The following is a 72,089-nucleotide window of genomic DNA, read 5'->3' as shown; positions in this document are numbered from 1 at the left end:
GAAGCTTCCTTAAAATCAGATGGTTAATTGGAATTGGCCCAGCATGTGTGTGTGTGTGTGTGTGTGTGTGTGTGTGTGAACTTCAGGTGCAGAGTGGTCCAAGCAGAGTGAAGTTCCTGGTAAAAGAATTGCTTGGGATATCCAAGGACCTGTGAGAAAGCCAACTAAACTAGCACACAGACAGCAAAGGGGAGAGTGGTCCCCGGTGAAGCCTATGGCATAGAGGTTATTCTTTGAGCCCAGTTGCACAGCTAGTCAGAAGCAAATGGGGCTTATAATTGTGTCTCCTTTCTGCTAAGGCTTTAATCTCTACCTTTCTTTTCTCCTCTGGTTCTTTTCCTACTCTTTATCCAAACCTAATTGCCTTGATTTTCCAGGACCATAGCTTCTTCTCCTGTGTCGTTGCTCCTGCTGTGCTCTCCACCTGTTTCACTTGCCTCCATATCTCCACAAGTCAAAAATCCTCCTGACCCTGAAGCCAAGGATTGTAAACACAAATTTATCAGCAGGTGAGGAAAAGGAAAGACATGGCCTGATATATTGTCAAGCAGTGGGGGGTTGGCAAACTGGAACAGGCATGACCCATCATGTATAGACCAGTGCTGTATAATAGAACTTTTTGGAATGATGGACATGTCTGTACTGTACTGTCCAATACAGAGGCCTCTAGTCCTATGCGGCTAGTGTAACTGAGGAAGTGAGTTTTTAATTTATTTGAGTTTTATTAAATATAAAATTAAATAGCCACATGTGGCTATTGGGCTACCATACCAGACAGTGCAGTTCTGGCTGCTGCTTTCTATTCTGGAGTGTGGGTCCAATATTGCTACATACTCCAGCTTTTTAAAGAGAAGCCAGATCTCCAGATTCTTGTTTGAAATCTTTGGATTTTTAAATGTTGGCAATACATTCAGATTTTAAAGATACACTGTGGATGACTCTCGCCTGTGGGAAGATGAAGTAGACATACTTTTCTCTATTACTCTTGCTAAGTACAACTGAAAACCTGGACACTATATATAACATAAAAATGAGATGACTCTGAAAAGTAGACAGAAGAACACAGACTGGCTAGGTATCTTGGGGCCCAAGATTGGAGCGGCACAATGATGAGTTCCCTGGGTTTTCTTTGTATGTCATATATCCCAGGTTTGGAATTAAAGAATTCAGCAACCCAAACACCAATGAGCAAAAACAAAGCCCCAACAAAAGCCTGCTCTCTCTCTGGCTAAAGTATCGGGAAAGGGACAACCTAGCAAGACAGAATACTTTTAGATAATAACCAATCTGCACTTCAGCCAGACACTATGGAAACACAACTGTGGTCCCACCCCCACAGGTGTAACACAAGCCAGTGAGGAGCCTTGACTACAACCCTCATGAGGCGGTAGTGAGGCACCTACCGGGGTGGTGCAAAGAGAAAGCCAAGTAGACTGGAACTTTCTTTCCTGTGGTCGGATCACCAGCTCTTCCCCCTCTTTCCTTCTGCAACCATGATGACAGTGGAGAACTCTTGGGGACATTGAGAGTTTGGGTTTCAACTACTACCTGACAATTATGGGGCTCCCCTTCCCTCCTCACTGGAGTAGTATCTGAGGAGTTTTAATGGTAAGTCAGGACTTTCGCCATTACCAGTCAGTAACAAGGCCACACCACCATGGTGTTGATGGAGACCATCAGTAACAAGGAGCTCCCCTCACCACCCCTACCGCTTTGGATGTCAGCAAAGGCTGAGTGGGAAACCTAGCCTTTTAGCTTCCATCTGGCAGTAATAAGCAGGTGCTACACTTACCCCTTCTGAAGTGGTGTCAGAGAAAATCAATTAGAATGGAAGGTTTACATAAGGTGCAGGATCTCATAACTTAAAACAAAAATGTCCAGGTTTCAATAGAAAAATCCTTGTCATACCAAGAGCTGGAAAGATCTCAAATTGAATGATAAAAAGACAATCAGTGGTTGCCAACACTGAAACGATAAAGATGTTTAGAATTATCAGAGCACAGTTTTTAAACAGCCATGATAATAATGCTTCAGTGAGCAATGATGAGCATAGCACACTCGAAACAAATGAAAAAATTAAGAGGTCTCAGGAAAGAAATAGAAGATATAAAGAAGAACCAAATGGAAAATGAAAAAAAAAAAAAACTGAAGGAAAAAAAAGCTCAGTGTATGCGTTCAATAGCAGAAGAAAGAAGACAGAGAAAAGAATTAGTGAACCAGAAGATAGAATAATAGAGAAAACCAATCTGAACAGCAAAGAAAATAGACTGGAAAAAGAAAAATCCAGAACAACAGAACCTTGGTGACCTGTGAGACCATGAAAAGCCATCTCACATTCGTATCATCTGAATCCCAGAAGAGGAAAGAAAGAGACAGGCTGATAAAAGACTGAAAGAATAAAGGCTGAAAACTTCTCAATTTTGGTAAGAGATGTAATCCTTCAGATTTAAGGAGCTGAGTAAACCACAAATAGAATAAATCCAACGTGCATGGCAGCAATCTAAGAGCTGTCTTGTCCTCTGGCCAGTGGGGAAGCCCCGGTGGGAAATGTTGAGGGAGGGAGAAAAAGCAAAGTCAGAGTATTGTCTCCTTAGGGTTTCACTGTATAGACTGGCTGCTGCCTTCCTATGAAAATCATAGTTCCTATCAGGTGGTCCTCTCCACACGATGGTTCTTGTTTGTAGATCCATGACTGTTTCCTCTCCCACCACTGAAGTCCTGAGGGTAGTAATTGCCCCGCTATTACTGGCCCTGAGGTACTGCACTATCTCTTGTGGTTTCTCTACACCTTGGTCACAACTATGTAAATATTTCCTTTATCAAGCTATCCTCACGTGACATGTGTGTTAATCCAGCTGATAGACCCATCCAACTAGGTGAAAATTCTCAGTTATTGTATTAGAAAGGATGGCCCTTGTAGTAAGGGGTATCACCTACTACAAAATAAGTCTAATGCTCTTCCCTTTCTGAAGCTGAGAACTTCTGGGGAAGACACTTCAGGAAGGCAGAGTATAATGTCATTTATCGCAGTTATCTGACTTCATCATCAAGGTTCTAGTAATCAGATCATAAATAAAAAATGAAGAGCTATCTTTATCACCCCTAAACACTTATAGTGTTTAGCAATAGTCAACAGTAAGGGGAGTGATAAGGATGTCCCCCATAGTTAGGGGAGTTTGGAAGACTGGAAGTAGCACTACTCTAGAATCAGAACCGCTGAGCTTTGCCTTGACGTATGTGTTCCTGGGCAAATAGGATGCTTAATTTCTCTCAATCTTCTTCTACACATTTATAAAATAGAGAAACTGGGCAAATGATTCTTAAACTCTCTTTTAGCTCTAATAGTCTCCGTGATTATGACGAAGTGGAGGGGAGGATATAGTGTGGTGTGTGGGTGGGTAGGAATGAGGAGTATAGCATGTGAACAGGGAAGACTGGGGAGTGTGGTGTATGAGTGGGAGGACTAGAGAGGGTGGTGTGTAAGGACTTTGCCCTTAGGTCTAGTAACTGAGGTAAAGAATGGTGCAGAAAACTCAGTGTGGAAAGGATGTATTTGGGGTGCAACTGGGATATTTCTTGATAATGCTGAGCCACGAAGTGATGACATCTCAATGGGGAAAATGGCACCACTTCTGATCCCAACTAGTACTGGGGCCAGAAAGAAGAATAATTATTGAATGATTTCATGTGGGAGTTACAAGGAAGAGTGTAGTGACTCAAGGTTTGCAGGCTAGATTCCTGCCAGTATAGGTGTGTGAACTTGTCAAGTCTTTTTCTTCTTTAGGTTCTTGGCTTGGAGTAAATAATACAACATAATCTTTAAGGCCACTTCCAAATCTAAAACCGTAGAAGCCCATAATACAAAATCTATATTCTCAAGTAGTGTGTGATCTCACGGGTCAGACAGATTCCTATAAAGCAAGAGGTGGGATTGGGACCAAGGGAAGAACAGTGGTGGGGCTGTAGTAGCCCCCATTTTCCTTGTCCCTCAGTCTTATTCTGAGGGTCAAATGCTATCTTTTCCCAGGTTCTACATCACTTTGGAAGAACAGAGTCACATGCTTGAAAAACTATTTTTATTTAGGCAATCCTGACTGTTCATCGCAGCTACTCACAAAGATCCCAGCCCTCCTCCCTGTCCAGGGCACATTCAGGTTTTGTGGGGCCTAAAGCTTATACCAGACTAAAACATACATGACGTTGCAAATTTTACAAAGAATGTGACCTGCAAACGCATCATATTGGGCTCTCTTGGGGACTTGAAAGGGGCCTGTGGGAGTGAGGGGACAGGAGCTAAGCTTCATTAGTTTCATGGTACATCCACCTTTGTTCCAGGTTCATGGAAAGATTGTACTTCTTCATCTCATTGTGGTCATATGACTTGATGTAGTGAATGAAATCTGAGCAGAAGCAATACACCCTCCTTCCGGGTGGAAGACTTAAGGGTCCATCAGTATGGACTGGCAGGGGGACTGCAGAAGCAGCTGATAGCACAGAGCCCTCCCAACTTGGGTCCCCGGTACTATGAAGAGTTGAGCTCCACTGCCATTGAGAATGAGGGAAATAGACTTTTGTGCTCCTCATGAGATTTTGGTGATTGCTTGTTGCTATAGTACACCAAAGGGAAGCCTGACCGGAACAATACAGTGGGAAGTACTTTCATGGGCACAACCTCATTTCTTTGTGGGAGAGACATGGGCATTTCTCATCGGTTTTTCAAATGAAAGTCTGAGGCTCAGAGAGGTTGGGTATCTTCAGGGAAGATCAGAAGGTAAATGACAGCCATGGGAGTTGAGCCCAGGCCCTTTGGCTCTCAGGCTTTATTCTGTCCATGATGGGATGTTGGTTGATGCATTTCATTTGTGTGGCATTTGTATTCCCCATTTTCTCTAACTGTGTCCTCCAACTCATGAGCCCTGCAGAAGCCCCAGCTTCCACCTGGGGCAAATGCCTCCTTATCTTATGGCCCTGGTTTCTGTAGGGTTCCATTCTTGTCAGGCTCAGATGAAAAATCCTATGGAGGGCCCCAAAAGAAAAGAATATTTGTTAGAGTCCAGATAGATTGTAATGTGCACATTTAGAATATAGAAAAAATTTAGATACTCACAAGGACTATTCTCCTACTTATTTATTTTTTTTTAAAGATTTTATTTATTTATTTGACAGAGACACAGTGGAGAGAGGGAACACAAGCAAGGGGAGTGGGAGAGAGAGAAGCAGGCTCTCTGCTGAGCAGGGAGTCTGATGCAGGACTCATCCCAGGACCTTGACATCATGACCTGAGCCCAAGGCAGACACTCAATGACTGAGCCACCCAGACACCCCTTTCTCCTGTTTATTTACAGAATATAACTTATACTTGCATGCTACTCTCATTCATAAGGGCTCAATCCTCATGACCTAACGACCTCCCAAAGGGCCCACCTCCTAATACCATCACCTTGGGAGGTAGGTATAAACATATCGGTTTGAAAAGGACATAAACATTAGACCAGAACAAGGTAATTTAAGGCAAGAGTCACTTCCCTGGAAGTGTAATACAAACCTCCAGGTATACATCCTGTTCTAATGACAAGATAATGGGGAAACAGAGAGGTGAGAAAGAAAAGGACCCCTATTTGGCCAAAGGGTGGTTAATTTAGGGCACTGATCCAAACACCTCAGTAAACAGCACACACAGCTGCCCCAATCATCTGGCAGGAGATCAATAGGCTCAAGCTGAAATGAGAACCATCTGAAAAGCCAAGAAATATTGCCTGGAGAATTGCATTAGACAGCATTACACTCAATAAAGTTTGGTCTTGTCAGCTACTTGCCCTGCCTTTGCTTCAGGAAGACTCTTTCTTAGATTGGAATTGGCATGGCTGGGGAAGGCTTCTCGATGCATGTAGAATTTTGCTTTGTGAGAATTGGATCAAGCCCTGTAAACTCTCTGGAGGGCTTAGAAATCCTTTCACTTACAGGTGATTACAGGTATTACTGTTGGCTCGGTTTTCTTCTCTTTGTGTGTCTGTCATCTTGTCTTTCTCTGTATATCTTCCTGTCTCTGTCTCTCTCTTTCTCCCCCTTTCTGTCCTTCCCTCTCATCCCTGGAAGCCTATCGTTAGGTGAGACTTGTGGCACACCACATTTTGGTAAGGAATTATCCATGAAAGCCCATATCATATTGAAACACAAAACTAGACCAAAAGTTAAGACTCAGGAAAAACTGAATTTTTCCCTCCATGCTTTTGAAAAAGTCAATGACAAAACCAAATCATTCTTTAGTAATAGAATAAAATTCTCATCATCCAGAATAATTTTTAAGTGTAACATACTGTTAAATGATGACTGTCATGTAAATTACACACAGATTGCCAATGTCCAAATAATTGTACTACAGTGAAATTTGCTGTATAAAAATCTAAGGACTACTTCTGGCAATTCAGAAGACCCATCACAGTCCGGTAGAGCCTTTTTACATCATTATGAGTAATTCTCATTATTTAAAACTCCAACTGGGCAAATAGAGGAGGCTGAGCTGACCCTTTGCTGACATGTGGACTCCCAAGGGAAAATTTATATATAATCTGTCTGATGTAAGCTTGATTCTTTGACATTTATCTCTTTCATGACAGTAAAAGGCTAAGGGGGTGGGGAGTCTGTTTATTATAGCTTTACTTTTGTTTGGGTTCTGAGAAGCAGGAGGCTTATAATCCTCTGAGCTTCTTACCACCTTCCCAGTCATTTTCTCATCCATGATTTCAGTCTATTGTTCTACCTCTGTGGCTGGAAAGAAACAGTGTCACCCCCACGCTATGGATTGGAAAGCAGAACTCCTGTCATAAGGGCAGTGTGTTTCCCAGGCACTTCTCCACCTTCCTCGCTCTGCCTGCCCCCATTCAAGCTGGGCCTCTTCATCCATTGCCTTACCATAAAAAAACACAGTGGAAGGGAGACATCCTTCCTTTTTCCAGATTCCATACCATGTGTCCCAATGCTATATCACTTGGGCAAATAGTCAGCAACCTTGAGAGCTCTTACTGAAGAGGCAACATAGTGTAGGTGGGAGGAGCACAAAGCCAGGAGTTGGGAAATCAGGACTCAAATCCTGGCTTCAGCTGAAATTTCTCAGCCTTTACCAAGAGCAATTTACCAAAGAGCTTTGCTTTCCTCACCTGTAGAATGTGTTTAGTGATCCTGTCCTGCCAATCTACACAAGTTCTGGTATAGAATGAACAAGCTAAATGCCAGGGCCTTCTGGATGAAAGGGCTCGATCTTTATCTGTCTCTGGGGTTCTAGTGGGTGTCAGGTTCTCATGAAGAGGTGTTGGGAGCTTGGTTTATCTGAGGTTCAGCAAAATGCTGAACCTCAGATAAAGACCTTTCTGAGATGATGGGAATGTTCTGTAACTGACTGTCAGATGGCAGCAACCACTAACCACATGTAGCTATAGAATCCTTGGAATGTGGTTAGCATGACCAAGGAATTGAATTTTACATTTATTTAATTTTAATTAATTTAAGTAGCCACACATGGACATGGATCTTCAGATACAGTGTTTCTCCTTTTCATTAAAACATTGTATCCAGAAGACCCCTGTTAAATTGCTTGTGTATGATCATTATTTTTAAGTGAGGCCATATGGCCAAAGTGAGGTTCTGGCATGTGCATGGGGACAAGGGAGGGGAAAAAGAGGGAAAACTTACAAGGAAGGCCAGCTTGCTGGCTCCCAAGAGGCCTCTAGTGGAACATCTGGCTCTCAGTCTTGCAGGCTCAGAAACTGGATTTTTCAGGGCACAGAGAATCAAATTGATCTTCAGTGTTGTGAGCCTTTTAATAAAGCTCCCAAAACGGATACAATCAATCAGGAAGCTAGCACGTGGAAGTGCAAGGAAAGGAGTACCCATCTATCCCTTGGGGTTTCAGAGGGGCTGGTAGTTTTCTGCATGGAAACTGGGGTCTGCAGAAGAGGTGGTTTGGTGAGCATGGACTCAAAGTAGATACCATAACATGTTTCAAATGGCTGATGGGGCCATGCACTCACAGCACAGTAGATCTTAATTTTTCTAGGAATGTTCTGGTCCTGTTTTAACAATAGTCCTCTTTTCACGAATGATGATTGGGTGGTTATCTCGTTTTTGCATTTGACCCTGTTTTCTGAACCCACACCTATTGACATATTCTTTCTTCAGTTATGTCACATGTACAATGAGGTTTCTGTCCTGTATCACACACCTAGGGGACATTATCTCTTTGAGACAACTTAGCCTCCTTCTGCTCTTCACAACTGTGGGTTGACTTCACTGTTTAACTCTTAGAGGACAGTTGTATTTCCCTTGCTTCCAGAGTCTTCCCTCACTGCATGTATTTCCTGCAGGGGCTAACATATTGATTAGCAGATTGAGAAATAGCTTAGTGTGGTCAGAGGCTGATGATAGAAGAGCTCATTGGGGCCAGAGAGTAACTAAATGAATGAGGCAGACATGATGGTGGGCTGGTTGATGTGGAAGCCTTAGAAGTAGGCCACTGGAGCTTAGATGAGGCTCTTCAGAACCATGCTAGAATGTGGGCCGAGAGTTGCTAGATCTTTTGATGTTTAAAGAGAAGTTGAACATCTGGATATTAATGTAGAATCTCCTGATTTTTCAGAGTTGGAAACTAATTCAGTTAAAACTCAGCTCTGGGACCAGCCTAATAAAATACATAACCAAGGAGGATTGGCCCATGGTTACCATCTCGGAGTTTCTGGGTGTCATGGGAGGTCCTGGTCTGGGAGTGTGCCTCATTGAGTTTTAGTCCAAACCCTGCCTCTAAATCAGTATGAGCTCTTGCTGCTAAGACTCCTCTGTGATTTAAGAGTGTCAAGTTGGACAATCTCTAAGGTTCCCTCCTGCTCTGCATTAGTCAGCCGGGGCTGCCATGACAAAGCACCACAGACTGGGTGGTTTAAACAACAGAAATTTATTTCCTCACAGTTCTGGAGGCTGAAAGTCCAAGATCAGGTGTTGGCAGGTTTGGTTTCTCCTGAAGTTTTTCTTCTTGGCTTGCAGGTGGGCACCTTTTCACTGTCTCCTCACATCCTCACATGGCATTTCCTTGGGGGCACATGCATTACTGGTGTCTTTTATTCTTCTTATAAGGCCACCATCAGCCCTACTGGATCAGGGCCCCCACCCATATGACGCATTTAATCTTAATTACATCTCTATAGGCCCTATCTCCAAACACAGTCACACTGAGGGTTAAAGCTTCAACATACGAGTTTGGAGGTGGGGAGAAACAGTTCAGTCCATAACATGCTCTGTGAGTGTGTACTTCATTAACAAGATCACTGAGGCTAGACCATGGCTCTGACATCTGTCTTCCCTTTATCCCTCCAGATCTGCCCTCCACCCCATTCTACCCTGCCCTCTACCTGGGGAGGCTGACGTCTATTGATGGTATCAGTGAGCATCCTTGCTCTCTGGCTCTGGTTAGGTTCAGTTAATGAGGGGGCTAAGAAGTAGATTAGAAAGATAAGAGGATGAAGCTGGGGTACTTTGCCCCCTACCCCCAGCAACCTTGCTACAAAGTTGCTATGAGCTAGCTATGTTCCTTGTCTGAAGATCACTGCTTTTGTCAGACAGCTTCCCTGACTCCATGTTCCCCAGTGTTTTCCTGGCCATTACTGGTAGTAATGTCCCTACTGTTATCCACCCCTGGACACAGCACCTCCCTTATGGTTTTCCTATACCCTACCACACTCCTAAGAAGGATCCCTTTATTACACTTGCCTCAAATCTCTAAATTTTCTGGTACTCTGTTACAACCAGAGTATGGAAGGACCTCATCCATGGGTCATCTGTCCACCCCTCCTTTTGCATTCTCACTCTCCTTGCTCCATTTCCAGATAGCTCTGCCTCAGCCAGAGGCTTGGCTGACTTCCCTCAGGCCACACATTCTTTCTCTGAGGTGAACCACATCATGATTTTTGCTCTCTGAGTGGGCTTGCTGTTATCCCATCACAGTCCCTTTGGACAGTGGTAGAAGAGCTAGGTGGAAAATGGAGCCATCTGCAACTGGGCTCTGGGCTCTGTCTGGCTGAGGTGATGTTCGTTACTTGACTACTTGCCCCAAGGAAGTAGGCATTTCTTCAAGGCTTATAGAGTGTTTAGAAGATGATTTATCCTATTCCCTCTCATGATCACAGAACGCTCCTTCATCCAGAATACTCACATTGTGCAGCCCCTTTCCCCCCTCATTGAAGTTCCCTCCACCAACATTCCAGAAACTGTGCTGGCTATAGATATAGATGAATAGGGAAAAGTTGATAATGCATTCACTATCCAGAGTGAAGGAAAAGAAGACAAATGCATTGAAGGTAATTATAATACATTATGGAACACTGAGTTAGCCAAGTGCTGGGCGTTGGGTCTAGCACCCAGGAGAGTTTAAAGACAAGAGCCCCAAATTCAGCCTCTCTTGAGTTCAAATCCTGCTTCATTTTTCAATAATTCTAACACCTTGCAGCTTCTTGGACTTTGTTTTCCTAATCTGCAAAGTATGGCTATAATAGTTCCCCCCCCCCCCCAGAAATAAATGACATATAATGCCTGTAATATGCTTAGCGCAGTGTCTGGCATATCTTAAGTGCTTACTAAATGTTAGCTTTTATTGTTACTTAGCAAAATTTGTGCAAAGAATGTGGCTTGTGGCAGCCTGGAAGAATGGGAGGATTTTATAAGAAGAGGGAGCTCCTTCTAGGAGGACAGAGAAAAATGGATAAAGGCACAAGGGTAAACTTGTTAAAGAATTATTAATCAGTCCATCTGTTATATGAGAGGATATTCATTAGAGAAAAGAGCAGGAAAAGCTGGTTGAAACATATCAAAGAGGACGCCGAATTACTGGGTGAGGGGTTTGTATGTAATTGCAAGCAAGGAATTTAAGCAAGGCTATGTATGCTTAAGTAAACTTTTAGAAAATTAATCTGGGCAGCTTTGTATAAACTGGGTTGAAGGTGGGGGGAAATGGTATAAAAGCAGCCATGAGGTATTACTATTGTCCAGGGAAATAGTAACAAGACCTGCTTTAGGGAAAAGTTGATAAATGGTGATCAAACTCCTAATGCCTAAGAGAACCAATTTGGCAGGAGGCAGGGCAGCTGGAAAACGAAGTATTTAGAACCATTCAGTCAGGGGACAATTGGAATTCAAAGCAGGCACTTAAAACCGATGTCCATCAATGATAAAGTGACAAACACTTTACAAGATTCTATTTTAACATAGAGTTTTTTAGGAGCAAAGCTACAGAGTTCACCTGTATTGCCACCAAGTGGTACTGGCACTGAGGAGTTAAGAACCATGGCTTAGAGACAGAGTGGGGAAATGGGCCATAGATACACATTCTCTTATGTGGGAAGCCACATGTAACAGCATGTGGCAGGAGCTCGAGAAGCTGACGACAGTCATCAAAGAGCACGTACACATGTTTGTTCAGCCCCCCTCACAGCTCCTGCCCCATTCTGACGAAGAAGACTGCTAACATTTAGTCAGTGTTCTATTTAGAAAGACAGTGCCTTGGCTGGTATTTTCACTTGTAAGAGCTGGCTGTCCTAAATGCAGTAGGAAATTGCCCTGAAACCCACACAGCAGGCCAAGAAAGGTAGAGGTTAGGGCCGGATTATTTTCCCTGAGAAATTAATGTTAGTCAAGAAATACACTTTTTAGAAACGGAGCCAAAATAAAGAGTCCTAAGGCCCCTGTACTTACCTGGAAAAAAGATCTCTGAAGAATGGTCAGCTGGGGACTTAGCCACAGGACACTGAATAAAAACTCAACTATCTAATCCAGCAAGACCTCTGAGCACTGATATACCCTTTTGATAAACTTCACATACAGTGGAGTGTACCTTCAGGTAGGGATGGAGAATATGATTTCCTTGCCACAGAAAGCCAGAGGTTAACTTAAGTGGTCAAGGTCCTTTTCAGAACCACATAGTCCTTCTCCATAAAGTAGGGCTACCTGGTGAGGTATCCAGTAGGACCAGTGAAGTGGTTGACTGCAGGAGCTGTCCATGGTGCTGTAGTTACCCTTGCTTGAGCCCATTGGACAGCTTCTGTTATTAGCTGCTCTGTGACAGGTGCTGTGCCAGGTACTTTACCTACATTGTGTCCTTTAATCCTCATGGCAACCCTGCAAGGTTAATATTGTAATCAGCTACCTTGTTTCAACAGATGAAGAAACTGGTACTCTGAGCTTCACTTTCTGCCTCATCCAATGTAAATAGCCTGAACAACTTCTTCAGACATCATATTTGAGGACTTCCAGCTTAACAAAGAGAGGATATCTGTTTAACAAACTTTCTCTGATCTGTGTAAAGAGATCTTGTTCCTTTCAGAGATGGTGAGGGGGGAGCTCTACACCAAAAGTAACAGAGTTATGTCACAGGAAAGTCTAAATTTAATGAGAAAGATTAAGCATGTATAACCATATTTTAGCCTATTCACTAGAAAGGAGTACAGAAGCTTGAAACATGCTTTCCAAAAGAGAAAGAAAAGTCAGCCCCTCCTAATTAGGAGAAAGCAAATCAGTGTGTGTGTGTGTGTGAAGATTAGCAAGACCTTGTTACTCTTTGACAATTTTTTTTCCCTGAGTATAAGGTGAAAAAATAATAGGTGCCAAAACAGACAAAGTAGAGGGCAGATAAAGCCTCATCCTTCATTAAATTGAAAGAAGTCTTTGCTAGGGTGATTGAAACCACAATAAAGGAAAATGTGCATAAGCTTTTATTGCCAAACATTTCTGAATCTTGAACCTGAAACAGTATTGAGGTTAGGGAAGAAGTTCTTCTCAAACTCTAATTTGCAAAAACTCAAGGGGAGAAGCATAGTATTTAAGCTAGGACTAGGGCTAAGAACAAAGTCAGAGATTCTAGATCTGGATTCATAGACCCATGGGGTTGGGGTAAGAAGGAAGGGTCATGAAAGGGCTCCATGAGATCTATGTAAACCTTCAAAATGTGATAAAATGTTATTTATGGATGCATTTTTTTTTGTAGGAAGAGATTGATAACTTCCAAGAGAGTCTCAAATGTCCAGGAATATCCATAAAGTAAAGAGCCCCTGGTTTAAATAGTCACTCCAGAAAGTTAAGCCTCAGTGAGCAAAGCTTCTAATTATACCTACATATTTATATATCTGGGTTTGAAATAAGCAGTCCATTTAAGTATGACACTATGCTAATTCAAATTAGTGCTTATACTTTTATATTTTAGTAAAGAGTTCTAGTTTATAGGAAACACATCTAATTAAGTAGAAATTCTGTGCTGTTCTTTTCAATTGGATTTATTCCTTGAGGGAGTCTATAAAGTGAAAGAAAACATCAATCATTCAGGAAATATTTGATGAGAGCTCACGATGTGGGAAGGCTATCACTCACCTGCTAAAATTCAATAAATCTTCCTACATAAGACATTTACATTCTAGTACAAATGCTGGAGGTCACTCTGTGTCTCCATTTATCACCAAGTGGCCCATTAACATAGCTGACACAAGACAGCAGGGGAAATGCCAAGTGTGGCCCACTCTCCTTTTGCCCACTCAGCAAAGTTGCTTACCAAACTCTGACTGCCAAATATTTTACTTTTCAGCTTAATGCAGATAAGATTCAGGAGTCATTTGGATTTTTAAAGCCCACAGATTCAACTTGGGGGAAGAATGGGTGAGTGCATATAAAATTCTCCTCTTCCTGCATGTCAGTCCTCCATCATTTCCTGACTCTGTATGGTGATTTAAAGAGCCTGTGTGTGTGTGTATGTGTAAGGTGTGTGGCAACACCATCTACAGAGAATATTTGATTTTTCTCAAGTGTCTTTGACAGCTCAGTGAGCTGACATAACCCAGAAAACATATGCTGTTATTTTGGGCAGGGCAGAAAAACAAGTATAGTTTAGTTATCTCAGAGCTTCCCCTGAAAAGACCTTACTGAAGGCATAAGAGGATGTGATTAGTGGACTGTGATCCATGGGGTTCCAGAAGCTTTTGGGTACCTATGAAGGTGGGGATTCCACAGATGCGGGAGTTGTAAAGGACCCAAGCCCTTCAGCACCATCACTTCATCTTAGAACAGAGGCAGGTATAAGTGGGAGGCAGCTATGACCTGGAATGAGTTCAGTCCTATGTGAAGAAGCAGACAGGAGAGCTGCACCAGGATTTACAAAGGCACGGCAGCCATGGTGATCAGCGCCTCCATTCCAAAGACAGTGGTGTTGGGCAAGGACGCTGGGCTCTTGGGTGTCAGAGTCTTAGAACTGGGAGGGATCATGGAGGCCATCTAGATCAACCTCCACAAGGATCATATGCATAATCTGAACCAGAACTGGGGTTGGAACCAAGCATCTGGACTGTCCAGTTGTTACTGTTATAACTGCCCTGAATTTTTTAGGTCTTATTCTCAACTACTCTACTTCTTACCCTTCCCTGACTCAGAGGGAAAGAGGCCAGGAGCTGTTCATGACATGTGGTGGGAAGGACCTGGAAAAGGTGTTCTTATTGACTGGCCACAGTCTACAAGACCAGCTGGTGTGGAACCAGCTCAGTTTTAGGGCTATCTTAGTAGCTTCAGAAGCTCCCAGAGCAATAAAATAGCAAACTGCTCTAGGGTTTCCTATGTGTGATGTCATTTAATCATCCCAACTGCCCCATGGGGTTGTAAGCACTGTTACTCTCCCTATATTATGGATTGACTCCTGTGAACAGAGAGGTTAAGTCATATGCCTAACATCACACTAAGAGTGAGCAGCAGAGCTGGATTTCAAACCCAGACAATTAGGCTCCAGTGTTTTATCTACTGTTCCTTGGCTCTTAGCCACCATTTCTTGATTCTTGGAATTGTTTCTTGATTCTTGGAACAAGGCATGAGACTATCCTTTTTCTACATGGTTGTCTTTCCCAAAAACAAACTCTCATCCTTGCTTAACCAAACCCTCACCTGCTTAAAGGAAAATGGAGGGGAAAATTTTGGGCATACATCAGGGAACACATCAGACTGAGGGGTCCAAAATAAAATGTGCTTGGGTGGTCCATTTTAACATTACTTCCCGCAAGTCAGAACTAATGAGGGAATTCCTACTGACATCCCCTATTTTCTCCTCTGAATGCTACCTGGTTGTTCAGCAAGAGAGAAGGGTGGTTCATGGTGCTGAATCAACTGACACAGGTGAGCATAGCAACTATAGAGATGAAAGAAGGAGCATCATATTTGAAGCACATTTTAGTACTAGCAAATGGTGCCATTCTATGTGCACCACAACCCCTGAGATAGGGAGCCCTTGTTGGTGTATGGGAACACTCATCTCGGTACTCAAAACTGGGGATACTGGGGCCTGCGTTATTGTGAAGTTTCATGTGTTCTTAAATAAAGCTGCTACTGTCTCCTCCAAAGAACCAAGAGCACTCAGTTTATAAGTCCATGAGCTGATAATTCACTTTAGCATAAACATCATGACTTCTTGTTTATAGTAAATTACAAGCCCTTGGGGCGCCTGGGTGGTTCAGTGGGTTAAAGCCTCTGCCTTCAGCTCAGGTCATGATCCCAGAGTCCTGGGATCTAGCCCCACATCTGGCTTTCTGCTCAGCAGGGAGCCTGCTTCCCTTCCTCTCTCTCTCTGCCTGCCTCTCTGCGTACTTCTGATCTCTGTCTGTCAAAATAAATAAATCTTAAAAAAAAAATTACAAGGCCTTGATAAGATATTTAAGTATTAATGAGAAGCTGAATATTGTTTTTCCAAATCATTGATGTAAATTTGTGGTGTGGTGAAATGAAATTACGTTATACTCCTAAGAAGGGTGAGAAAAAAAATCTGATGAAGAGAATTTCCCCTTTCTGAGTGAATCCTAACAGTGCTTTATGCATGAGCCAAATCTAAATGTATTATTACATTTAGGCATACAGTAATGAAGTTTGACCCCAGGGGTGAGATGTGCAGGGAGAAACTGGGACTGTGGTCTCTAGATGCTCTGGGGAAAAGTCAAATATTGGGAATTTGAGATTCGATCTTACTCTCAGCCTAGCACCAGCTCATACACAGCACTAGCCAAACACTGATGCCATTAGGATTTAGAATTCCATGGATACATTTGAAGTTGATGGCGGATGTGTAAGAGTCAGGTCCTTACCTCACCCCTGTAGAATCACAAGGTGTCAGAGCTTAAAGCAATCTCAGAGATACTCTTCATTGTTCTGAAACTGGGGATCAGTGAGGGAGAGTTTGCCCAAGTTCATACTACAAGTTATCAGCACGGTTAGGAATCCAGGTCAGATAATACTTTGGGAACAATGCCTGTAAGCTTTGTCCAACTCCATCTTCAGCATTTCCCTAGAGGTTGAAATGGGATCAATTCTTTCACCCATTAACTCTGGGCTGTGATCATGCTCTCCCACCTAATAGCATCTTCATGGGCCCATCAATATTAATGGGAGGCAAATGTATGGAATTTGCTAGAGCTCATAAATGCAATGGGGGCTGTCCTTTATGTACAGAAAGATATGCTATTTCAATTCTTTGGAGATTTATTTAGATTTGATCCTTGTATACTTTAATCTCAGGTTTTGGCGAAACAATGACCTTGCATCTGGGAACAATCAGTGACTGGTCTGTGGCAGAGAACACAGATCACATTGATCATGGCCTTCAGAGACAGATTCACAGCACAGCTCAGAGAGCTGCTACCCAAGGAGACCTGCTCAAGGGCCAGGTCTCAACCTTCCCAGCCAGCCCTACTCCCCACCATTCTCTTTGGAGCTCCTTACTTTTAGATCATTCTGGAGGCCTTCCTGTTGCTCCCCGTGCCTTCTCCCTGCTGTCTTGCTCCACCGGTCTTTCCTTGATCATCCTAGTCTCATTTTCTTCAGTGCCTTTCTGCCTAAATGTGCATATACTCAAATCCTACCCATGTGGCCCATCCAAATTCAAGTCATTTTTCCATTTATATGTAATATATCAATACCTTTGATGAAATACAGTTTTTGCATGGGTTGTTTCTGATCCACTTTGCTAAGCCTCTTGGCATCTGCCACAGTACCTTATACAGAGGTATTCTTTGTTATGTTTAAGTTGGATGAATGAGCGAATGAATGAATGAATGATTAAAGAAATGATTGAACAGAAATGCAGTCCTTCCTAGAATCTTTCACCAAACCAAGGACCACAGAAATTGAAGTTTTGGGACCCAACTAAAAAAAAATTTTTTTTTAAATGTTTTTATTGTTTCATTGCAAAAAATCCCCAAATCCTGTGTCTTAAAATGCCACATTATTATCTCTCTGGGTTCTGTGAACTGAGTTAGTTCATCTAGATATTTTTCACTTGAGGTCTCTCACACAGTTTGAATCATGTGGAGGCTGCAGTGGCAGTCATCGGAGAGCTCAGTGGGGCTGGCTGGTCACGATAGCACACTCATATGGCTGGAAGTCAATGCCAGCTATGGGGCTAGTCACCACATGTGCTGACTAGACTGGTTCACTTACACTTAGTTTCTCCATGTGGCCTGGGCCTCTCACAGCATCGTAACTGGGTTCTTGAAGATAGCATCCCAAGAGTAAGTATTCCAAGACTGCTGGGAGGAAGACACAAGGTTTCCTATGATGTGGACTCAGAAGCTCCAGAATGTGTCTTCCCCTTACACTGTGTTGGTCAAGTGGGTCACTAAGGCCAGCCCAATTTTTAAGGAAAGGGAGTGGCATATATGAACAGAGAGGGAAGTCTTTAACAACTCTCTGGAGACCATCCAGCTGTCAAGCAAGTATATTATCCTAGAGAGCACCCTACCTCTGTAGGCCCCTTCCTGCACCAGGTTAGCTATGCACTGCTGATCTCTGGGGATGGCTTTAATGCTAGGAAATATTTTGGGAAGGCAGCTAGCAGGGAGAAGGAGAGTGAGAAGTCAGTAGTTGGAGATGACAGTTAAGGAATTAGGTCTTAGAGAGATAATACAGGGTATAAAATGATATTACAGAGAGGGTGTGGGAAGGTGAGTAAAAAAAAAAAACTGCCTCCTTGCTTTATTGGCTCAGTGTATGTTGGGGGTGGGCTGGAGAAAAAAGCAAGTACAGTTGATAAAAGGATTGCAGACTGTATTTATTATTTTAATCATATATGATTATAATGAAGATTATTTTTAAAGATGAAAAAAGCACCCATAATCCCACCAACTGGTTACAATTATGTTCATTTATCTTTCCAGTCTTAATTCATCCTAGGTATATTTTACATCTCTACCATCATCCTGCTTTCGGCACAGGTTCTCTACTGTTCACCAGACTCATTTTTTAAAAAAGATTTTATTTATTTATTTGACAGAGAGAGAGAGGGGGAAGCAGGCTCTCTGCGCTCAACAGAGAGCCCAATGTGGGGCTCGATTCCAGGACCCTGAGATCATGACCTGAGCTGAAGGCAGAGGCTTAACCCTCTGAGCCACCCAGGTGCCCTCAGATTTATTTTATAAACCCTTCTCCATGTTAGCTGTTGTCTTTACCTGCATCATTTTAGAGACTGCATCCCATTCTGGCTGGTGGACATTTGTTATGGGCCAATGAACTGAGCATGTTATTCTCAAGGGAGACTGAGGTCTCCTGGGATCCTGTCACCCATTGGTGAATGGGAAAGGCTCTGGGGAAGTTGAACCTGGTTCCTCCATTCTTTGGGGGGACTGTCCCTGTCCTGGTTGTCCTACTGGGGATGAAGCCTTTCAGATGCTTCATAAATGTTTATAGCTGCTGTAAGAAATACTCTTCCTTTAAGCGGGGAGGCAAGCCAGGTTTTTTTCTTCCCTCTCTCTTCAACCTTCCAAGGAGCTGTTGGTTTCTTAAAACAGTTAAACTAGGGCACAAAGGTTTAGGTTTCTCATCTCTTATGAGTTTACATTTCTTCCGGAAAGGAGATTTAATTTTACTGCTGTAGCAATTTTTTTACCACAAGAATCTGCTTACTTCTTTTCCTGATACTGAGATGCCAAGCTTGGCACATTCTGGGCAGGTGGAGGGCATCCCCCTGCAGCTGCAATGCCCTCTACTTTCTGCCTGGTTAAATCCCACTTCACATCGTTCTGTGTCCTCCTTGAAGCCTCCCTTGACCTTTTGTATCCATACTTGGATTTCCGACATCTGAAAACATTTACCATTTGCTCATAGTGACTTTCTCCTAGAGGGCAGAATGATGTCATAAACGGACCCTGGACTGGAGATCAAGATACTTCAACTCACATCCCATTGCTAACCATCTATGTGACCTTGGCTAAGTCTTTGCTCTCCTTGGGCTTTAGCTTCTCCAATTTTAAAATGATGGACTGATCTCCATTGTTGCTTCCAGCTCTAATTTTATGATTGGAGTCCTTTAATCTCTGGGGCCCCTCTTGTACACTCCAGACACTGCAGAAAGTTGGTCATGCTCATGCTCCCCAAAGACTCTGAGGCTTCCTGCTCATAAGACCTCATCTGGGCAATGCCGAAATGCGTATTTTTATTGAAAACATGGACTGGCGTGTTTTTCAGTAATAGTCTGCCTCTTGCCCTCTGTTTATCTGCTTCTTTTCATCCAGTAAGTAGACTCCAGACCCTGTTCTCTTTTTTCAGTTAAAGCCCTGAGTCTCTTGATTATGATAAAGTACAACAAATGGAAGCATGCTTTCTGAAGGCCATACTTCAAACACTCTATTAATGTAACATGTCACATATGAATCCCAATAGTATGCCCCACAAACCAATTTGATTCTCCTTTGATGAGGCAGAGATGCAAGGCAATAGCTACTGCCTTGCATAGCTACTCCTCTCAGAAGGAGAAGTGATTAGCTGGAGGGCAGCTGAGCCCCTGCTATCTCTGTCACCAGAGCATGAAGGCCCATTGCAAGGACAAGCAGTCTGTCCTGGAAGTCCATGTTTGCTTGACTCAAAATTGCTAAAGATTTAGTTATGCTTTTAAAAAAAGATTATAGGAACCGTGTTGAGGTTCAAAGGACATAGACACAGTTTGGCTTAAAATTGGAGAAAGCCAGAGCTTTCTAAGGTGGTTTTTTATGTCTTAAAATGTGATGTCCTCCATTCTGGCTAGCCAGTGGTCACCAAGTGATAGGACCTCCTCAGTATCCAGCCAGAAGCACAACCCACGCTTAAGACTTCCTTCTACCACATTCCCTCATCCTTCCACCCAAGGCAGACGCCTTACATTTCTCTGCCTCCCGGCTTTTCCTCACTCTCTTTCCTCTGCTTGGAATGCACTGACTCATATCACTCCTATTAACATTTTATTCATTTGGGGGGCAAAAAGGAGCTCAAATGATGCTTCTACTATGGGCCTTGGGATCTGAATTGCTTGAGTTAAAATGCCAGCTCTTTTACTTCTAGGTCAAATTACTTAGCTTCTCTTAGCCTCAGTTTTCTCATTTGTAAAATGGGGCTAATAAAAATATGTCTCGCAGGGCTGTTTAAAGATAATAGGAGATGGCAGAAGGCTTGCAGCACTGAACACAGAGCTTCACAGAGAGTTGGGGCTTAATGAGTGGCATTAACCATTAGTTCCCATATGTAGACCTTTCCTTGGGGCAGTAACACAGTGCTCTATGAATATAGACATAGAACTTTATCCCCCTGTTGGGGCACCTGGGTGGCTCAGTGGGTTAAGCCTCTGCCTTCAGCTCAGGTCATGATCCCAGGGTCCTGGGATGGAGCCCTGCATCGGGCTCTCTGCTCATAGGGGAGCCTGCTTTCTCCTCTCTCTCTGCCTGCCTCTCTGCCTACTTGTGATTTCTCTCTCTGTGTGCCAAATAAATAAAAAATCTTAAAAAAAAAAAAAGAACTTTATCCCCCTGCTAAATAGAAAACTTCATGAAGGTAGAAATTATTTGGCACTCATGTTTATCACCACTTTTCTTGCCAAGGAGAGAGCTTTGAACAGAGTAGATTCTTAATATATTTTGTTCAGATGCATTAACTATCTCATTTTACATACATTTTCCTCTTGGTGATACCCAATGAAGACAAGAGAAAGTCAACATTGAGAAAACAGGGGAGGAAATGATTTCTTCTACATTTTAAAGTCACATTATATAGAGTTCAGCTTTGGGGTCTTGCCATTAAAATTGTAAATTCCCGGGAGTGGGAAGGGGGTTGAGACCGTGACCTTTCCTGTGTGCTTTTGTTATTCAGTGCTCTGCAGGGCACTTGCTGAATATTTAAGCATGTTGCTATTCATGATAAAAGCTTGGAGAGTGACAGATCAGGGAGAAGAAAGATAACTTGGTAATGGTTTTCATCTGAGACAAATACAGGAGAAAGACTGCTCAAGGGTTAAAACTGCCCTGCTTCAGCCCCACTCTGGAATCCTGTTCTCTCACTCATGCGGCTCTGGGATTTCTGGGTCTCATGTTTTGTCCTGAGCCCCTGGACCTCCCTCCTGCAAGGGGAAGCCTGGTGGTTGGGCAGCACCTCTCCTGGTGCATCACAGTAATCCTTTGGGCAAGAATTATCTGTATTCTCCTTAGGAATGTTCCAGACTGCAAAGAAGCTATTATCCAAACTGACCTTGGGTTCCATGTTGGTGACCCTGGCAAGTGAAATTAATCTCTGGGCTAAAGAGAAGCAGTGTCTCACCGTGGTTAAGAGAATAGACTCTGGAGCCAGGGTCCCTGGGCTTGCATCCCAGCTCCTCCCTTTCCTTGCTGGTGACTTTGGGAAAATTATTCAGTTTCATTGAATCTTAGTTTCCCCGTCTGTCATATGGGGATGTGATAATAAGCCTGTCTATCTCATGAGGTTGTTAGGACGATCAGAGGTGTTAATGTGCATAGATTACCCGGAACCGCGCCTAGAACATAGTAAGTGCTCTGTTAAGTGTTGGCCATGGTTATTTTTGAACAATAAGGGCTGTTCTCTTGAAGTATATGAAAAGCTGTGAATCACGTGCTTCTTTGGTGCCTGAGCTTGGCTGACCTTCATCCCTCTGCACCAAGGTGAACTTGGAGGTGGAAAGGGGAAACTTCTGTAGCCCTACAGGCAGGAGACAAAGTGAGCGGTGGCAGTGAGGTTGGAACAGACAGGACAGATCTGGAGATCTATATGAGGAGCCATGGCAGTTACATGGTAGTTACAGGTAGTTACATGGTAGTTACAGGTACAGGTACATGTAGTTACAAGAGCTGAGGGAAAGGGAGGATCCAGGGGTGTCTCTCAGATGACTGAGACACAGGATCTGTGGGCAGTGATGCCGTTAGGGAAATAGGAGACACACTGGGAAGAGAGGCTCTTACAGGGAGGTCAGGTTTGAGAATCCAGCAGAATTTAGGGATTGCGGTTGAAAATGCCCCAAAGTGCTGCACATGATGACTCTGGCACTTGGAAGAGAGGTCCAAATAGAGCTGTAGATTTGGCAGTCACAAATGCTTGCAGTGAAGGCCATGAGAACCAGTAAGATTCTTCAGACAACTTTCAGCTGCGTGCCTGTTGTCTAGATGAGGACAAATAGTTTCAGGCTTTGCAAGCCCCATGAACTCTGCTGCCAAGTATTTGACTCTGGCATCTTGGCTCAAAAGCTGCCATAGAAAATACATAAATAAATGGTATAATTGTGTTCCAGTAAAACTTTATAACAGGTTTATGGGCCTGTTTATGGGCCATAGTTTGCCCACCCCTGCTCCGGACTAGAATCTTATATATGGTAAGTATGTACTGAGTCCTGGACCGATCTGTCTATTGGCAAGTGCTGTTGAGCTACAGCCATTGAGCTACAAGGTATACAATTAGAAGCCTTTTCTGAACTAAGTCCTAGGCCCTCAGCCAACTGTGACAGACCAGGCTGGTGAATTTGAAGGTGGTAAGAGACCCATTTGATGTCAGACCCCTTGAGGGCCAGGGCCCGTGGGTAGAGCAAGAGGCCTCGGCTTCCTGAAGAGAGCACACTTAGAGGCCTCAGCATCCTGGATGGCTCCCTTGTCAGGTCTGGGAAATTGACTGCAAAAGTGTTAAATAATTAAGAAACTGCCTACAGGTATTTGTAGCTTCCAGGGCGAAGAATTGGCAATAGGAGGCAGTAGGAGAAAATCAAACAGTAGATGAGCAGCTGAGGCTGTGAGGCAGAGCAGGCATTTTGCACACAGGGAGCTAGTCACAGAAAACTTGAAAAGGGGTCAGGGAGAGGAAGAGGTCCCAGCCCTTCCCTTCAAATGGCAGGGAGATATAGCAGATGATGAGTGGTAGTTAAAACCCTTAACACCAGGGCTGAGGGATTTGGCTACTAAATTACTACTGAGCCATCCGGAGGTGTTCCCTCTCTTTTGTGTCTTGTACTTTGGGGGGGGTCAAATCTCCAGAGTCCATCCCTTGCTTTTGGAGACTGAAGCTGCACAGCCCAGTTCCCTGGCCAGCTTCCAGGAGACAATTTTGGGATCTTGCATGCCAAGGAAGGGGAAAAAGTCTAGCTAGAGAAGAGGGCTGATATTTGACCTCAGGTTTTAAAAATGGCTCCTCTCACACAAAGAGAATGTGTGAGAGCGTGAGGAAGCCCACAGGACCTGGGTATCTGTGCGACTCTCAGACACAGGTCGTTCTCCATGGCCGTAGTGCTGGCAGCAGCTGTGTGCCAGGATTGGTGTATATATGCATATGGATATGCACATATGTACATACATATAGATGTGTGTGTATGTGTGTGTGTGTGTGTGTGTATACATACACTTGTGTGTGTGGTGTGTGTGGGTGTATTTAGAGAAGGGGGAGGAAGATGGACCTGTATTTAAAAAAAATTTTTCTTTAAAGTTTTATTTAGTAATTTGACAGAGAGAGGGAGAGAGAGCACAAGCTGGCAGAGTAACAGGCAGAGGGAGAGGGAGAAACAGGCTCCCCACTGAGCAAGGAGCCCAACATGGGGCTCAAACCCAGGACCTTGGGATCATGACCTGAGCTGAAGGCCGTTGCTTAACCGACTAGGCTACCCAGGCACCCCAAGACACCAGTATTTTTTAAATGCTTGAATTGGTTGCTAACACAAGGGGCCTGCACTGTCCCACTGTGTCCCCTCTCTGATTTCGGGCAGTGAGAGTTCAGATACAGAAGAGGGAAGGCAAGAGAGCAAGCCATTCTGCATTTACTTCCTGGATTTGGATAAAGGATCAAAAGAAATACCAGATTTAAAAACTCAAGATATTTTTTTAAAAATCTAAAGATTTAAAGCTCTGTATTTCTGGGCCTTCTCTCCACAATGGCCATGCCCACTAGAGCTGCGCAGGGGGAGCTGACACCGCTTCAGCCTCAGCCCACACTTTCCAGTCTGCATGGGCCTGCCTGGCCTCCTTCTCTGGTTTGTGGTACCTGCTTGCCCTCAAGGCTTTGTATGAGTCCCTTGGCTTCCATGCTCACGCTCACTTTCCCCACTTTGCCACCAAACTTATTGCTAGAACCCAGTTTAAGCAGACCACATTGTGATTTTAGGACTCCCCAGTCCCTAAGGCAAAGCCAGAGCCCCTTGCCTGGTATACAGGGTTCTTCTCTCCTTCACCCACCACTGCCTCCTCCTTCTCTTCCAGTTCTTGGTCCTTCCCACCACATTCTCTACGACCCAATGACACTGAACCTTCTGACTCTTCTGGGAAGTGCCCTGCTCGCTCATCAGGCCGTTGCAGAGGCTTTCCCACCAGCTTAAACTCCTGGTGGATTTCTACTTATATTTCATGACACAGCTTATTTGCTACCTTCTGTGCATGTCCCATAGTACTCTACTAATACTTCTTTAGGGTCCTCCTTATAACTGTATTGTAATTGCCTGAGAATGGGTTTGGGGTTGTATCTAGATTTGAGTCTTAGCTCTTCAGCTTTCTAGCTATTGACAAGTCACGTTAACCTGTTTGGGCCTCAGTCTTCTGATCTGCAAAATGTGTCTGTTCAGACCCATTATAGGGTTGTTGGTAGGTATGCGTGTCAAAGGGCTTACTCAGCACAGTGCCTTGTACACAGTAAGTACTCAATAAATTTTAGCTTTCCTTCTTTTTCTTCTCTACTTGATCTTGAGCTTTTCTAGAGACCGCGGTCATGACTTGAATATCTTGGCAACCCAAGTTCTTCGCTCTATGTGCAGTGTATGGCTCATTCCAATTTTGTTATCTTGCTATGGATGAAAACATAACCCAGTGGATAGTAGGAAATCAGTGCCTGTTTGGTTGAATGATGTGGTTTGAACGATTGATCCTAAGTTTCAATTCCCCTATAGTAGATATCCATACCCTTGTCATGGGCTTATGATATACAGAGTGAAATTCCCCATTTCTTGACATTGAAATTATCCACATAAATTTTTGACCGCTCGGATATTAGAAAATATGATTCAGGGGGTTTGAAATGTCTTGTGTGATTTGGTTTACACTCCAGTGCTTCTTCTGTTGCCATAAAGAAGACATGCACTGGAGGCTGGCAGAAGAATGAGAAGTTGCTGAATCTAGCACATGGCTTGGAGTCAAGCCTAGTTGAACCCAGTAGAAATCAAGCAAACTCTGGCTGATCTCCAGCCAACTAAGTCATGTGGTGGTCACTTACATAGGAAAGGCTGAGTTATACATACTAGAAGTATGTATAACTGAAGAGAAGAACTGATTGCTACCATCTACCTTTTGTAGACTAGCTTTGAAGACTAATCATAGAAACATGAAACAATAGCAAATAATACATGATGGGGAAAATTGGAAGGGTGGTATTGTTGAAATATGGGAGTGGGGTTGATGAAAAAAATGTATTGAAATTCAAGTCACCTTAAGGGTGATGGCTGAGCTCCCCTGTTTGAATTCTGTTTCCAGATCTGAAAGATCTGAAGTCCTCCAATAGCCAGAGTGAGGACTGGTCTTCTTCTGACTGCTTGTTCCATACATGGACTCTTAGAATCTCTCCACTGGGAGAGACGTCCAGAGTTCATCTAGCCCAGTCTCTTGTCCCCTGCACAAATGTATTCTGCAGCATCCCTGACAGAAGCTGATCCAAATTTAATAACTCACACCTGCTGTTTAATCATGGGTAAGTGCATAGACTAGGGAAACTTTGGAGTCAGACAGACTTGGTTCAGAATCTTGGCACTGTGACCTTAAGAACTTGCTCATCCCCTGGGTCTCTGACCTCCACTAGAAAATACAGGTAATGAGAATGCCTTCCTCACAGAGACACTGGGAGAATTAACTGGATGACAAAATGGCACGGCCTGCGCCACGCCTGTCACCAAATGTGGTATCTCCCTTCCAGCTTTGGCACAGTGCAGAGCACATTACCCTTCTGCCATATGAAAGCTCTTCTGACATCTTTATAAAGAGGGAGAAGAAAACCATGCTGAACTCCAGTGGGCCCCTCCCTCCAGTCCAGATGCTGAATCTGCTGTCTGAATCAGCTTTCTCCATCCCAGCTTGCTTGATGGGACATTTCAATTTAAAATTGTCAGTTGTCAGCTCGTTTAGATGTCCCAGGACCAAGAAAACATCGCAGGCAGTTATTGACCATTTTATTGATTTAATCAAGTAGTTTTGCACAAATCATGGTTCATAAAATTCTGGGTTCCCTGAAGTCCTCTGCAAGCTGAGTTTCAGTGGAATATAAAATGGAAACTGCCCATCAGCCCTATGCAGTAGGGTCTAGAAGAGCAGAGATGGAGTAGCGTGAGCTGAGATGTTGCAGAAAGTGGGGTGGGTGTGTTCACAGAACAGAGAGAAGTTTCTAAGTGAGCTGGTCAGTGAACCAGTAGGGAGAAGAATGGGTAAAAGAGGTTGGGGGCAAGTCAGGAACCCCTTGAATAACATGAGGAGTTTGAACTTCATAGGCACTAGGGAGCCATTGAAAGTTTTTGAGCACAAAAAGGGCTTGGTCAGAGCTTTGCTTCACGTAGATAACCCTGGCCAGAAGATGGGAATGGCTTGCAACTAGAGGTGGGAGAATACTTAGGAGTCCGTTGCAGTTGTCTGGACAGGAAATGATAAAGGTTATGCTTGGGTCCTGGAAAAATATGAAACATATTGCAGTACAAAATCCACAGGACTCATTGACTGACCAGGAAAGGCAAAGAGAGAGGGAAGGATGACTCAGGTTTTAAGCTTGGGTAAAGTGTGTAAGTTACCTAATTTAACATACAGGATGTGAAGCATATCTATCGTCACCAGGTTTTTCTCGTTTATTCATAATGCATGTGTATCTGCATATATAGTTTTGTGTACATCTTGAGCAGTATAAAATAAATCAGTAGCCTAATATCTTACACACACACACACACACTCACTCACTCACTCTATTGAATATCCATCTTCATTCTCTTTAATTGTATGTAATTAGAATGTTGTGCCAAGGGGTATGAGACTTTCTGATTTCATCTGAGAAATAAGTTTTCATACTGACAGTGTAGGGGTCATAGTCTAGGATCCTGAAAGTATCTAAGCTAGTCCTACTGATCATAGTAGCTGTAATTGACTAAGTATTTATGTGCCCATGTTTTTCACACATCATATCACTTGTCCTCATGACAGTCTTTGAGATGGACACTATATTTTTTTTAAAGATTTATTTATTTTGGAAAGAGGGAGAGAGAGAGAGAGAGCACATGCATACGCACACGAATGGGAAAGGCAGAGGGAGAGAGAATCCCAAGTCTGATGCAGGACTTGATCTCACAACCCTGAGATCATGACCTGAGTGGAAACCGAGAGTCAGGTGCTCCACTAACTAAACCACCCAGGTTCCCTGAGATGGACACTAGTAAGGTCTTCCCAAGCCAGTCCCCCTGACTCTATCTTCCCTTGGTTCCCATGGTAAAGACTGGCCTCCCTTGCAGCCGAGGTGGCCACATAACCCACATCTAGACAACAGGAACTTAGAGAGCATCTGCTTGGAGAGTTCTAGGTCGGACATTAGCTTGCTGGTAGAAGATAGCAGCTGAAAGGAAATAGAGCTAGCACTTCCTCTTTTCCTTCCTTCCTGGCTTGACCATGCTGGATGCGATGCTTAAAGCTGGGACAGCTCCTTGTAACCACAGATGACACACATGAAGATGAAAAGCCAGTGGCTCAGGATATCAGAGCAGGAGCCAGAAGGGGTGTGTGACCTCAGTGATATCACTGAGCCACTGAATTAGCCTTGGAACCACTATATCCAGCTTTCTTGATAAGTGAGACAATAAATATCTGCCATGTTTAACCACCACTGGTTGATTTTTCTGTCACTCGCAGCAAATGTGTCCACATGTTCAGTTTTTCACTTGGGGCCAAGCCAGGCAATAGTAGAGCTGAGATTCAAATTCGGATCTTTCTGACTCCAAAGTGATACTGTTGGCTTCTACTCTTTTCTCCCTTCAAATACCCAAACAGAACATGAAAGGCTTATTTTGTTGTATGTGATGGATGCATCTGCTGTCCTTCCCATGGTCTCCCTCTCTTGCTTTTTCCTTCAAGGTTTTGCATTTGGGTCTCTCATAGGTGTCAATCACCAAAGCAAGCATTAGGAAAAAATTGATTATGAGTCAGTCCCTGACTGCAAGTTGTTCATGATCTAGAGGAGGTGTTGGCAAACTACGGCCAATGGGCCAAATTTGGCCCACTGCCTTTTTTTGTGCAACCTGCAAGCTAAGATTTTTTTTTTTTTTTTAACATTTTCAAATGGTTGGGAGAAAAATCAAAAGAAAAATAGTATTTTGTGAGCTGTTGAAATTCAAATTCAAGTTTTAGTGTTCATCCATACAATTATATTGGAACACAGCCATGTCCATTTGCTGATGTATTGTCTGTGACAGTCTTGTACTATAACTGCAAAGTTAAATCATGGCAACAGATACCATTTGGCCCATGAAACCCGAGGTATTTGCTACCTGGCCCTTTACAGAAAAAGTTTGCCAACTCCTGATCTAGAAGAGTGGAGTTTGGAGAAGGGTTAGGGAAATGAACAATTCATTCTAGGTAAGAGAAAGAGAAAGGATATCTACTTGAGATATTTAGAAAGATTTCCCGGGGCGCCTGGGTGGCTCAGTGGGTTAAGCCGCTGCCTTCAGCTCAGGTCATGATCTCAGGGTCCTGGGATCGAGCCCCGCATCGGGCTCTCTGCTCAGCAGGGAGCCTGCTTCCTCCTCTCTCTGTGCCTGCCTCTCTGCCTGCTTGTCATCTCTCTCTCTCAAATAAATAAATAAAATCTTTAAAAAAAAAAAAAGAAAGATTTCCCAAAGTAACAGGAGTACCAAAGTGCTGAGACTTATCATTGGGCTTTTCCCCTTTAAAGACAGATTCTATAAAAGAGGTTGGGGGTGGGAGAGGACTGGGATGTTTGTCAGCTTTAGTTACGTTTGTCTAATGAAGGTCTTGTGTTACTTGTTGTTCCTTAGTCCCAGAACTGCATGCTTCAGTAGCTTTGAACTCCACCCAACTGGAGAAAACAGACCATGAATTCTTTTAATGCACACTATAAAATTGCCTTGGAAAAATTTGATTGACCTTTTAATTAAGAGCCTCAGAGCCTCCCACATATTGGCTTTCACCTGAAACTCTCATGTGCTGGATATTTCTGTGAGCACGTGAGCCATTCCTCTCAATCCTGGTTCCTGTAAAGCGAGTCCTGCTGTCCTGGGGGACACCACATACTTTGTACATGTCCCTGAGTTGGTAGAAAAAGACCTTTTCATGAACCCAACCCTAAAAATCAACAAGAGTGTCTCATTTCCTTTCTTTTTTTTCCCCCCAAAAGAAAGTGCCAAGAAGTCTCTTGAAGTAATAATGGTGCTTGTTGTTCGCACAGTACTGTATAACTTAGGAAGCACTTTTTTGTCCATTTTTTATTCTGACCCTTAACTATGATACAGAGAATGTGATTGTAACGCAAAATGGTGAAACTACATAGAAATACAATTCTGATACACCAACAAAAAAAGACCTTTTGAGAGTGATGAACTCACGTCCCTTTTTTGGTCTTTTATTTTACAGAGGAGGAAACTGAGGCTTAGCAGGGAAGGCAACTAATCAATGGCAGATGCAAGCATGTGCTTTCTAGTTATGGTGATAATGAAGGCAAGGCTACTTGGCATCTTTGTCAATCAAACGTGTATGGTTTATAGGTGGGGTGAGACTCTATAATTTGTAATCTAGACTGAAATACTCTGGCTCAACAACCATAAAGCAAAACTGTTGAGAGACTTACATCACCTTTTATATTGATTAAGCAGGTGCAGTAGGCACATAGACCTTTGGATTCATTCTGATAATGAGGTATATCTCTAAAATTTACTTCTACCTCCAGTCCTGTGGATCTTGTATTTTTTGCAGTTGACAAGGGCCAGGCCTCTGGAACAGCTTCTTAGTAGAGATCCAGTCTCGGTTTCTCCCACTGATCACTGCTTTTTGTTTTTCCTGATCACTGGTTTTATGCCACATCCAGAGCCTGGACAATAGCAAAATCAGGAATTGGACCTAAGAGAAGAATATTGGTGTAGCATGTGCTCCTACATTGACAAAACCATTCTTTCTTTACAGAGTGTTAGGATTCCTGTCTTTAGGTCCTGGGGAATGTTTTCAAGCAGATGTGGTGATTGGTTCTAGACTACCTAATTTAGGATATCTAGATAGAAGAGAGAAGAGAATGAACTTTTTTCATGACATTGTGTGTGTTTTATTGTGTTTTAGAAAAGAGTAGCAGTTAATCAATAGTTATTGATTATAACAGTATCCTCATCTCTGAGCTATGTGGGAAAATGAAGAAACATGACAGGGGAAAGGAAGGGAAAATATAATTTTTCTATTTATGGTAGGAAACTAACTAAGGAAATGCAGTGTTAAGGTCATTAAAACAATACTGTTTATGAAAGCAAGTATTAGAATAAACATATAAATCTTCTGAATATCAGAATAACTCCACATAAAAAGAACTATAGATTACATTTTAAAAGACTAAAAATAGCACTATTCAACAGTAACATGATACAAACAATATGGTAGCACGAAGATGAAACATATTTGACTTGTTAACAAAAGTAAATCTTTATTAAGATAAAATAATTTCAGAATGAGCCAAAGCAAACATAACTCTATGTCATACACAAGAGACACATGTACAACATAAAGATTCAGAGATTTTGAGCATTAAAGGATAGACAGATATACACAGGGAAAAAGACAAAGAAAGCAGGGGTTGTTATCCTAATATCAGATAAGGTGGGTTATAGGACAAAGATCATTAAGTGAGGGGGAAAGAGTACATTGTAATGTAAGGGGTATAATTCAGTAAGGATAACTTTTTTTTTTAGCTTAATTGAGATACACTGACATAATATTGTATAAAGTTACACAATGTGATGATTGGATATACATACATATTGTGAAATGATCATAATAAGATTAGTTAACACATCCATCCCTTTACATAGTTACCTTTCTGTGTGTGTGAAAACATTTAGGATGTATTGTCAGCAAATTTCAAGTTTACAATACAGTATTGTCAACTGTAGTCACTATGTTTTACATTAGACACCCAGAACTTACTCATCTTAGAACTGAAAGTTTGTACCCTTTGACCAATGTCTCCCCATTTCCCTTACCCCTCAACTCCTAGTAACCACCAATACTTTCTGTTTCTATGACTTTTACTTTTTAAAAAAATTCATAAATATTTGCACACCAAATAATAGGGCATCCACATTTATAAAGCAGAAAGTACAAGAGACTCGAGAAATAGGTAGATGTACACTAGTAGAAGGGGAATTTAATTCACTTCTCTAGGTTTATAATACACCAACAGGACAAAAATAGGTAAGAGTATAGAAAACTTAACTAATTGATGAGATAGACCTGATTAAGCCAGGTAACCAAAGAATAACGAATAAGCTTTTTTCCTCCAAAAACCATGAGAATCTTTATAGAAACTGATCATACATTAGCCAATACATAAATCTTCAATAAATTCTAAAAATTAGATGTATGGATAACATTTTATAACTATAATTCATTAAACTGAACACTGATAACAAAAAAGAAAACAAAAACTCCTTCCATCTGGATATTTTAAAGGCTCTCTTAAATAACTCTTAAAGAGGAAGTAAAAACTGGAATGGAAGATAGTCTTAGGAAACAGTAATGAAAGCACTTTTTAATCAGAGTTTGTGGGATGCAGTTTGTTATGGGTTGAATTGTGTTCCACAAATATTCATATGTTGAAGTCCTAATTCCCAAGTACCTCAGAGTGTGATCTTATTTGGAGATGGGGTCTCTATAGAGGTAATCATGTTGAAATTAAGTCATTAGAGTGGGCCAATATGATGTCCTCATAAGAAGGAGAAATTTGGACACAGAGACACACACAGGGAGAATACTGTCAAGATGAAGGCATAGAGTGGGGTGATACTTCTCTAAGGCAAGGAACACAAAAGATTGCCAGCAAGCCACCAGAAGCTCGGCGAGAAGCATAGAACATGCTCTTCCTCATAGTCCTCAGAAGCAACCAATCCTACTGAACCTTGATCTTGGACTTCTAGCCTGCAGAACTGTGAGACAATTATTTCTGTCATTTAAGTTCCCCAGCTAATGGTATTTTGTTAACAGCAGCCCTAGGAAACTAATACACAGCAGAGCGATGTACAGAGGAAAAAAAAAATCATAGCCTTAAACAACAAAAGAAAGAATAAAAATCAAGTGAATTAAACATCGTTCTAAAAAAGCTAGGAAAAATATACCAAAATTAACTAAAGGATACCAGAAAGAAGTCATTAATAATGATAAAAGTAGAACTTGATGAATCAGAAAACAGATAAACAGTACTAATAAATAAATCTTAAAAGTAGTTCTTTGAGGGGTGCCTGGCTGGCTCAGGGGGTTAAAGCCTCTGCCTTCGGCTCAGGTCATGATCCCAGGGTCCTGGGATTGAGCCCCTCATCGGGCTCCCTGCTCAACTCTCTCTCCTCCTCTCTCTCTCTGCCTGCCTCTCTGCCTACTTGTTATCTCTGTCAAATAAATAAATAAATAAAATCTTAAAATAAAAAAAAGTAGTTCTTTGAACCAATAAAATAGATAAGATCATTAGATAACTGAGAAAGAAGGATCAGTATACAAATATCCTAAATGAGAACCTAAAAGGGATAGGAAAACTTAAAATAAAATGTCAATTTTCCCTAGTATAACATATACATTTAATATGATCATAATAAGACATACAGGGCTTTATTTTTAATCAGATGAGCTTATTTAAAAGTTCACTTGAAAAAATAAGTTAGAAAATGAAAAAAAAATACTTTCTGAGAAATGACTAGCCTTACCAGATACAAAAACATATTATAAACCTTCAAAAATTAAAGCAAGGTAGTTGTAGCAAATGAAGCATGCCCATGAAACAAACAGAAAATCCAGAAAGATATATAAATACTATGGCAATTTAGATTATGATAAAGAAGATATTCTAAACTATAGGGGAAAGAATGAACAATTCAGTAAATGGTGTTGAGATAATTGAATAGCCATTTGGAAAAATTTCAAAGGTATAAAAGGTTTGAATGCTAAATGTTAAACCATAAAAGTACACAAAAAACCATGAAGAATACCTTTATAGCATTGGAGAGGGAGAGGCCTTTCTAACTGATTCAAAATCTAGAAGCCATAAAGATTGATAAATTAAATTTCATTAAAAACTCATAAAAACTCTGCATGGACAAAGAATGAGGAAACAGCAAACTGGGAAAAAGTATTTGCAACTCTTAATAAAGATATAGTGGTGATTTCAGTTATTTTTAAAAGCCTTATTCCTCTTAAAACTCAGTAATAAAGAGACAAAATGTGAGCAAAGGATCTAAATAGACATTTCTCTAAAGAAGACATACAAATGACTAAAAAGCACATGAAAAAATGCTCAATATTATTAACCACCAGGGAAATGCAAATGAAGACCACATTGAGATACCACCTCATACCAATTAAGATGACTGTAGTAAAAAAGATGATAAGTGTTGGTGAGGATATGGAGAAATTGCAACCCTTATGCATTGTGAATGGGAATGTAAAATGGTTCGGCCACTTCGGAAAACTGTCTGATAGTTCCTATGAAGATGAAACACAGAGTACTCTATGACCCAAAAGTTCCACTCCTTGGTGTATATTTGAGAGATCTGAAAACATACATTGACACCAGAATTGACAACACCCCAAACATCCATCAGCTGATGAATAGATAAATAAAATGTGGTATATCCATACAATGCAATATTATTCAACAATCAAAGGAAATAAAGTATTAACACATGCTGCAACATGGATGAACCTAGAAGACATTATGCTAAGTTCAAGCAGCCCATCACTAAGGCCACATGTAGCATGATTCATTATATGGTTCATTTATATCCTGAATAGGCAAATACAGAAAGCAAGGAGTAGATGAGTGGCTGCCTGGGACCAAAATGGAAGTTGGGGGAAATTGGGGGATGGTGGATTGATAGAGGCTGATGGCCAAAAAGTATGAAGTTTATTTTGGGGGTGATGAAAATGTTCTAAAATTGATTGTGGTTATGGTTGCATAAGTCTGAATATACTAAAAAAGTGGAATTATATGTTTAAGTGTGTGGATTATATGGTAGTGAATTACATCTCAATAAAACACAACTATAATACAGAAATTAAAGTTGTTATGTTACCAAAAAAAGCCTTATTCATGGTGCCATCCAAAATCATTTTGGTGCCACTAACCCACCCCACATGTATCACTGGTGATATACTGATATACACCCTACTGTTTGGAAAATATTGAATACCTAAGAAAACATCATGGGGTATACTTAAAACAACTGTTTAACCTGAATCTAATTATGAGGAGACCATCAGACAAATCCAGAATGTGGACTTTCTATTGGACAGCACACCTAGGTTCTGCAGAAAGAGCAATGTCATCAATGGTTTAAAAAAAAAAAGGCTATTGTTTTAAATAAAAGAGCTAAAATACCTGTTACAACTAAATTCAATGTATAATCCTTGAATGGATCATAGATTTTTTAAAAAAATCATAAAGATATTTTTGGGGAAATTGAGGAAATTTTAATATGGACTTAATATATAACAGTATCAATTCCTTTTATGTGATAATGGTATTATTAGTATATAAGATAATGTCCTCATTCTTAGTAAAAGTATAGCTAACTAGTAGTGACTAAAATGTGATGATGTCTTCCACTTAATTTAAAGTGGCTCAGCAAAACCCCCCCATATATACATAAATACATTTATACATGTATGTCATATATGCACACATACATGTATACAGCAAAAGGGACAAAATGTTAAACAGTGAATCTGTTAATAGGTGATAGGTGTACATGTGTTCACACGTTTATGTGAATGTGCTATTTTTTTCATCTTCCTGTAGTTTAACATTTTTCAGAATAGAAAGTTGGAGAAAATAAATTGACATAGATTTAAATATTAAAATATGAAGAACCAAAGCAATTTGGCTTGCATGATTTAGACAATTGTCCCAATAGCTGGCTCACCTTTCTTTGCATGTACATGTGTGATACAATTCTCATTTTTGTTCTCACTTTATGAAAAAAATGGATTTGATTACTCCTGATTCTCCCGTTTAACTTGAAATAGTTTATTATTACATAAAGCTAAATCTTGGGATCCAAGTCATGAGCTTCCCCACCATATTATATGATCAACTTGTTGAGAAAATTTGGTCAAGTTGCCCCTCCATTTGGGGCCTTGGATATCTCATCTCTTAAAAAGGCAGAGGAGTAAGAGAGTAAAAAGGCAAGACACAGAGAGGAAGAGTGTATTTACAGAACAATATCCAAAATATATAAAGAACTCCTGCCAAATTGAAAAATAGATAAACCATACAAAAATGTGCAAAAGACTTGAACAGGCACATCATGAAAGAGGATATTCACATGGCTAAAAAACACAAGGTGCTCAGCCTCATCAATTATCAGGAGAGGGCAATTCAAAATACGAGGTACTATTCCACACACATCAACATGGCTGAAGTAAAGACTTAGAAAATCAAGTTTTGGCAAGAATGCAGAGAACTGGACTCTCACATACTCCAGTTCGACTACAAATTAGAACCGCGACTTTGAGAACCATGACTTTGGAAAATGGATATCTGATAATGCTGCGCATTCACTATTTTCTGACCCAGCATTCCTGTCCCAGTTATATATTAACAGAAATCTGTATACATGTGAACTATTATTTGTATTAACCCCCAAATGAGAACAACCCACATGTCCATCAACAGTAAAATGGGTAAATAAATTAAGGTATTTTCATATAATGGGAAACTATACACTAATGAAAATGAGTAAGTGACTACTACACAGAACAGTGTGAATGAATTCCACCAACACGACATTGAAAGAAGCCAGACCCAAGAGTACATACTATATGATTCTACTGACTGAAGTTCAAACACAGTCAAACTTACTCTATAATAAATCAGAATAAAAAGTACTTTTGGGGGAAAATGTGGTAGTAATGAGCATGAGGGACTGTGATGGAGGCTTCTGAGCGGCTGTTAATACTTTAATTTGTTGAGCTGGATGGTATGAGTGTGTTCTCTTTGGAAAAATTCAAGCACTTTCTGCACAACATCCTATACCTTAGTGAAAATTTAAAATTACAAATATTTATTAAAACAAAAGAACAAGGGTTTAAACATTTCTTCATTTCTTCTATCAGACATCACAGGATCAGTTACTTCAGGGATGTGAAAGGACAATATATTCTAGTTTGAATTACACACTTATATCATGCATCCAGATTACTTAGGTACAAAACTATTTTGTGTATACAATGTATCACACATAATTAATAACACTTGTGAAACAGTTGCAATTTCCCATTGATTTTCTTATTAAATTCTCATGTAAAAATAGTGTAACAGGAAGGCCAAAAATAATCTCAATTTTACAGGAGGCAAAATTAAGAATCAGAGAGGTTGAGAGAAATATCCAAGGTTACCTAGCTAGAATTCGTATGTAATTAAACAAATTATAGGCAACTGGCTATAGGTGTATAACTCACTGGATGCTTTTTAATATTGCTTCCCAGTTCAGAAGTCCCAGGCATAAGGAATTAAAGAGCTGAGGTCCTTGGGTACAGCTCTTCCCCTTTCCTAACACAGCCAGATTGCACAATCTTTCCATGTTGCAGTTGATACTCACTAATAGACTCTGGCTGGAACACGACATTTATCTCCTTCTCATTTGTACCACACAAATGAAGTTAAAATAATGGCACTTTGTTGGCACAAAGGAAAGCCAGTTCCTAAGTGTCCCACTTTTTCTCTCCTATTCAGTGTTCAGAGTTGATGCAAAATAACAAATGCCCTGGCCCAGTTTGAGAACACAGCCTGGTCGTGTAGTAAAAAGACCAGACTTTGTCATTCCAGTGAGTGCTTAGTCATGGGGCTTCCCATCCTATATGGACATGCCACCTCCCAGACCCTGGGAACGTGTCCGGAGTGACCATCTGTGAGGTCAAACAAGAGGGGAAGACAGAGCTGGTGCCTGCATGAAAGTTCCCACTGAGGCCCCAAGGGAAGTGACTGGAAGGAGGATAGACCAGAAGCTGGAGGACCCTTGTTGAAGTCCTTTCCAATACCCACTAACATGGTAGCCATGTCATGGAAAAAGCAGTAAACTTTGAGCCACACAAACTTGGGTTTGAATTCTGACTGGGCGTCTTAGCAGCTGCGTGACCTTGGCCTGATGTGTCAGGGTTTCTAGATCTTTTTCCTTATCTGTAAACTGAAGGGGCTGTTTGGATGCCTTCAGAGGATCTACTTTCTGCTAGTTCATATTGTGATCTCCAAGGATCCATGTCCCCATCTGTGAAGTGGGGAGAATGATTCTTGTCTGTTTATTAGGTTGTTGGGAGAGGCAAGGGGACTCACATGTGGTAGGTGCCTGGGAGGTTTTCTGAGTATTAAATGTATTGGGCTTGAGAGTTCTTCCCCAGATTCTCAGCAGCATAACCATTAACCCTGCCTTTTTTAATGGTCCCTTTGATAGGCTGCATTTTGTAGAAACCATTATCTTGCATTAGCTGCCTTTTTAAGGTCTTTTCATTCCTCAGTGAAGAGGCAATTCAAATTCATCACATGGAGCCAGCAGAGCAGCATTCCACTGGCTTCCAGAGGGGGGAGAGGTCCACCCATTCTCTCCTCTTTCAGTGCTCAGGCAGCACATGCCTAAGTAGCTTGGAGAGTAGTTCTGGTCAGTGGTACCCAGCTCCACAGAAGACTGTAAGAAAATGATCCCTATCCTCTATACACACACACACACACAACACACACACACAGGCACATACATAACGTCTGAAGTTTACTGAGTTGTCTGTGAAGATCGTGAAGACCAAAGTTATGCCCCTATGGGGAGGGACAAAGGACTCCTAATAGAAAGTGTCTACAACTATCTGGCACCTGGGAAGGAAGGAGTCTCCTCTTGGGTTCATAGGACTACAGGCATATCCATTTCCTTGTGGTCACTCTTGGTGGTAGTAGTCTTATATGGTCTTTGCCCTGGGGAGATGGCCAGGAGCAAGGTAGGACCCTCCCTCTAAACTTGGGACCAACAGATTGTCTGACTGTGTGTGTGTGTGTGTGTGTGTGTGTGTGTGTGTGTGTGTGTGTGTGTGTGGTGTTTTAAAGGATGCACAGCGCCCCCCTGAGGCCAGCATGTTGGTTGCAGAAAGGTCAGAGAGAGCCCCTAGGCGGTTGAGGCCCAGCCAGGCTCCCTCACGGAAAGTGTCCCATCAGAGTCTTTTGAGGTTCTGCTGACTTGAATAGTGTCCTCTAAAACTTCATGTCCACCTGGATCTTTAGAGTGTGACCTTATTTGGAAATAATGTTTTTGTAGATGTAATTAGTTAAGATAAATTTATACTGGATTAATCTCACGACTGGGGTCTTTTAAGAAAAGGGAAGTTTGGACGGAGGAAAACATAGAGACACAGGGAAGAAGGCCATGTGAAGATCGTGTCAGAGACTGGAGTGTTGCAGCTCTAAACCAAGTTATGTCAAGGATTGCTGGCGACCACAAGAAGCTAGGAAGAGGCAAGGAAGGATTCTTCTCTAGATCCTTCAGAGGGAGCATGGCCCTGTCAACACCTTGATTTTGGACTTTTAGCCTTTAGAAATGTGAGAGAGTACATTTCTGTTGTAAGCCACCCAGTCTGTGGTGCTTTGTTATGGCAAGTTCTGGGACACTAATACAGAGTCCAAGCTTTGATTCTTCTTGTGACCCTGACTATAGCTTTAACCCATGCTTCTCCCACTTGCTGCTAACTCCGATTCATTTCACAGGTATCTCAGATGGATCTAAATTTGCCCCCCAAATCCCTCTTCCAGTGGAGAAAGACACACAGTTGCCTGTGGACCCGTTGATACCATATCATGGTCCTTTGAACATAAATGAAAAGAGGGACTGTCTTGTCTCCACTCTGCTCCCCATTTTGCACTCATTCTTACAGCTTTAGGTAGAATCTTGGGGTTATACACACCTTCAAGATCCCTGTTCCCCATTGAATACCTGACTTCTCTCGGCAATATCCCCAGCAAGAGATTACCCTGTTTGGGCCCTTCTGGGATCTTTGTAATGTCATATTGCTCCTTCTGTCTCCCTCCTTCCTTTCAGCAAATGTTCACTGATTACGTGGGTGCCCAGTTCTATGCTGTGAACAAACAGTCTCATTCCTTGCCCCCTTGGAGCTTATATTTCAGTGGAGATTTGATATGGGAAAACTTTTCCTTTTCTGGCTCCTGATATGCCACCAAAGCAAGCCTGTTCTTGGTCTAGCTAGGTTGGAATTGTGGTGGTGAACCCCACAACACTTGCTTTGAGACTGGGCCATCTTATTTTCACATCTAGACTGATGCAGGTGTCAGGCAAGGAAAAGACCAGAAATGGCACCTTCCTCCCCTCTGATCAGCCTGAATTGCTGTAATTGTCCTAAAATCCATTTCACAAGGCAACTGGTATTTAAAATACTGTAAAGACAAGAGATTGGCAACCTCAATATTGTATTTATCCCCAAATCAAATTAAATATCTGATATGTGTACTGGAGGGAATCATTATTTTTATTATATGGCACATACAATGTCATATAATTTTCAGTTTTATTAGCACACATGTATTTTTAAAAAGGCAATATACATAATATAAATTACACACTATGGTCTACTAATTAAAATGGATGGTTGCAATATACTGTATACTTTATTGTGCAAGAGTTAAAATATTTGGCAAGTTTATCAAGTTCATTGAACCATTTGATGACATTTCATGGATGTTTAGAGCAGGCAGGAACTTTAGTAATTAACTAGGCTTCTGTCATCTTTACGACAGAGGAAACCAAAGTAGAAAGAGCTAAACTAACTTGTTACACAAATGGAAATTGATTGGCAACTCAAACTCAGATCACCGGGCATCTTCCCAACAGCCTAGTGAGATGGATTCCATTTTGCAAATGAAGATGCTGAGGCTTTTGAGAAGTGAGGGCTTAATTGGCCAGGATCATATGACTGATATCTCTATATATGTGAAGTGGACCATGCTTGGTTCTTGAGACATCTTAACAGCTGAATAGAAACTATTTAACATGTGTTTTCTTTTTTACTTTAAAGTGCTGTGGTGGGTTGGTCTTCTCTTGATGAGTAGGGGCATAATAAAACTCAGTGGCGAGGGGACCTAGCTGGCTCTGAGGTAGTTTTCTTCCCACTGCCTGATGTGGTTAAAATGGGTCATTCATTGGCTCTCAACGGGATTGTCGATGTGCTCAGAGAAACTCTCAGGGTTAATGGGTCCCTTAGCAGGAGACAATGGGGGACCCAAGCCAAGTAGGCAGCTGGCTCAAGAAGCCATCCTCATGAGACCCTAGAGCATTATGAGGAATTCCAGTTGTATCATGCTCTTGGTCCAGAAACCAGTTGCCAGGGCTTTTCCCAAGACCTCTGCTCCAGGGACACAAGATTGTGCCTCCTTCCAACTTCTGGTTTGGCTCTCTCAAGCCTCTGATCTAATCTGGTGATCATACAGGGTTGCCAGAACAACCACTGGGAGGGCTGAAATGGGGGTAAGCCCATGGACAGGTCTGGGAAGGTTTGCTTGCTACTTACCCTCACTGAGGTGTTGAGACGGGTTATAACTGGACAAAGAGCTGACACCCATCTATTCACTTATTTGATTATCCATCCAACAAATGTTTACTGATTGTTTGCCATATGCCGTTCATGCTTCAAGATAACTGCAGTAGACAGACAAGATCCCTGCTATCATGGAGCTCCCCATATAAAAGGGGAGACAGAAAGTAAGCAAACATCTTTATGCACACTATATTATCAAAAGTAGATGCTATGAAGAAAAGCAAAATACAGTGAAAGTAGACAATGAGATGTACGGTTTTAGATGGGATGTTCAAACAGCTTTGAAGAGGACATGATCAGAGAACTGAATCAAGTGAGAAAACAAACTGTAGGTGTATTTAGGGGAATGGCATTCTAGGCACAGCAAACTGAAGGTGCAAAGACACGGAGAGATGTTCACTGTGCCAAGGAAAAGCACAGGCGTACATGTGGCTGCAGAGAAGGAAGCTGGGAGAGAGGCAGTAGGAGAGAAGGGCAGAAGCACAGCCTTACTGTGAACAAGATGGGGAGCAGTTAGAGGATTTTGAGCAGATTCTCTGGCTCTAAAATAGAAAAGAGACCTCTGGAGGCAAGATGAGAAATGGGGCATCAGTCTAGGAGGCTCTGAAGGTATCCTGTGAGCTAGTGGCTGCATGAGTAGAAGTGGTTATAAGATATTTGGAGGATCTTGTTTTGTGTGAAGGTATAAAAACATTTTCCCTGGTCCATCCTGACAGCTTCCTTCCAATAGCTTTTGACACCCACCTCTTCCCTGAAGCCTCCCTGAACTGGGCAGGAGAGAATCAGTGGTTTCCCACCTTCTTGTGCTCCCTTTGTTTTTCCTCATGGCAGAGGAAGGAGTACCAGGCAAGGGATTAGAACATCGTAACTCTGTTCCAGCCCTTTTATGCCTAGCTGGTGAATTCGGAAGAAACACTCAGCATTTCTGAGCCTTCATTTCAGCACTCTTAAAATTAGTCTTCTCTTTGTTTTTTACTCTGTGGGATGGTTGTTAGTGTCAAAGGAGCTAATGTGAGCTTATGCATTTTATAAACATTAAGAAGTAAGCACATGAAAAGCACATGAAAAGTCTTTTGTTTACCTCTATCCTGGCTATTCAGAAATAACCTTATCACATGCTAACTGGGTGGTGAAAATACTTATGTGTTATGATCTCATTGAAGCAAACTAACCAGAGTTAACTAGTTAAACAGTCTTTCAAGAACATGGAGATAGGAAAAAGTGTGCTCATGGGAGTTTGGTAGGTTTTCTTTAAGTTTTAGAGAATTCAGCCCCAACTCCCCAGAACCTCCCTGTCTCCAGAGGTAGATGGAATCAGTGGTGTTCAGAACAAAGGTTTGCACCACCCATGTCCTCCATTGTCAAACCAGGATTCCTTTACAATCCCTGAGCTCTGCTAAGTGAGGAAGGAATGGGTTCTTGACTTTATCTTACAGAGTTTCAGGAAAGCTTGGAAAGGAAAGGGACTTTAGGTCAGCCCTCTAAGCCCTGTTAGAACTTGTTATTTGCTCATCATTCTTCCTTCTCTGTGTTTCGGCCATGGCTTCTGCATGGTTCTAGTATGCTTCCCCACCCCTTCGATGTGGGGCTTGGTCATGTGACTCGCTTTGGCCAGTGAGAGGTGGATGGATTGTTACACAGCTTTCAAGCTGAGACTTTGAGAGGCATGGCAAGTTTCTCCCAGCCCTCTTGGAGCTTCTGCTCTACATTTTGAGAATAACATGCCCTTGTCCTGCAGGAGGACACACAGAGCGGATCTGAAACATCTCAAAGTCTGGATCCGGTCTAGTTTATTGAGCCCAGCTAAACCTACTGAGAACAGCCAACTATAGTTGGCCCATGAGTAAAAAATAAATGCTTATCTTCAAAACCTGGTAAGCTTTTTGGGATTGTTTGATATATAGCATTATTATATATTTTGAGGTGACAGAAAACTTGTGAATCACATTAGCCTGTCCTCAAACTATTTTGATTCCATGAGGTTACTCTAAGCTATGTGAGAAGCTTCTTAGGCTTCTGCGGCTTTACCTTATTTATTCAAGTCAATGAACATTTACTGGGTAGAATAGTTTTAAAGAGCAGATTCCATACCAGTTCCCAGGACAGCATCTCAACTAGAATTGGGCCCATGTTGATACCAAAGTAAGAGCTGTAAAGTTAAGATGACTAATAGAACATTTGAGATGGAAGGCCAGACTGCAACTATATATCAGGCCCTTATGACTTCAAACAAGAAATAGATCAAGGCAATCTAATAAAGAAAGACCACAGAAAATAATCTACAACTGCAATGTCACCTTGATGCTTGAAGAGGGACTCTGATCAAAAGCTTTGAGTCTGGGTGAATCAGGAAATAACTTTCCTCTTGTCAGCAATTGCCATCAGCTATTGGTTTAAACAATGAGATTTGAATCTCCAGTCCCTGTATGTCTAGCTGTGCTGACTTGATAGATAGATGAATGAATCTTAGCAGGTCCTGTAACTTACTGGTACCAGAAATCTTCCCAGAGGACTGGCAGTAAAGGGAGAATGTAATGTGACAGCCTGAAGGCATCAGTGATCCCTGGACCAGAGTCACCTTGGAATTCTCTGGTCTCCAGGACAACTGAGTCATAAATCCTGGGCATCTCAGAGCTGGAAGGGGCTTAAAGATCATCTGCCAACTCCCTGTCCTGATGCTTGAAATACCGAAAAACATCTAGGAGAAGTAGTTATCCATTGCAGTGAGAAAAACATATCCCTTGTCAAGGCTACATATATCATGTTTAGATAACTCTGTGCTATGGAATGAATGTTTGTGTCCCTCTAAAATTCATAGTAAAATGCTAATCTCCTATGTGGTATTTGCAGATGGGGCCTTTGGAGATAATAAGGTCATGAGGTCATGAGGATGGGGCCCTCAGGATGGGATTAGTACCTATGGAAGAAGAGACAGGAGAGATCTTGCTCCCTCTCCTCTGGCTTCACCATATGAGGCTACAAGAAGAAAATGGCCGCCTGCAAACCAGGAAGTGGGCTCTCACCAGATGCCAGATCTATCAGCACCTTGATCTCGGGTCCCCCAGCTTCCAGAACTGTGAAAAATAAATGTTTTTTGTCTAATCCCCTCAGTCTCAGTAATTTGTTATAGCGGCCCAAATGGACAAAGATACTCCAGTCGTCAAGCAGTTCTCTCTCCTACCAAGCTGATCTCTTTCTTTCTTATTCTCATTCCTCATTCTCTTCATGTATTTGAAGGCTTAGAACTGGAGTCAGCAAACCTTTTCTGTAAGGGCCTAATAATAAATATCCTAGGCTTTGTGGGCCATTTGGTCTCTGTCACCCTGCCATTGTAGCAAGTGAAAGCAGTCATCAACAATACGTAAATGAGAGGGCATGGCTGTGTTCCAATAAAACTCTATTTAGAGACACAGACATTTGAATTTCATTAGATTTTTACCTTGCAGAAAGTATTACTCTTCTTTTGATTTCCCCCCCAACTATTTAAGTACATGAAAAGTGTTCTTATCTTGTGGGCTCTACAGAAACAGGTTGGAGCTGATTTTTTTCTGCAGGCTATATAGTTTGATGGCTCCTAGCAAAGCTTCCTCCTTTTCCTCAAGACAGTCAGCCTTCCTTCCTTCCTTCCTTCCTTCCTTTCTTTCTTTCCATTTGTTTGAGAGAGAGAGTATGAAAGAGAACAGAGAGCGCAAGTAAGCAGAGCGGCAGGCAGAAGGAGAGGGAGAAGCAGGCTCCCCACTTAGCAGGGAACCCGATGCAGGGCTTGATCCCACGACCCTGAGATCATGAACTGAGCTGAAGGTGGACACTTAACCAACTGAACCACCCAGAAGCCCAAAACAGTCTTTCAATTATGAATCATTTCTACTCCATCCTGGATACTCATCAAACAAGTTTGAGTGCTTACTATGGAAAAGTGAAAAGGACTAGGACTATGCACTACGGAGTCTATGGACTAGGGAGCAAGTTTGCATCAGCTGCTGGGGATATGAATTTGATAATGGCATGGTCCCCACCCCAAGAAGACTAGGCAGAGGCACTTTCTAATATGACCTTCAAATTAGCCCTTTGTGGCACATATTGCTATCATACAGAAGGGGAAATCAAGGCCAGAAAGGATAAATAATTTGCCTAAGGTCTAAGAAGTGACATAGCCTAGATTGGGAACCCAAGCCATCGGGTTCAGCATCTGGCCTGTGGTGCCATCCCTGTGTGGAAACTGAGACAGTAAACTACGTTTTATACATCTCTTCTGGAACCGGCACTTTGTTGCTTATGTCTCACTTAGTCCAAACGATGTCCTAGGAGATGAGCATCAGAATTCACATTCTACAGATGAGACTCCCACCAGGCAGTGACTTGCCCAAGGCCATGCAGAGCCTTGAGCATTCCCCACTTCCTGTCTGGCTCGCTGTTCTTAGCCCCAGACCAAGGGATAACGAGAGAGGGGGCTCAGAACTGCCCTCATAACATGTGTAGTCGGGGCAGAAGGCAGATTTACCCAACATGCCGTTTACTTTTGACACTTCGGACCCCTTGTTAAGGTGTAGAAGACAAAGTGTGCTCATTTCCATGACTTTGTTCTATGCAGAGACTGGAAAAAAAAAAAAAAACTGGGGGCTGGTTCCTGATGGGTACATGCTGGGATTCAAAAAGGAGGAAGAGGCATTCTAAAAGGGGTATGGACTCTTGCTACTTAAAGTGGTGTCCCCACATTAGCAGCACGGACACCGTCCAGGTGCACGGTCATTTGAAGGGCCATCCCCTGTGATGTGACTGTCATTCCCGGGCACTCTGCTCTTCTTTGGAGGCCACGTCCCCTGCTTTTCCTTAGAAGCTCCGTGCCCACCCGTATCTCAGCAAGCACAGGGAGCTCACATCAGACTGGCAGACGCCTGGGTTCCGTGCAGCTTTCTCCCTCACTTGCCCTGTGGCTTGGGGAAAGTTCTAAACCCTCTCTGGACCTCAGCTTGTTTCTCTTCTGGAAAATGCCCACATCAGTTGTTTTGCATCCTGACTGGCCTCTGTTATCATCTGGGGAGTTTTAAAATAATTCTGATGTCCAGGGCCTACAGCCAGAAGTTCTGATTTCACAGGTACTGGGTGAGGCCCAGGAATGGGAGCTATTTCAACTTTCCAGGCCATACACACACACACACACCAACACACACACACGCACACACACACACACACACACACACACACGAACACACACAGACTTCCCAGACTATTACAGTGTATAGCCAGTGTTACGAACTGAGACGGCAGATCCCTGCTTCTCAAACACCGGAATGCATGAACATTACCTGGGCACTCCCTGAGAATTCAGATGCCCAGGCCCACCCAGTGCTTCGGAATCAGAATTTCCCAGTGTGGGGGGCCCCACAGATGGGCATGAGTACGTTTAACCAGCTTCCAAGGTGATGCTGACACACAACAAAGCCTGAGAACTGCCAGAATCAATGGCCTCGGAGGTCTCTTTCAGCTCTGACTCCGAGGTCCCCCGACTCAGTGATTCTGGGCTTCCTTCCTGAGCTGGCATTGAGGCGTCATCAGCTTGTAAGCAAAGCTCCAGTGCCCCCTGAGAACGCGGCCAGCTGGCAACAGTGGAGAAAAACGATAAACACATTTGGATTCTCTTTATCAGCCGTGCCACGAACATGATGTACGGAAGGACGGGGTCTCTGTGTCAAGGCCATCTGAGGCCTTGGGTTAGGACCAAGGGCACGCCTGGGCCCTGCTCTCTTTGCATGCTCTTTGCTTTGGCCCCCGAGGTGGGTATAAGTTCCAGGCTGCTACTTAGGCCTACATGCCAGCCCCAAATCCACTTGAAAGAGAAAGATGAGCCTGAGAGCTGATGCGAATTTTCCCACCCTACTTTGTCTTTCTGCTTCAACCCCCTTGGTAGGCTAGATAAATACCTTGACTTCCAGGAGGATCCAGGCCTGGAGTAAGGAAAACAGAGCCAGGCTTCAGACAGGCTCTGCGGCTGGGCTCTGACCTTGCCCTGGCTCGTGGAGGCCATCCTGGAGTCTCCATTCCTCTCCGCAGCATGTGGCGATTTAATGGCAGTGAAATTTATTGTGGGTAATGGAGTGTCAAGCTCCTTATTGCTAATGGATGATTTCAAATGTGGAGAAGGATTTATTAAATAAGTCAAGCATACGCCTCCAAGAGACGATTACTATGAGTGAAAACAATTATATAGTTAAACAAGGAGGAAAGAAATTTTAAATACGTCTTTAAAGTTCTCTAAATCAGTTTAAATGCATGATTTTAGAAGGTGGGGGGATCAGTTTCAGCAAATTACTCATCAGGTTTTTTTTTTTTTTTCCTTTTTTTAATTCCACAGGAACCAATTGCCCTATTTGGCTGCCATTTAAAGAGGTTACTGATGGTTTTTGGAGAAGTGGGGGAAAAAAGCTAAGGGAGTGGGACCTAGTTTGGTAATTTGCTGGAGTCGCCAGGTTTCAATCTCCTTGATGAGTAAGTGGGTTTACCCTGGAATGAAAGGAAGTCAGGGAGCCAGTAGGAACTGTCATGCAAAGAGAAAGGTCGGGGATGTCTTCCTGTTACTAGACAATGGTGCCGAGCCTTAGAACTGGAAGAACTTTGGAGGACCTTGGTCAGTTTCACTGTGCAGATGGAGAAGCTGAGGCCCAGAGAGGAACAGTGACTTGGCAAAGATCACACAGCTCATAGATTGCAAGGCTAAAAGCCAGAGTTCCCCATTGGTCTGTCTGTATGATGGGATCATAAGTCTGACCTCACAGGGCTATCTGGAAGGAGACAAGGAAGCAGGAGGGAAAGTGCTGTGGGAACTCCATATGTTTAGTACCTGGAAGGGGCTACTCTGGGGAAGGGATTGGCTGAGAACCTCTGTGGTGGTTCATTTTGGTGAAGGGACCACTGTTCAGGCGTTCCAGACATTCTACAGCCAGGACCACAGCTGGCTGAAGTCCCTGGGCTTGTCTCTCCCACTGAGCTGAGGAGAAGCATAGGCAGCCACAGCCCCCTGACATTTTCTTTGAGATGGTGACAGCTGGTGGGACTTTTGACTAAAGGCATAAAGAGCAAGCAGGCAAAAAAAGTCACTGTGTTAAAAAGTGGTTTAAAAATGTGCAACGCCATCTGTTTGACCACGGTGATTTTTTGGGGTGTGTGTGGGGGGACAGAAACCTTCCCCTCTCCCACTGCTGGGTCTCTCCACGGTCAGGGCTCAAGACAAGAAACTTGATCAAGTCGGAAAGGTTTGTTTTCTGTGCTCCCTTCTTTTTGTTCCCTTCTGTGCCTAATGCAGGTCCTCAATCCTGCTTCCTGAAAAGACATTTTCTTAATTTCCCCAATTGCTAACGAGGTCTACCCTTTGCTAAAACCCTAATCATGGGACTCAAAAGGCAGGTTTCTGGTTTTGGCCTTTTGCTGTGTGAGTCCGGTTCTGGTGTAGAGATATGGGATTTTAAAAGACAGGCATTTAAGCTCTTCTCCACCTCGAAATACTGCAATCTTTGTATTTACTCGGGTTTTCCTTCGTGTCCTAAAGTTTTATGCTTTTCGCCTGCTGGTATTTCTTATCAAGTTTGCCTGAAGCATTTTTCAGGTTACTCTTCTCCTCTTGTGGATAGGGTTATAAAATGTATATTCTAGGGCACCTGGGTGGCTCAGTGGTTTAAAGCCTCTGACTTCGGCTCAGGTCATGATCCCAGGGTCCTGGGATGGAACCCTGCATCCACGGGGAGTCTACTTCCTCCTCTCTCTCTGCCTGCCTCTCTGCCTACTTGTAATCTCTGTCAAATAAATAAATAAAATCATTTTTAAAAAAGTATATTCTAGTTCATTACTGTTGTGTAATATGAAAGTTATTAATTTTGTGCATGGATTTTTGTATCTGTCACCTGGATGAATTTGTATTTGATTACAATTGCCCTTTGGTTTCTGTGGATTTTCTAGGTAAATGGTTATATGGACAGCAAATAGTTTCATCTCTCTCTGTTCAATTTGATTCCTTCTCTTGTCTTTCTCCGTGGGCAAGCCCTCAATACAGTATTGAAAAGTAGCAGAGGTCATAGGCATCCTTGCTTTGATCCTGACTATTTACCATTAACTGGTAATTTACCATTAACTATGATGTGTGCTCTGGGTCTATAGTAGAACGCATTACCTAGATTTTTTTTTTTTTTTCATCAGAAATGGGTATTGAGGGGCGCCTGGGTGGCTCAGCGGGTTAAAGCCTCTGCCTTTGGCTCAGGTCATGATCCCAGGGTCCTGGGATTGAGCCCCGCATCCGGCTCTCTGCTCCGCAGGGAGTCTGCTTCCTCCTCTCTCTCTGCCTGCCTCTCTGCCTACTTGTGATTTCTGTCTGTCAAATAAATAAATAAAATCTTTTTAAAAAAAAAGAAATGGGTACTGAATTTTATTAAATTTTAACATCATTGAAACGATCTGTTGAGAGGATTTCAGTCAAGTCAGAAACATAGATGGTGTTCAGATGTTGAACCATTCTTATATTTCTGTTCACAATGAGGTACTGGTTTTGATTTCTAATCCTTTGCTTAGGATTTTTGCTCATAAATGATATTGGCATATGTTTTTTTTTCCCTTTTGTCTGTGTTTTCCCTGTCCGGTTTTGGAACTGGGTTATGCTAGCCACATCAATGAGTTGGGTAGTTTCTATCGTCAATGCCCTAGAGTGTGTATTGTGTGCAATTCTGGGTTTCCTGAATGTTTGGTAGAACATTCAAGACGGTAAACTTTCTTACTTTGTGCATCTTAGCAGGGTAGAGCTTGAATGACTATTTCAGTTTCCCGGATGATTATTGTTCTTTCATGATTTTTTTTTGGAGCCAATTATTGTGATTTATTGTCCCCCCCCCACCCAGAAAACTATCCAATCCATCTAGATGTTCAAATGCTTTGGTATAAAATTCTCTTTACTTTAGAGTATGTGTTGTCTATTCTATCTCATTTCTCATTCCTAACACTGTATTTTTCTGTCCCGTTTCCTCATCCCTCCCCTAGTCTCTCAATCTTGCCAAAGGTGATTCTAGTTTACTGGTCTTTTCAATGAACCAACTTTTAGTTTTATTAATTGGCACTATTGGTTTATTTCCTAGTTTATTAATTTTTGCACTTTGTCTTCCCTGAAGTTTCATTGTTTTTATTTTTTTTAATCTTGAAAAGCTTACTTTGCTTTTACTGTTTTTTTCTCTTTTCTGAGAACTTCAAGACTAAATTTTCCTGAGTTAGGTGTGTGCCTCAGATTTTTGATATATGGACTCTCCTTGTCATTAATTTCTAAAAGGTAATATTAATTTTTCTTTTAACCTAAGAATTATTTAAAAGATGTTAAACACTCCCAGATGTGTAGGACTTTTTGGCCATTTTATTTGTTATTGATTTTGAATTTTATTGTATTTGGGCCTAGAAGTAACTGGTTGGACTCCTTTGTTATGAGAATTTGTTGAGATTTCTTTTAGGGCCTAACACATAATTTATTACAAATTTATACAAATACATAAGTTATTTTTTTTAATATTTCATGTGTAACCGAAAATAATGAGCTGTCTTTTATTAACATCTATAGCTATTAAATCACATTTTAAAATTATAGTATATATGCTATTCATATCCTCTCTCTTTGTACTTAGAGATACTTTGTATTTTGTACTCCCTTTGTATAACTACTTAATCTGGTGGTTTCTGTGTCCAACTCTTTTTTTTTTTTTTAAGATTTTATTTATCTGACAGAGAGAAATCACAAGTAGGCAGAGAGGCAGGCAGAGAGAGAAGGGGAAGCAGGCTCCCTGCTGAGCAAGGAGCCCAATTCAGGACTCGATCCCAGGACCCTGGGGTCATGACCTGAGCCAAAGGCAGAGGCTTTAACCCACTGAGCCACCCAGATGCCCCTGATATGTCTTTTCTATAGAACTTATAGTTTATCTATATGAAATGTCTCTTAGCTCAGTCCCTTTCATTGTGCTTTGCCTTGATTTTTATTGTGTTTGGTATTGTTACTACTCTGCCCACATTTTTTTATTAGTATTTGCATGGCATAGCTATTTCCATTCTCTTATTTTTAACCTCCACTTATCATTTTGCTTTTGTGTATGTTAGGAGAAGCATATACTGGGCTTCTATTTTTTTTTTTAAATATTTTATTAATTTATTTGACCTAGAGCGAGAGATCACAAGTAGGCAGAGAAGCAGGGGGAAGCAGGCTCCCCGCCGAGCAGAGAGCCTGATGCGGGGCTCAATCCCAGGACCCCGAGATCATGACCTGAGCTGAAGACAGAAGCTTTAACCCACTGAGCCACCCAGGCGCCCCTGGGCTTCTATTTTTTAAGCCTAATTTAAGAGCTTCTTTTATCTGATAAGGATTTAAACTACTTATACTTATTGATATTACTGATATAATTGGACTTACTCCTGTCATTTTTAAAAAAACTTATAAATTCATGTTTTTTTCTCCTTTATCTCTCTGGTATTTGGGGGGGCGGAGTTTATTGAATGACTTTTTGTTTTATTTTCCGACTGTAATGGTTTGAAGCTGCTCATTTTATTTCTGTACTTCCAATCAGTTGTAATAGATCAGTGCATTTTTAAGAGATATACTGAGTCTGGAAATCAATCATTACCTAGATCCTGCCAGTGCTTTTTTCACTACTTGATTTCTCCTATTATTTCTTTTCTTCTTCCCAACACTTAACCATGTTGGTATGACTTGGGATTTTAGGTACAAAATATTAAAGATTTTGTTTAAATATAATTATATATTTCAGTAGTAAAGTCTTAATTTCTTTATTTTTGTTTTGTTTTGTTTTGTTTTGCTTAACATTACTTCTTATAGCCCACATTTTCCTCTTTGATTCCTTTCTTCATTTTATCTGGTTCTATCCTGTCTAGAGATTCTTTCTGACATATTATATGACAATATTTTTGGTTTCCTCTTTTACTTTAAAGATAGTTTTACTGGGCATCAAATAAATTCTAGATTAAAAATAAATTACTTTAGATATCTGAGATTATTATTGTTCTGTTGCCTGTTGTCTTCAATGGTTCCAGTAGGAATTTTGATGATACTTGAGTCTCATTTCTTTGCAAGGAAATCAGTTCTTTCTGTATGGAGGAATTTTCTCTTTGTAAAATTTTCCATATGATACCTAAATGTAGATCTTTTTAAATTTAACTTGCTCAGCATTTGATGGACATTTTAAATCTGGAGATTTTCATGTTTCTTTCAGGAGTTATTTCCCCACGTCTTACTTGAGCGTTTCTTTTCCATTCTCACTATTACGTCTTTCTAGGCTCCTATCAAAGGATTTTGTCACTGTTTGATTCATTCTCCATTTCCCTTAACTTTGTGCCTCTCTTTCATATCTGTTGCTTTCTGTGCTTTTCTCTTGGGGGATGTCCTTGGTTCAATCTCCTATTTTACTAATTTGCTCTTTAGTTATATCTCTTCTGATTCTCAACCTACATATTGAAGCTGTTACTTTGCAAATTGTCATTTCCATTTCCATCAACCTCTAGTTGATGATCTTGTATGTATATAATACCCCCCACATGAAAATACTACTTAGAATTTTCTAAAGGCATTTTTATTTGTTCTGTTGATTCTTCCCATGGGCTTTAGTTCTTCAGGTTGTTAAGCTTAGTTCTTCATGTTAAATTTAATTCCTCAGGTGGTTAGATTTGGTACTTTTCTTTTGTCATGTTGATTTTTTTCAGGACCAATCACCCTATCAATCATCCTTGGGCTCTCCTGCGACTTCTGTGCCCAGAGCTGCTTTCTCCAACTCGTTTGCAGCACTTCTTTCCTTTGTGCAACTGGGATATGCTTTTCTTCTTCAATCTTCCCTCTCTGTCTTACTCTTTTCAGGGATTTTTGATAACTTTTGGTCTGTTGGGAATACCTCTTCTTTTGTTACAACATTGTTATGGATTTTTATTATTCTTTCTTATTATATTATTATATATTATTTATTTATTTATATTTTATTTATATTGTTGTCTTCTGCTGTTATTATTATTTATTTACTGTTTTTTGTAGGAGCCTGGGGTAGGAAGGAGAGCATAGAGATTCTGTGTAGTTTACAACTGTTACCTGACCTCCTGAGATTTTTATTTTATTTATTTATTTATTTATTTCTTTATTTTATGTAGGTTCCACACCCCACATGGACCTGATGTGGGGCTTGACCCTGAGATCAAGAACTGAGCTAAGATCAAGAGTCCGACGGTTAATGGATTGAGACATTCAGGCACCTCTCTCCTGAGCTTTTTATGTGTTGAAGGCTGATGTTTTAAATCAAGACTCCAAAGGTGAAGGTGAGTTGTGCAGCTAGGTTTTCCAGGGCTGGGTCCGCCCTCTGGGTCTAGCTAACAGCTGCTCAGGGTCCACACTGGTATTCTTCCATTAGGAATTTCCTCTGTGGTCCATTGTTAGGATGTTTTCCTGCCTCGCCTCTGGCTGGAAAATCTGTGGAGTCGGACAAGGTTTTCATTTGCTGGCCAGCCATGAATAATGAGTGTGGGGGAAGGACTGGACTTGAAGAAATTAGCCTTCCTTGTGTCTGGCATGAGGAAATATGGTAAATGTTGTGATGTACCACCCAGTTTCCCCTTCCAGAATAAAGAACCGGTTTCTCTCACTGATGGCCAGGTCTCTGGAAGACAGAGGTCAGCTGTCAGCCCTTTAGGGAATGTCTCAGATAAAGAAAGTGACTTTGCCTCATGTCACATGTTTCCATGAGAAGCTGGTGACCCTGTTGCCCAGCCTTCTTTTCCCAACTCAGGTGGTTCTGAAGGATCATCTCATTTTCAGGACTCTCCACATTTAACACTCATACTGCATCACAGCTTGGTGTCTCCCTGTGCCCAGTCTGCCTCCTTCCTTTCATCCCATGGGTGTTGATCTTAGTGACACTCTAATAAACCTCCTGCATGCTAAACTTCACATCAGAGTCTGCTTTTTGGGGATTCTGACCTAGGACCAAGAATTTAGTGGAAATGACTACATCTATTGGAGAAAGCAGATGTTTAGCTACAGAAACACTTTAACCTGCCCTGGGCTTAGGTAGATGAGTTGTCTCAGGAAAAACAGGCAATCAGAAAGCAAGGAAGCAGCTGCTTCTAAAGCTGCCTGATTTACTCCCCCCAGACCTGTTCCTTCTACAACTTGCGCCAATGCAGAAAATGGTGATTCCATCTTTCCAGGTGCTCAAGATGATCTTCTTTTGTTACAACATTGGGTTCTTTTCTGATTTTGATCTCTACCGCCACATGCATGGCCATCAGGAAAATCTCTCAGCTTTACCACATCTGATCCCAAATTTGACTCTTCCTTCCCACCTGGGATGCCAAGCCACCTCTACTTTGGAGTACTGCAGTTGCCTCCCAATGTGACCCTAGTTTCTGTCCTTTGCAGTTAGTTCTCCACACAATAGCCAAAGGGGCAGAGGAAGAGGGAGAGGCAGACTCCCCACTGAGCTGGAAGCCAGATGTGGCGCTCCATCCCAGGACCCTGAGATCATGACCTGACCCAAAGGCAGATGCTTAACCATTGAGCCACCCAGGTATCTCCCCCTCCAAAGAGATCTTTCAAACCAAAAAAGTCCGATCATGTGTTTCTTTAACTCAAAGCCCTCCAGTGCTTTCTGTTTCATTGGAAGCAAAACCCTAAGTTCTTCCATTGTGCCTGTCAGTGTTCACCTGAAAAACGAGAATCAGTAGGATCCAGATAGATCCCATATAGATAAATAGAGGAGATTGATTATAGGATTTGGCTCATGTGGTTATAGAAGCTAAGAAGTCCACAATCTGCCATGTGCAAGCTGGAGACCCAGGAAAGCCCGGAGTATGGTTAATCCAAGATTGAAGGCCTGAAGTCAGGGGACCACTGGTGTTAAGTCCCAAAGGCCTGAGAATAAGGAGCTCCGATGTTCCAGGAGCTTCACCGTCTGAGAGCAAGAGAAGATGGCCGTCCCAGCTCAAGAAGAGAGAAAGGAAATTCACCCTAACTTCATCATGTTGTTCTATTTGGGCCCTCCATGGATTGGATGGTGCCCACCCTCGCTGGTGATGGCAGGTCTTTTTTACTTAGTCTACTGAATCAAGTGCTAATCTCTTCCAGAAACACCTTCACAGACACACTCCGAAATACTGCTTTGCCAGCTATCTGCATATTCCTTAGCCCTGTCAAATTGACGCACACAAAATTCATCGTCATAGCCCTCAAGACCTTTCATGATCTGGCCATACCACCACACTGTCTTGCTGCCATTTTCAGCCATACCTCCTCTGCTTGCTCTGCTCCATGCCAAGCCTGTCCCTGACTCAGGGCCTTTGCACTTGCAGTTTCCTCTGCTGGAAAGACCCAGATATTTTTTTTCACGGCTCCTTGCTTACTTCTTTCACTTCCTTGATTGTCTTAGCCCGTTCAGGCAGCTCTAGCAGAATACTGCAGACTGGGTAGCTTATAAGCAACAGAAACTTACTTGTCACGCTTGTGGAGGCTGGAAGTCTGAGATCAGGGTGCCAGCCTGGTCAGGTGAGGGCCCTCTTCCAGGTCGTAGACTTGTCTTCCTTGCCTGGCAGAAGGGCGAGGGAGCTCTGTGGGGCCTCCCAGTACTTCCAAAGGCCATACCTCCTAATACCATTATTTCGAGGTTAGGGTTTCAACATATGAATTTAGTGGTGGGGGGAAGGTGGGGTGCACAGAAATAATCAGACCAGAGCACTGATCAAATGTCATCTTCTCTGTGAGACCTCCCTTGGCCATCAGTATACAGCCTCAATTTATCCTAACCATCCCCCCTGTCCTACTTGTTTTTCTCATAGCATTTATTGCATGGGATTAATTCACTGGTTTACTTATTTACCATCTATCCATTCCCTCAGTAGAATGGAAGCTTCATGAGAGGTGTTTGTTCAGTTCTTTATCCCTGACACCTACGGCAGTGCTCGGCACAGAGTGCTTGTCAAATAAAGGAAATCTTAATTACCTGGCTCTTTGGAGATGTCTCAGGTGGGAAAACCGCAGAAGCACAAATAGAACTCCTTGTTCTGCTGTTTACTTGGCTCATGACCTTCCATAAGCCCCATTTCCTCTCTGAAAGATGAGGGGGCGGGATACGAGGGTCATCCAGAGTCCCTTCCCGGGCTGATCTTTTTTAAAGCTGTGATTTGTTTAAAGAAAACAACCAGCTGTGGCAGAGAAGAGGTCAGGTTCCTCTCGTGTGATTTTTCTCACTTGCTGATGGGGAGATGGAGCATTGAGAAGGTTGGGGTCCAGGCAATGGTATGTACTATGTAGTTGGAGATAGTTGTTTGATGTTCTATTTGTTCCTGATTTACATTTTCTCCTTCCCTACCTTCCCACACTCCCCACAGAGATATTACTGCAGCCATGTTTCTATTGCTTGAATGAGTTCAACATGAAGCCTGGCTCTAGCTTCTGCAGGATCCTTCTCTCTGTCATCCTACCTAAGGGAGTAGCTCCAGGGTGCTTGACTCCTGTTTTTTTCTATTTAACCTTCCTGCCCTCCTCCCCCACCCCACATGTGTTCTGTGACTTGTTTTGGCTTTATGTTGGGCAGATTATATGTCCTTGCCTTTTGCTCTGGTCAATGGGATGCGAGCAGATATGGCACCATCAGTGGCTTATAAGAAGCTTGGGCTATGACCTGTCTTTCTGAGCTTCTTCCATCAACATTAGAGAAACATACCCTGGCTAGCCTAGTGATATGGGAAGTATTGAGGGATACCTAGAGCAGACCTGAACCAAACCCAAGGCTGAAACCAAAGTCAGTTGAGCTGAGATCAGCTGAGGGAGGTCAGCAGAGTTGCCCCCAGCCAACCCATACATGCACGAATGAGCATGAATTATTGTTATAAATCACTGAGTGGTAGGGTGCTTTGTTACATAGCATTATTGTGACAATAGCTGACTGATACCAGTCTTAAAAAAAAAAAAAAAACCCAGCCCAGGGTACACACTTCCAGAAAACTTTCCCTCAACCCAGACTTGGCCAACAGGAAGAATTTCAGGTCTGTTTCAAGTCAGTGGGGTCCCTGGTTTGTGGGGACTGAGAGAGGAACTATAGCCAAAAGAGGGCAATGGAGGCAGCCAATATTGCTCAGTTGTACCATTTGGTGACTCTGCAAACAGGAAGAGCAAGGATTGAAAGGGTTTATAGGAGAAGTCGATATGATGAGTCTAGTATTAGCTTTGTGCCTTGGGGCTTCTTTCCCGTTCCTTCCACAGGGCCTGCCTCCAGGTCACAGGGCTAGTAACCCTGCCTGTGGTCTGAAAGGTAGTCTGACCTAGCTCTCCTGGGTATTTTAAACTGGGGCAGCAGGGCACTGCTCTTCTGGCAATGGAAACTATGCCTTCTAAATGGACACTGTGGACATTTAGAATCAAGTCTTTTCAAAATATCCAATTTGCATATTAGGAGAGTCAATTGGAGAAGCTGCTTTTCTTTTTCTTCTTACCCAATGAAAAGATGAGTTTTAAAGAGACTCTATAGCAGCTACGTTTCTAGTGCTTAAGTGAATTCCAAATGCTACTGTAAATTTCATTTATTATTTATACAGCTTTAGCTCCCTTGAGAAGCTGAGTGCCTTACAGGAAGGAAGAAGAGATCAAATCCATGTGGATTGGGGCGGGCCTTAGGGGGTCGGACTGCAGGGCACCGGGACAGGGTCTGTTGATGTTCGTGTCTCTACGGAGGCCGATCGGGAGCTGGGTTGAAGAGCGGTGGGATCAAGATGAACAGAACTGGGAGAACCTCTAAGATCATTTGGACCTAGGGTGTTTTGCTAACTTTTCTGGTCCTGAGAATCATGAGTCACTTGTTAAAAATACAGATGTCCAAATCCCTCCCCTGGAGATTCTATTTTAGCAGCTCAGAAGTGGGGTCCAAATATCCACACTTTTAAGAAGGACCCCAGGTGCTTTTGACAACTAAGCCTTAATAGTGATCTATCAAGATACCCTCTTTCATAAACGAATCTTAAGTTGAGGCTCAAGGAAGGCTCTTTCCCCAGATCCCAAAGGCCCAGTGAGTGCTAGCGTTGATCTAGGGCAAGATCTCGGAGACCTGAATAGCGTGGTTTAGGATGGCCCATTTGCAGGCATTCTGGGACTGACAGTGTGGTCTGCAGTTTTGTGAGTCTTTTGATTCTCGGCCTTCTGTTGCTCATTTTCCTCGTTAAGAGCAGCTGAAGCAGGGGTTGTGGAGCCAGAACCCTGTTCAAATCCTACCTTTACTTCTGACCGCGGTGCAGCCTTGGGCACGTTGTTTAATTTCTTGGAGTCATGGGTATGGTCATTAAATGAGATAATATACATCACAGGTGCTCAGTAAATAATTATTAGTGGCTACAAAGTACCAGAGCCCATTCCAAGCTCCATAACAACCAGCATTAACTCATTTAATAATAACTTTTTTTTCTATTAATCCCATTTTAAAAGTAAGGAAAGGGAAGAACACAAAATTAGAATGCCTAGCTCAAAAGCCTGCATATAGCAAGTGAGGGGCAGGGGCGCATATGAGCTCAAGCAGTCTGCACTTGTTTTCTCCCCGGAGGGCAGGGCTCTGGTCACAGGATAGCCCCTGGTGTAAGTAGACAGAAGTGCTTGTTGAACTCAGCTGAGATTTAAAACGCAGGACAAGAAATGCACTTTGAGCCTGCTTGAAGGTGGGGCCTGAGCCAAATGGAGAAAGGGGTCCGGAAGCCTTAGGGGAGAAAGGCCTGTACTCCCAGAAGGTGGGGCAGGGGCTCCAGAACCAATTCCTGGGAGATAAAGACTGATCTCTGGCCAAATAATTAACACTGAAATGCGCAAGAAGCCAGGAAGTTTCCTTGCATTGTCTCCTGCAATAGAGAAAAATCCAGACTGAACTGGCTGCTTCCATTAGAAGTGATGTAACGAGCCGGCTTTGGCCTAGTTTTCTTAAAGCAGGCGGCCCCCTGGCTCTCCCACACCCTTCTTTCTGAATCTGCAAGTGACAGCTATCGCCATCTAGTGGTGTGAGCGGCACTACACAGGCACCGGGAAAGAAAGGTTAGCTCTAAACCGCAAGGATTTAAGATAAGTATCCTCTGACCTCCCCGGAAGATAAGAACCCCGTATCTCAGTAGGGAGCTTCACCTGCTCAAAGCACATCCAGTAATCTTCACTTCATTAGGTCTTCTTAACCATCCTGGGGAGTAGACAGGGATCATTAAGTCCATTTTTTGGACAAAGCAACAAGTCCCTACGGAGAAGGGGTCTTTCTGAGGAGCTGCAAGTGGTCAGCTGTAAATGGAACTAGGACCAGGAACCAGGTCTTCACAAATCCAATATCTTGGCCCAGAAGTGACACACAGAAGCTGTCAGGTTTCCTGAAATTTCTTTGGACAGGGGAACAGAAGATGATTCCTCCTGGAGGTCTCAGGTGCTTCTTTGCATGGAGCAGTGGGGAGTGGGGATGTGCGGGTCCTCTTCATCTCAGTGACTTCTGAGACTTTTCTCCGGAATGAGCATCCTCAGGGGGATGTCTGGGCTGACAGTGTTCACATGGGAGGTTTGGAAAAAAAAAAGATGACTATTGCCACTCTAGCTCCTGACCCTCGTGTAGGACATCTAGATCTTATATAGTCCAGGTCCCTTGTCTCAGAGATAGGGAAACCAAGGCACAGGAGGCTGACATCACACAGAGGCAGAACCGCGGTTAAGGACTTCCTCTCCAGCAGCTCCTCCGGTTTAACATTCTCTGATGTAAGAGCTGGGACCTGGAAATTGTACCGTTCCAGGCAGATAGAACCAATTAAGCCCAGAGTGAAAATCAGACTCCAGTGTCTTGCGTGTCCTCCCACAAAGGATGCAAAAGAAGAGAGGAGCCCCTGGATATTTACATTTGTTTTAGCGTCTGTAACATCAGCAGTTCTCAGACTTTTCACAGAAAATTGCAGGCAGGACTTGAGTCTGTGGAGGGGATAAATGGGGAGAAAGTTGTGGGAGTGCACCATCACCCTGCGGACATCTCCGTGGTGCCTGGTGGTGTAGGAGAACATGGAAGGACAGCCAAGACATGTGTAAGGAGCACTGGCTGTGGAGTCCCAAACCCTCGACTCTAGTCCTGGCACAGGCTGTGTGCTCTTGGGAGTCCCTTTCTCACTCTGCTCCTCTCCCTGTTTCCTCATTCATAAAATGTCCCATCCCTCTGCCACTCGGGGATGCTGAGATCAAATGCAGGGAACAGGGGGAATGCGTATGAGACTCTTTCATAGAAAGTCAAGTGCATTATTCATCAAGGGTTTCTTTTCTTTGTACTAAATTGAGGCCAAATAGAAATGCACAGGTCTTAGGGCACCTGGGTGACTCAGTTAAGGGTCTGACTCTTGGTTTGAGCTCAGGTCCTGATCTCAGGGTGGTGAGATCGAGCCTCATGTTGGGCTTCATGCTCAACGGGAAAACTGCTTGACATTCCTTCTCGCTCCTTCTTCCTTTCTTTCTGGTTCCCCCTCCCCCGTTCTACTCATCTCTAAAATAAAATAAATTTTTAAAAACCTTTTTTTTTTTTAAATAAAAGAAATGCACAACTCAAAGCGTTCAGTTTTGTGAGCTTGGATAATTGTAATCAGCTGTGAAAACATTACGCAAAACAAGACAGAAAACATTTACATCACCTCAGAAAGTTCCCTTGGGCCTGTTTCCAGACAACCTTTCCCTCAGGCAACCGCTGTTGTGATTTCTATCATCTTAGCTTAGTCGTGCCTGTTCTAGAACTTGGTATGGATGAAATCGCACAGTATGTACTCTTTTGTGCCTGGCTGCTTTTGCCCACCATAAAGTTGTTGAGTTGTACCCGAGAGTTCTTTCCTTCACTGCTAAATAGTATTCTACTGTATGGACATACCACTGTTTATCTCTTCATTTGAATTGTTTCTGGTTTGGGGGTATGATGATTACGCCTGCAACAAAGCAGTCTTGTACGTATTTTAAGTGCATATATGTATACATTTCTGTTGAAATGGGAGTGGAATGTTGGAGCATATGATAAATGTTAATTAGAGATTTCCATGCAGATATCTATACCCCTTCACATACCCAACAGCAGTATGACAAAGTTCCAATTAGTTAATAGACTCTGCCTGTGGTGTTATCAGACTCTAATTATAACCATTCTGATGGGCAAACATGCCTCTTTCTCAATCTAAGGGGAAAGCATGCAGTCCTTTGCTAGCAAGTGTAATGTGAGCTGTAGCTTTTTTTTTTTTAATAGATACCCTTTCTTACATTGAAGAAGATTCCTTCCATCTCAGTTTCACTAAGAGTTTTATCATGAATTGGTATTGAATTTTGTTACATACTTTTTCTGCATGAATTAGTATAATCATGTAGAGTTTTTTTCCCTTTAAAGTTTGAATACGGTGATAACATTGATGGATTTTCTAATATTTAACCAGCCTTGTATTTCTGCCTTAACTTGGTTGTGTGTTTTATTCTGTGTGTGTGTGTGTGTGTGTGTGTGTGTGTGTGTGTGTGTGTAAAAACCTGAATTCGGTGGCCATTACTTTGCCAAGAAATTGTGCTTCTATGTTCATGAAAGATATTGGTCATTCTCTTTCTGTTACTATCTTTGTAAGTTCTTGGTCTCACTCAGTGTATTGTTGAATTCACAAAACAAATGAAGATATGTTCTCTTCACTTCATTTTTTTCTGGAAGAGATTGTGTAGAGTTGGTGTTAGTTTTTTATTTTGTAGAATTTGTCAGTAAGACCATTGTGCCAGGAAACTTCTTTTTTGAAAGATTTTAAACTACAGATTCATTTTTAAAAAATCTTTATAGGACTATTTAGGTTGTCTTTTTCATCTTGGGTGATTTTTAGTTGTTTTTACTTTTCTAGGAATTGTTCAGTTTCATCTAAGTTGTGGAATTTACATGTATTGTTGTGTTTGTAGTATTTCCTTATGATTACTGACTACAGGATCTGTAGTGATATTTCCTCTTTCACTTTTGATAATAATTTGTGTCTTTTGTCTTTTTTGTGAGTCTTGCTGCACACACCTCAGTTTTATTGATTATTTAAGGAAAGAACAGCTTTTGGCTTGATTCATTTTCTCTTTTTTCTTTCTGTTTTCAATTTTCTTCACTCTGCATTACCTTATTGTTTTCTTTCTTCCATTTAAAAAAAATATTTATTTTGAGTGAGAAAAAAAAAAAAAGAGTGGATGGTGGGGAAGGCAGAGGGAGAGGGAGAAGCAGGTTCCCTGCTGCTGACAGGGAGCTTGATGTGGGGCTCGATCCCAGGACCCTGGGATCATGACCTGAGTGAAAGACAGATGCCCAACTGACTGAGCTATCCAGGTGCCCCTTGTTTTCTTTCTTCTGATTGCTTTGGTTTTATTTGGTTTTTATTTTACTAGTTTCTTGCGAAAGTTTAGACTACTGATTTGAGACCTTTCTTCTTTACCAATGTAAGTACTTAATACAGTTTTTCCTTGGCTTACAATGAGGTTATGTTCCGATAAGCCCACTGTAGGTTGAAAAAAATCACAAGTCAAAATGCACTTAATACGTCTAATTTACTGAACATTATAGCTTAGCCTAGCCTACCTTCAATGTGCAAAGAACAGTCACATTAGCCTATAGGTGGGTAAATTATCTCACACAAAGCCTATTTTATAAGAAAGTATTGAATATTTCAACTAAATGTACTAAATCTAAAAAATGAAAAACAGAATTGTTGTATGGGTATAGAATGGTTATAAGTGTATCTGTTGCTTACCCTCATGATCGTGTGGCTGGCTGAGAGCTGTGGCTCACAGGGAGTGCTGCTAGCCTAGGGAAAGATCAAAATTCAGAATCTGTAGTACAGTTTGTATTGAATGCAGATCAGTTTCCCACCATCACAAAGTCAAAAAATCATGAAGTCAAACCATTATAAGTTGTGGACTATCTGTATTGTGAATTTCCCTCTGAGCACTGCTTTAGATGCATCCCACATCTTTTGGTATGTTGTATTTTCATTTTCATTCAGTTCAAATATTTCCTAATTTACTTTGAGACTTCTTTTTGGACCCATGGATTGTTTAGAAGCATGCTGTTTAATATGGTAGTGTTTGAGATTTTCCTCTTCTCTTTCTTTCATTGATTTCTACCTTAATTCCATTGTTTGAAGATACATTTTGTATTATTTCAATTATTTTAAATTTGTTAAAGTTTATTTTTTGATTCGGGATATGGTCTCTCTTGGTGAGTATTTAATGTGCACTTGAAAAGGATGCGTATGTTGCTTCTTTTTGGTAAAGACAAGAAATTGGTAATGTCACTAAGATCTAATTTGTTGTTGGTGGTGTTCAGTTCATCTGTTTTTCCTTCTTACACCTTGAGCCAGAACCCCAGAGCCTCTCTAATGCCCCCTTCATGGTTTCAGACTATGTTGCATTCAGATCCAGGGGTACCAGAGTGGGGAAAGGTATCAGTGGTATTTTGAATTCTGGTCTTATACTCTCTCTTACTGAGTTATCAGAATGCTCCACACATCCTGTCCAGGTTTTAAAACTGACTTTTGGAGGGTTGTGAACTACCCTTCTGCACTCTCAGTTCATCAAGTGGGAATGGGGGGCCTGCCTCATCCGCAATTCCAAGTGTCCTATTCTGGCCAGTTAATGTTTTCTATCCTAAGGTTACAAGGATTGATTGAGGACTGGGTATGTAATTCAAATTAGACAACAGGAGTTATTTCTGAGGCTTTTGTTGAAACCAGTGGGAACCAGAATCTCTTTCCACTGGAGTTAACTGCTAGGAGATAATCTTGTTAAGCTTGGGAAGAGTTTGCCTGAAAGTGAAAGAGCACATAGAGAGGGAGAGAGACAAATGCCCAATGAGCTTGCTCAGGCACCTAGATATGGCCATTCTTGAAGCTAATAGGCATCTCCACATTCTGGACTTTGCAGGTATATGAGCCAAAAAAAAAAAAAAAAAAGTTACCTTCTGTGCATTAATCAATATTAGTTAATGTTTCTATCATTTAATACCAGAAGAATCTCAATGCATATCTTATGTTTCCTTTCAAACCACTGAGATTCCTTGTCAAGATTCTAGGGACTCATTGTCCCCTTCAGCCCTAGGGTAGCATTCCCTTCCTTGAGCAAGCAAATAGCTGATTTCATAGTTGTCCAAACACAAATGGTTGTCCTTAGAGAATCTCAGCATGAAAACTGGCCAGAGAAGCTGGGTCTCAGCACGGAGCCAGAGAGTGTGTGTGCAAGTCTGCATCTGCTGGCAAGACTAATGTGCAAGGCAGGCTGTGGGCCAGGGTTTATTTTTAATAATCAGGAGCCCATCTTTCTTTTGCAGCGTGTTGCGGTTTCCTGTGACGAAAGGGAAAAGGTCATTCACCCCTCCTTTTTTTCACCCCCGTGGAACCCAAATTTCTGAGCATTGGGAGATGATGACATAGCTTACTCACCCCTGAGACTCAATATTCAAGAAGAGAAAAAAAAACATGCGAGGTTGGAAAAAAGTCTTTTTAAAGATGGGAAAGGAGTATTACTGGTTTCTCTGTAGTGGCTTGTTGCATGTGTTAAGATTCATCAGCCTTCCAAGCAATGGGGTAGGTAATATATTTGGCATGTCGGTGAGCCAGTCTTGGTTGTCAGGACTGTGCAGCCTTAGAACCATGGAGACCATGAGTTCGTAGCCCAAGATTTTACTGATGGAGAGAAAGAGAACCATTGAGGGTAAAGGAGATGCTCAAAGTCACGTGGAAAATTCGTAGTGGAGTAGCCATTACGTGGCAGTGTAGACTCCTCCACACATCCCAAAGCCTTCCTTTTAATAGCCCACACAATACAGACCTCATTTGCAACTTTCCCACATTTCTAGAAGTACCCCTTTTGGGGGGGACGGTTCCCAAGGTATGACCTGGCTTTTTTCCCCCCAACCTGTCTGTCAGCTGATCTTTCTGGTGGTGCCCATGGGAATGGGGTCTGTTTGGCATAGCTGAGTTTTACTAGGCAGGGCCTGAGGTGTGGCAAGGCTGACCAGAAGCGTGTGACTTGCTTTGGGCAATGGAAGAGGAGTAGAAGTGACATGTCACTTCAGGATGGAGGCCTTCAAGTAAGCCTGACTCCCTGCTGGGTCATTCAGCTAGGGGTTACTAAGCCCCTATTCTGGGCCATGCTCTGTGCTGGGAAGGCCCTGGGAGCACTGTCTGCCTCTGCTCTCCAGGGGCTCACAGCCCAGTACCTGCTCACAGCAGGTATGGGAGCCATTGTCACACAGGGTGATCAGGCTGGGCCAATGCTGTGTCCCAGGCAAGATGGCTCAGCAAAGGGAGTGGTCATTTCTGTTGGTCTGTTGGGGGCAGCGGGGGGGTGGTTGTGGTGGGAGAGGTTAGAGAAGGCTCAACCAGAAAACATAGACCGTGAACGGACTCTTGAAGGATGCTTAAAATTCTTGAGGTAGGCAAGGCACATAAGGGAATTCTGGCGAAGGAGGTAGCCTCTCCAGACTCTCGTCTCTCGTGGCAGAGATCTTACTTGGCCCGTCTTGGTACTACTCGTGTGTATGGCTCTCTCCTGCAGCCCACGTGCTGCTGCATTTCACATCTTTGGGCCTTCGTTTCCTCATCTGTAAAGATAATAACAGTGCTGCCTTATTAGAGCTGTTTTTTGAGGATTAAATTGTTCAATATGTATGAATAAGTATGAAGCATACAGGGGAGTGCCTTGTATATAGGAAGCACTCAGTAAAAGTTAAAATACCATACTTTATAGATGATACATGCTCAAAAAACATTCTCCTTGTTATAGTGCTTCTTATCTTCAGTAACACCTTATCTAAAACAAAATCCTTATTCTGGCTGTTGGGAGCCCCTCGCAGGCTCAGTCCTCAAAGGGCATGCCTCCTCTGAATGAGCTAATTCTCTGATCCCAATTGGTATTGCTCAGCGATCAGCCAGGCCTGAGGGAATACCTACTAAAAGTCAAAGAGAGCAAGACGTGAAGGAAAAACTCTCAGGTCTGCCTCTAAGACTTAGGGATCAGCTGGAAAAATGTATAGGTGGGCCCAGCCCTAAGGAGACCCTCCCCCCCCACAGAGTGACCTGGCTTTCAGGCTTGTAGGTGCTTTCACATCCTAGCTTCAACACTGGGAAGGTGGGCATTGGGGACCTATCTGACTGGGCACAGAGATCCTAGTGGATTCTCAAATGGATTCTCCAGCAAGCGCTCCAAACTGATGAACTAAGAACGGGAGATATTGGCCCACAGAGCTGCAAAGATGTCATTGTGAATCATAAACACCAGCCTCTCTTTCCTTGTTCTTTTCCACTTATTCTCTGAGGCATGGGAAGTAGAGTTCCAATTATCGTGGGAAGTGGGCAGTCAGGAATGCTGCTGATGATGAACACGGTTCCTGGAGTCCTGGGCAGTAGACTGGAGATGGCAGAGGCTCCAGGGAGGTATGAGAGTAGAGATGTCCCTTGAGAGAATGCTGAAGTCAGGAGCTACCTGAGAACCTGGGCTCTCTTCTTTGGCGACCGTGAAGGACCCATCTACAGATTGGAACTTTGGCAGCAAAGGCAATTTCAGCCTTTGTGTGTCATTTCTCTGACTCAATGTTTTTATATGTTGCTTCCTGTTTATTAAATTCTATTCCTGATAACTTTTGATGAGAGTGTTGGCAGGCATGCCTGTCTCATAGTTCATATGGTCCCAGGAAGACTAAGTAGAATGTGAGCAGAAGGGACGATATGCCAAAAAAGGCATTCATCATTGAAACAGATCACCAGGAGATTTCATGGACAGGTGCACTGACAGAGCAGTTACACACAGACATCTACCCAGAGAGAAACTGAGGTTACCTCAGTTTGTTAAAAAAACAAAAACAAAACAAAATGTAGAAGTCAGAGCTGGAAAAGAATGAGCTGGATGGTTCTCGACTGGGTCTTGAAGGATGGGTGGAATTAGGATACATGAAGGAGAAGAGATGGTATTCCATGATGGGAAACAGAATTCATGAAGCAAAGTTGCCCTAAATGAAAACTTGCTGAAACTCTAGTATGGCTCAGACATTGTGCTTGTTACTCTCTGGGATCTCATTTCATTCTTAGGCTCAAGCTGTGGAACACATTCCTAAGTCTGGCCTGTGGATCAATCTTGTGTCAATACGTAATTACCAAATGTTTATTGAACACCTACCATGGATGGGAGTTTTCTCTACCCCACCTGGTGACCCATTTCATATATTTATTTACTTAATCAACAGTCCTTTCCTTTTAATGTGCACTAAATGGTTGGAATGCATCAGAGTACAAAGTAGTCATCCCTGTCCTCTTGAAGTTTACATTTTAGTTGGGGGAAGCAGAACAATAAACAATAGATACAACCAATAAGTTGACTGGATAACATGGTAGATGACAAATGCCATAAAAATGTTGAGGGTAATGAAGGATTAAACCTACTGGGGGAGGGTTACAATTTTAACTACGGCTGTCAGTGAGGCCTTACTATGAAGGTAAAATTTGAGCAGAGAGGAGGAGGAGGTCAAGGAGGGAGCCATGCAGGTGTCTGGGGGACCACAGACCAGGCTGGACAATGTGCAAAGATCCTGAGGTGAGAATAGGTCTGGTTCCTTTGAGGAATGGTAAGGAGACTGGTGTGGCTGGCCAGGAGTATGTGAAAAGGACTGTAGGAGGAGGTCAGGCCAAGTCAGGAGGAAGACGAGGTCAGAGTATGTTGGGCTTTGTAGGCCATGTAAGGAATATGGCTTTAATGCTGAGACAGGAGACAGCAGAAGAATGACTTAGTCTGCTTTAAGTTCTAGCAGAATCAGTCTGGCCACCGTGTTTTCGTGGTTCAGGTGAGAGATGGTGGGGTCTTGGACCAGAGTAGCAGCAGTGAAGGTGAGAGATGTGACCAGATTCTGAATATGTCATCTGTCCATCCATCCATCCATCCATCCATCCATCCATCTCTCTACCTATCTATCAACAGCTATATTGCAATATAATAGACCATATAATTCATCCATTTAAAGTATACAATTCAAGAAAGAAGCAAAGGTTTTTGAGCTGGCAACCAGAAACATGGACTTGCCAACTAAGATGGAGGAAGAAACAGGTGCATGGGAGGGGAAGAGCAGTGTTGTTTTGGATGTGATAACTCTACATCACGTGCCAAGGCCAGAAACCTGGGATTTATCCCTGACTCTTGCCATTGCCTCCCCACCCCAACCTCCAGCCTCTGCACCTGACCCATCAAGTCAGATCACTCCTGTTTCTGGAAAGAAATCTATTTCTGGAGTCCATGGAGATGGCTCATGCCCTCCCCTGCATTTCCCATTTTGCAGATAGAGTCATGTGACTGGTTCTGGCCCATGAATTGTGAACAGAGGTGACACAGGGCACTCCCTGGCCAAGGCAGTAAAGAACCAGTGTGCCTCCTTTGACTGTCTCTTTCCCTGACATGGTACCTAAGAGACCACGCGTTCCAGATGGCAGAGCTCCAGCGTGAGGGCTGCCCAACCCACACTGGACTTTTATGTGGGCAAGAAATAAACTATACATGTTTTGAGTGTAATTAACCACTGAGACTTCAGGTCTTTTCCTAATGCAATTTTACTTCTCTATTTCTCTCTGAGCACCCATCATCATTACTGTACTTGGTGGAATAGCCATCTAATTAGTGTCCCTGCTTCTACCCTTGCATGCTCAAGTTCATTTCTCACATAGCAGCTCGAGAGATTGAAAGTTAGAGCTCTTTGGGGGTGCCTGAGTGACTCAGTCAGTTAAGTGTCTGACTCTTGACTTCAGCTCAGATCACGATCTCAGGGTCCTGAGGTCAAGCCCCATGTTGGGCTCCACGCTCAGCATGGAGCCTGCTTAAGATTCTCTCTCTCCTTCTCCTTCTGCCTCTCCCTCTCTCCCCACCCCTGCATGTGTGTGCCCACTCTCTATCTCTCAAATAAATAAATAAATAAATAAATAAATAAATAAATAAATGGCCAGAGCTCCTCGATGGCATCCTGTTATGGTCGCACTTGTCCTCTAGTCGATATGTGACTTCCATTGCAGGGCCTTTGCCCTCATTTCCTCTGCCTGGCTCACCCCGCCCCTGGCTCCTCACCCCTCAGGTCTCACCTTCTCAGAGAGGCCTCCCTGATGACTCTACCTACAGCTGCCCACCTGTCCTCCCTGCTATTCTCTGTCTACTTCAAACACTAATAATCCATCCTTTAATGAACTAATTAACACATCTATTCTGTCTCTCCCACTTGAATTAAGCTCCAGAACAGGGACCTCTACTCACCACTGCACTGCCTGGGTCTGGTACGTGTTTGACCAGTGGTAACTGCTCCATCACCGCCCTGTGATTCAGTGTCAGAGATCAGAGGTGCCCGGGGCGAGGTCGCTGTCCTCCAGAATCTCATGACTGAGTAAGGAAGCAGGTCACTAAGAACTCTGAGTGAGAGGCCAGGGTACAGTGTGTCACAGGATTGCAAAGAATAAGCTCCTAGCCCAGTCTGAAGAGAAGCTAGAAGGACTTCCTGGAAGAGGGGAGGCCTGAGGCAGGCCCTGAAGGACTGGGGGCTGCTGGTCTGACACAGATGAAGAAAAGGGAATTTTAGGGGATAGATGGGACATGTATGAGGGACCAGCAGGGTGGAATATGGCATGCTCAGTCTGGAAATGGCCATAATGTGGAGTATGAGTTGGAGCAGTAGGAAATGAGGGGGGGAGACAGCAGGAGCTTGTTCATAAAAGGCCTGGTATGTCATGCTAAGGAGCTGGGACTTGACCTAGAAGCTGTAGGCAATCACTGAGTGACTCCAAGTGTCTCATAGGCTTGGGCGAACTCATTTTAGGCATCATGGTGAGGTAGAGGACCTCTGGTTAAAGGCTTTGCATTTGCTACCCATTGGCTTCATGGATTTCTCTTCCCTGTGGCTGTCTGATCTTTTCTTTATGGGGTATCTACATTAGTGACTATGGCCTTTCTCCATTTCCAGGGCTAAGGGAATTTACAGATAGGATAAAGATATAGCCAGTGCTCCATCCTCCTCTAAAACCCTTAAATATTGCCAAATTATCCCACCAAATAACTTATTTAAAGATTTTATTTATTTATTTGAGAGACAGAGAGAGCACAAGTGCGGAAGAGAGGGAGAAGGAGACTTCTGCTGAGCAGGGACCCAATTCGGACCTTGATGCCAGGACCCTGGGATCAAGACCTGAGCCGAAGGCAGATGCTTAACCAATTGAACTACCCTGGCCCCCCTAAAAAAATTTTTTTTTAAATCACTTTTACTCACACCAACAGAGTACCTGTTTTACTACATCTTTACCAATGCTGCCTATTCACAGTCTCTTACATTTTGGGGACCTGAGTGAGTTACAATGATTTCATTGTTATTTTAAATCTTCCTTGAGTTCTACCAAAATTAAATACCTTTGCTTATGTTTACTGACCATTTTTATTTCCTCTTCTGTGTATTGCTCATTCATATGTTCGTCCATTTTTCTTTTGGGCTCTTTGTCATTTTATTGATTGATAAGAGCTCTTAACATATTATGGGTATTGTCTGTTATTTCTTGCAAACACTTTCTCTGAATTTTCTAATCTGGCATTATATTTTGCTCAGGAAGACTTTTTTCCCAACACATGGTTTTGGAAAACTTCTTAAATCTATTTGCATAAGTTTTTCGGGTCTTGGTTTATTTGATTTAGGTGTCTATTGGCTGGAATTCATGTTTGTTTATAGTGTGAGGAGGGAACTCTAATTTGAATAATTAGCCCCACTAAGTTTATTAAACATGACAAAGGAAGAGGCCAGACAGGTGGCTATTGAGAATATTGCTCAGGTAGTATCTGGGAGTCCTGAGTTGGTCAGCCATTAGTCCTTTGGTTCCTGGATTGTGGGGAGTTCTGACAGTGTCCTGGGAGAGGAGCTAAGATGACAGGGGACTCTTGGAGTGGGGTGCTGGTGTTTGAGATTGGGAAGTATTCCAATATTTTAACAACCCTTATGGCCATATGTGTGTGTTCCAGATGACTACTGGTGGTTATGGTGAAGTGGGCAGGGATCTGACCGTGAGGACATAAAAGGCACCTACAAAGTTTTTCCTGTATCTTGACAATATTGGGGAGGCATTGCTAGGAATGAGGAGGGTGGGTGACAAGACCACATTTTGTAGGACTGGGATCTGGATGAGGAAATTGAGGTGCTTGTCTTGGTTGAAGAATTTAACTGGGAGCCAAAAATCAGTCATTAAAATCAATAAGGAGCCCCTGAGCGGCTCAGTCGGTTAAGTGTCTGACTCTTGATTTCAGCGCAGGTCACGATCTTAGAGTCTTGGGATCAAGCCCTGCAATCAGACTCCATAGTCAACAGGGAATCTGCTTGAGATTCTGTCTCTCCCTCTGCTCCTCCCTCTGCTTGCTGGCTTTCTCTTTAAAAAAAAGAATAAGTATTTTAATGCAGTATTTTAAATTTTTTAAAGTAATGCAAAAAATCCACTATGAATGAAATATCAAATTTTTAAAAAAAGATTTATTTATTTATTTATTTATTTATTTACTTGAGAGAGAGAGAGGGAGATCATGCGTGCCCGTGCACACATGAGTAGGGGAAGGAGAAGAGGGAGAGGGAAAATCTCAAGTAGATTACCCACTGAGTGCTGAGAATGACTCCGGGCTCGATCCCAGGATGCTTAGATCATGACCTGACCAAAATCCAGAGTCAGACATTTAACTGACTGAGCCACCCAGGCATTCCATGCCACCATTTTTTTCATGACGACATCTATCCCTGTACTTATAGGCCATGGCCTTATTTGCCTCAACCCAAACCCCATCCTCTCTGAGTCTGTCTTTGCTTAAGTTTATGATAGTTGCTCATCATGGATTTTTTTTGCATTAATTTTACTTTTAAAAACCATTGCACAGAAATATTATTTATCTTGATTGCT

This window comes from Mustela erminea, chromosome 19 (assembly GCF_009829155.1).
Source record: "Mustela erminea isolate mMusErm1 chromosome 19, mMusErm1.Pri, whole genome shotgun sequence".
In the NCBI taxonomy this organism is placed as follows: domain Eukaryota; kingdom Metazoa; phylum Chordata; class Mammalia; order Carnivora; family Mustelidae; genus Mustela; species Mustela erminea.
The sequence above is the reverse complement of the archived record's forward strand: the minus strand, read 5'-3'. Positions refer to the sequence as shown.